Source organism: Dendropsophus ebraccatus, chromosome 14 (assembly GCF_027789765.1).
Source record: "Dendropsophus ebraccatus isolate aDenEbr1 chromosome 14, aDenEbr1.pat, whole genome shotgun sequence".
Taxonomy (NCBI): domain Eukaryota; kingdom Metazoa; phylum Chordata; class Amphibia; order Anura; family Hylidae; genus Dendropsophus; species Dendropsophus ebraccatus.
The window spans coordinates 6,705,390-6,760,706 of record NC_091467.1 but is presented as its reverse complement, the minus strand read 5'-3'; the positions used below and the strand labels follow the sequence as shown (position 1 = coordinate 6,760,706).

At 47.9% G+C, this 55,317-nt stretch overlaps 2 protein-coding genes across 2 annotated transcripts; one reads left to right on the top strand and one right to left on the bottom strand.

Annotated features, from left to right (window-relative positions):
• Positions 1–5,044: 5,044 nt before the first annotated feature.
• On the bottom strand, positions 5,045–37,457 carry HCK (HCK proto-oncogene, Src family tyrosine kinase). Its single transcript, XM_069951508.1, has 14 exons — positions 37,384–37,457; positions 35,480–35,596; positions 31,909–31,952; positions 27,108–28,253; positions 18,096–18,126; positions 16,257–16,356; positions 13,126–13,224; positions 12,355–12,458; positions 11,703–11,852; positions 11,346–11,498; positions 8,132–8,391; positions 7,893–8,046; positions 5,706–5,837; positions 5,045–5,620 (listed from the first exon to the last, which is right to left on the bottom strand). Exons 4-14 carry the CDS (start codon positions 27,216–27,218, stop codon positions 5,418–5,420), a joined length of 1,497 nt encoding a protein of 498 aa, XP_069807609.1. The 5' UTR covers positions 27,219–28,253; positions 31,909–31,952; positions 35,480–35,596; positions 37,384–37,457; the 3' UTR covers positions 5,045–5,417.
• A 45-nt stretch (positions 37,458–37,502) lies between these two features.
• TBC1D20 (TBC1 domain family member 20) lies at positions 37,503–54,949 on the top strand. Its single transcript, XM_069951652.1, has 8 exons — positions 37,503–37,644; positions 43,681–43,866; positions 43,943–44,023; positions 49,411–49,597; positions 51,613–51,714; positions 51,786–51,927; positions 52,007–52,194; positions 54,446–54,949. Exons 1-8 carry the CDS (start codon positions 37,614–37,616, stop codon positions 54,699–54,701), a joined length of 1,173 nt encoding a protein of 390 aa, XP_069807753.1. The 5' UTR covers positions 37,503–37,613; the 3' UTR covers positions 54,702–54,949.
• The last annotated feature ends 368 nt before the right edge of the window (positions 54,950–55,317 follow it).

Below are 55,317 nucleotides of genomic sequence, written 5' to 3'. Positions count from 1 at the left end.
TCAGTCACAACTAGGAGGGGTATAAATATATATCAGTCACATCTAGGAGGGGTTATCTGAGGGGTCCCTGTATTTTTTGAGCAGTTTATAATTATTTGGTCACTGTATAGTGGTGTTATGCAGTCACTGTATACAGGTATTATGTGGTCACTGTATAGTGGTATTATGTGGTCACTGTATAGTGGTGTTATGCGGTCACTGTATAGTGGTGTTATGCGGTCACTGTATAGTGGTGTTATGCGGTCACTGTATACAGGTATTATGTGGTCACTGTATAGTGGTGTTATGCGGTCACTGTATACAGGTATTATGTGGTCACTGTATAGTGGTGTTATGCGGTCACTGTATACAGGTATTATGTGGTCACTGTATACAGGTATTATGTGGTCACTGTATAGTGGTGTTATGCGGTCACTGTATACAGGTATTATGTGGTCACTGTATAGTGGTATTATGTGGTCACTGTATAGTGGTGTTATGCGGTTACTGTATAGTGGTGTTATGCGGTCACTGTATACAGGTATTATGTGGTCACTGTTGTAACCGGATGGGTTTATTTCAGAATATTAAAGTGTCTTATTGATGTAATGAGAAGGAATGTATTATTTTTATTTCTTGTGTATGTGTGTATGTATGTATGTGTGTGTATATAAATTATATATATATATATTTATTTATTTATTTATTTATATTTGTATGGCTATGTGTGTTGAAGTCATTGTAGTTGTGTGTGTGTGTGTGTATGTATACTGTTAACTGTCCAGCCATATACCTTCACAACCGGTATAGTGGTATTATGCCATCACTGTATACAGGTATTATGTGGTCCCTGTATAGTGGTATTATGTGGTCACTGTATAGTGGTATTATGCCGTCACTGTATACAGGTATAATGTGGTCACTGTATAGTGGTATTATGCAGTCACTGTATACAGGTATAATGTGGTCACTGTATAGTGGTATTATGCAGTCACTGTATACAGGTATTATGTGGTCACTGTATAGTGCTATTATGTGGTCACTGTATAGTGGTATTATGCCGTCACTGTATACAGGTATTATGTGGTCACTGTATACAGGTATTATGTGGTCACTGTATACAGGTATTATGTGGTCACTGTATACAGGTATTATGTGGTTACTGTATACAGGTATTATGTGGTCACTGTATACAGGTATTATGTGGTCACTGTATACAGGTAATATGTGGTTACTGTATACAGGTATTATGTGGTCACTGTATAGTGATATTATGCAGTCATTGTTTAGAGGTATTATGTGGTCATTATATAGAGGTATTATGTGGTCATTATATAGAGGTATTATGTGGTCATTATATAGAGGTATTATGTGGTCATTATATAGAGGTATTATGTGGTCATTGTATAGAGGTATTATGTGGTCATTGTATAGAGGTATTATGTGGTCATTGTATAGAGGTATTATGTGGTCATTGTATAGAGGTATTATGTGGTCATTGTATAGAGGTATTATGTGGTCATTGTATAGAGGTATTATGTGGTCATTGTATAGAGGTATTATGTGGTCATTGTATAGAGGTATTATGTGGTCATTGTATAGAGGTATTATGTGGTCATTGTATAGAGGTATTATGTGGTCATTGTATAGAGGTATTATGTGGTCATTGTATAGAGGTATTATGTGGTCACTGTATACAGGTATTATGTGGTCATTGTATAGAGGTATTATGTGGTCATTGTATAGAGGTATTATGCGGTCATTATATAGAGGTATTATGCGGTCATTATATAGAGGTATTATGCGGTCATTATATAGAGGTATTATGCGGTCATTATATAGAGGTATTATGCGGTCATTGTATAGAGGTATTATGCGGTCATTGTATAGAGGTATTATGTGGTCATTGTATAGAGGTATTATGTGGTCATTGTATAGAGGTATTATGCGGTCATTATATAGAGGTATTTTGTGGTCATTATATAGAGGTATTATGCGGTCATTATATAGAGGTATTTTGTGGTCATTATATAGAGGTATTATGTGGTCATTATATAGAGGTATTATGTGGTCATTATATAGAGGTATTATGTGGTCATTATATAGAGGTATTTTGTGGTCATTATATAGAGGTATTTTGTGGTCATTATATAGAGGTATTTTGTGGTCATTATATAGAGGTATTTTGTGGTCATTATATAGAGGTATTTTGTGGTCATTATATAGAGGTATTATGTGGTCATTATATAGAGATATTATGTGGTCACTGTATACAGGTATTATGCGGTTAGTGTATAGTGCTATTATTTGCTCATTGTATAGATGTATTATGTACTAATTATATAATACTACGGTTGGGGGTCCTGAAAGACCAGCAGGGATAGCACAGAAGATGATCACACATTACACACAGGTTCACACTTGTACATTTATTTCCCACAGCAGGGAAAAATTTAGCAGATGAATAAAATATAATTAAAAAAAAATATTAAAGATGAATAAAATATGATAAAAAGTGATGAAGTGCAGCAAGCCCTGATCAGTGATAATAGCAAACACCGTGCTGGGGAAGAGTCCGACATACACAGTGCTGTACGGGACATTACACAGACCCAGTATTACCAGTGTATACTCTGCATGTCCCAAGTGTACAAAGTACTGGGGAAAATCTCCAGTGTACTCCGTGCATCAACTTTCTGGTGTACACGCGGCTGCACAAGGCTCACATGCTCGTTTATAGTCCTCTGGGTACACGCTGCTGGTTCACAGTCTCCAGTATAAACTGTATATAGCTGCTATAGTCCCCTGTGTACACGCTGCTGGTTCACAGTCTCCAGTATATATATAGCTGCTATATTCCTCTGGGTACACGCTGCTGGTTCACAGTCTCCAGTATATATATAGCTGCTATATTCCTCTGGGTACACGCTGCTGGTTCACAGTCTCCAGTATATATATAGCTGCTATATTCCTCTGGGTACACACTGCTGGTTCACAGTCTCCAGTATATACTGTATATAGCTGCTATAGTCCCCTGTGTACACGCTGCTTGTTCACAGTCTCATATATATACTGTATATATATCTCTCTATCTATCACAGTATATAGGTGAGTGCCAGCAGGGACAGCTTTGACCAGGAGCCCGTTGAATATAGCAAGGAATTCCCCACAGCAGAGCTTAGAATTCAAACGTTGTGATTTATTTCATATCCAAAGCAGCAAAAAGCAGTGCAACACAGCAAGGTGAGTCTGATGCAACGTTTCTGCGTCACATTAGACTCACCTTGCTGTGTTGCACTGCTTTGGATATGAAATAAATCACAACGTTTGAATTCTAAACTGTGCTGTGGGGAATTCCTTGATATATATATATATATATATATATATATATATATATATATATATACTGCTCATAGCCCTCTGTGCACACACTGCTGGTTCACCGTCTCCAGTATATATCTGCTCATAGTCCCCTGTGAAAATTTCCAGTGTATTCGGTGCATCAACTCCCTGGCGTACAGGCGGCTGCACAAGGCTCAGGCTCCAGTGCTTGTTTATAGTCTTGTGTACAGTGCTGGATAACCGTCTCCAGTATATGAAGAGCTGCTCATAGTCCGGTATACATACTGCTGGTTCAGAGGCTGCAGTGTACACAGCACTGATTCAGTTTCCAATTTACATGGTACTGATTTATTTTTAGTTTTTCAGTGAACTGTCCCAGTCCACAGAGTACATTGTGCTGGACCAGTCTGCAGTATACACTGTGCTGGACCAGTCTGCAGTATACACTGTGCTGGACCAGTCTGCAGTATACACTGTGCTGGACCAGTCTGCAGTATACACTGTGCTGGACCAGTCTGCAGTATACACTGTGCTGGACCAGTCTGCAGTATACACTGTGCTGGACCAGTCTGCAGTATACACTGTGCTGGACCAGTCTGCAGTATACACTGTGCTGGCTCAGGCCGCTGTATACACTGTGCTGGACCAGTCTGCAGTATACACTGTGCTGGCTCAGGCCGCTGTATACACTGTTCTGGGTCAGTCTGCAGTATACACTGTGCTGGACCAGTCTGCAGTATACACTGTGCTGGACCAGTCTGCAGTATACACTGTGCTGGACCAGTCTGCAGTATACACTGTGCTGCACCAGTCTGCAGTATACACTGTGCTGGACCAGTCTGCAGTATACACTGTGCTGGACCAGTCTGCAGTATACACTGTGCTGCACCAGTCTGCAGTATACACTGTGCTGGACCAGTCTGCAGTATACACTGTGCTGGCTCAGGCCGCTGTATACACTGTTCTGGGTCAGTCTGCAGTATACACTGTGCTGGACCAGTCTGCAGTATACACTGTGCTGGACCAGTCTGCAGTATACACTGTGCTGGACCAGTCTGCAGTATACACTGTGCTGGACCAGTCTGCAGTATACACTGTGCTGGACCAGTCTGCAGTATACACTGTGCAGGACCAGTCTGCAGTATACACTGTGCAGGACCAGTCTGCAGTATACACTGTGCAGGACCAGTCTGCAGTATACACTGTGCAGGACCAGTCTGCAGTATACACTGTGCAGGACCAGTCTGCAGTATACACTGTGCAGGACCAGTCTGCAGTATACACTGTGCTGGACCAGTCTGCAGTATACACTGTGCTGGACCAGTCTGCAGTATACACTGTGCTGGACCAGTCTGCAGTATACACTGTGCTGGACCAGTCTGCAGTATACACTGTGCTGGCTCAGGCCGCTGTATACACTGTGCTGGACCAGTCTGCAGTATACACTGTGCTGGGTCAGTCTGCAGTATACACTGTGCTGGACCAGTCTGCAGTATACAATGTGCTGGCTCAGGCCGCTGTATACACTGTGCTGGACTATACACTGTGCTGGGTCAGTCTGCAGTATACACTGTGCTGGACCAGTCTGCAGTATACACTGTGCTGGCTCAGGCCGCTGTATACACTGTGCTGGACCAGTCTGCAGTATACACTGTGCTGGGTCAGTCTGCAGTATACACTGTGCTGGGTCAGTCTGCAGTATACACTGTGCTGGACCAGTCTGCAGTATACACTGTGCTGGGTCAGTCTGCAGTATACACTGTGCTGGGTCAGTCTGCAGTATACACTGTGCTAGCTCAGCCCGCTGTGTACACATGTAATATGTAATACACATACAATAAGGACAGTATATAGAGTGCTGTTTAGTTCAGTGCCTATTGGATTTGAGTAGAGCACCATCTAGAGGCAGAGCAGGTATTACACCAACATCAGTGTCCGCTATAACACTTAACCTAACAGTCAGAAGGGATGTAATTGTGCAGGTATAACTATAGCAGTCAGGTCTGATCACACGTCTTGCTGCAGACATGATGGGACTGGCAGCGAGGTGGCTGTGTGCCAGGTCTGGACAGTCATTGGGGCACGCCTGGCACTCCTCATGGCTGCTGCTGGTACTGGCTTTCTGTGGCAGTGAAGAAATCCTCTAGGACGCCCTGCAGATACTCAAAGGTTGGTCGCTGCTCTGGGTTTTGTTGCCAGCACTGCAGCATGATGGCATAGAACTCCTGCGGGCAGCTGCCTGGGCACGGCATGCGGTACCCGCGCTCCAGAGCTGTGATCACTTCCAGATTGGACATTCCTGCAAGAAAAGCAAAGAACTTTACAGTATGCCAGGGCCACGTGCCCACTTATGACATGGGTGCTGCAAGACATGGGGCCCTCACCTGGATACGGGGTCCTTCCATATGTGATGATCTCAGTCATCAGAATCCCAAATGACCAGACGTCAGACTTAATGGTGAAGGAGCCGTAGTTCGCTGCCTCGGGCGCCGTCCATTTAATAGGGAATTTGGCACCTAAAATGTTATCACAAAGCTTCCCTTAGTGCCAGCCACTGTACCCTCAGACAGTACCTCTCTTACAGTGCCAGCCATTGTACCCTCAGACAGCACCTCTCTTACAGTGCCAGCCATTGTACCCTCGGACAGCACCTCTCTTACAGTGCCAGCCATTGTACCCTCAGACAGCACCTCTCTTACAGTGCCAGCCATTGTACCCTCAGACAGCACCTCTCTTACAGTGCCAGCCATTGTACCCTCGGACAGCACCTCTCTTACAGTGCCAGCCATTGTACCCTCAGACAGCACCTCTCTTACAGTGCCAGCCATTGTACCCTCAGACAGCACCTCTCTTACAGTGCCAGCCATTGTACCCTCGGACAGCACCTCTCTTACAGTGCCAGCCATTGTACCCTCAGACAGCACCTCTCTTACAGTGCCAGCCATTGTACCCTCAGACAGCACCTCTCTTACAGTGCCAGCCATTGTACCCACGGACAGTACCTCTCTTACAGTGCCAGCCATTGTACCCACGGACAGTACCTCTCTTACAGTGCCAGCCATTGTACCCTCAGACAGCACCTCTCTTACAGTGCCAGCCACTGTACCCTCAGACAGTACCTCTCTTACAGTGCCAGCCACTGTACCCTCAGACAGTACCTCTCTTACAGTGCCAGCCATTGTACCCTCAGACAGCACCTCTCTTACAGTGCCAGCCATTGTACCCTCAGACAGTACCTCTCTTACAGTGCCAGCCATTGTACCCTCAGACAGCACCTCTCTTACAGTGCCAGCCTTTGTACCCTCAGACAGTACCTCTCTTACAGTGCCAGCCATTGTACCCTCAGACAGTACCCCTCTTATACTGCAAGCCACTGTAACCTTAGACAGTACCCCTCTTATACTGCCAGCCACTGTACCCTCAGACAGTACCTCTCTTCTACTGCCAGCCACTGTACCCTCAGACAGTACCCCTCTTATACTGCCAGCCACTGTACCCTCAGACAGTACCCCTCTTATACTGCCAGCCACTGTACCCTCAGACAGTACCTCTCTTCTACTGCCAGCCACTGTACTGTCAGACAGTACCCCTCTTATACTGCCAGCCACTGTACCCTCAGACAGTACCCCTCTTATACTGCCAGCCACTGTACCCTCAGACAGTACCCTTCCTATACTACTGGTCACTGTACCCTCAGACAGTACCCTTCTTATACTGCCAGCCACTGTACCCTTAGACAATACCCCTCTTATACTGCCAGCCACTGTACCCTCAGACAGTACCCCTCTTATACTTCCAGCCACTGTACCCTCAGACAGTACCCCTCTTATACTATTGGTCACTGTACCCTCAGACAGTACCCCTCTTATACTATTGGTCACTGTACCCTCAGACAGTACCCCTCTTATACTGCCAGCCACTGTACCCTCAGACAATCCCCCCCTTATACTGCCAGCCACTGTACCCTCAGACAGTACCCTTCCTATACTACTGGTCACTGTACCCTCAGACAGTACCCTTCTTATACTACTGGTCACTGTACCCTCAGACAGTACCCCACTTATACTGCCAGCCACTGTACCCTCAGACAATACCCCCCTTATACTGCCAGCCACTGTACCCTCAGACAGTACCCCTCTTATACTGCCAGCCACTGTACCCTCAGACAATACCCCTCTTATACTGCCAGCCACTGTACCCTCAGACAGTACCCCTCTTATACTGCTGCTTACTGTACCATCACACAGTACCCCTCTTATACTACTAGTCACTGTACCCTCAGACAGTACCCCTCTTATACTGCCAGCCACTGTACCCTCAGACAGTACCCCTCTTATACTGCCAGCCACTGTACCCTCAGACAGTACCCCTCTTATACTGCCAGCCACTGTACCATCACACAGTACCCCTCTTATACTACTAGTCACTGTACCCTCCAACAGTACCCCTCTTATACAGCCAACCCTTGAACACCCATATACCCCTCACCTCTAGCACAGCAGGCATAGGTCCAGCATAGTAGTAGGCACTGCCACCTATCTGCCTGTTCCTGTCCCTGCTCTTACGCTTACCCTCTCGTGCCGTGTACTCGCTGTCCTCAATCACTCTTGCTAACCCAAAGTCTGCGATTTTACAGGCCATGGACGCGGACACCAGGCAGTTGGCGGCTCTCAGATCCCGGTGGATGTAATTCTTCTGCTCTATGAACCACATTCCCTCCGCGATCTGTGAGGGAGAAAAGGAACAATATCAGAGGCAGTGGGCCGAGGTGGGGGAGATGGGCCCACCTTCGCAGGTCCATGAGCCTCACCTGGGCAGAGAAGTCAATGAGCTGCGGCAGCGCCAGGTGATTCCCTTCCTGGCTCTTTAGGAAGTCTAGAAGGCTGCCCTTCTCCATGTACTCCGTGATGATATAGATGGGCTCCTCCTGGGTCACTACGGCATTAAGGCGAACAAGGCGATCATGCTGCAATGTCTTCATCAGGTTGGCTTCTTCTAGGAAGGCCTCAGGAGACATACTCCCCGGCTTCATGGTCTTCACAGCCACCTGTGTGTGCCCATTGTATGTCGCTGTGGATGAGAGATGAGGCTTTAGCTGCCAGTATTGTACAGTAACCACTGGGGCTGCTTCTCGGGTGTATCTAAGCCTTCATGTATGATCTAAGGTCAATTATGTGTCACACTAGCTGCTGTACATGTAAGTTTATCATGTGATACTGTCTGCTGAGCTGCTGTATCTAACTATTATGTGTGATACTGTCTGCTAAGCTGCTGTATCTAAGCCCATATTGTGTGATACTGTCTGCTGAGCTGCTGCATCTAACTAATATGTGTGATCCTGTCTGCTAAGCTGCTGTATCTAAGCCCATATTGTGTGATACTGTCTGCTGAGCTGCTGTATCTAACTATTATGTGTGATACTGTCTGCTAAGCTGCTGTATCTAAGCCCATATTGTGTGATACTGTCTGCTGAGCTGCTGTACATGTAAGTTTATCATGTGATACTGTCTGCTGAGCTGCTGTATCTAACTATTATGTGTGATACTGTCTGCTAAGCTGCTGTATCTAAGCCCATATTGTGTGATACTGTCTGCTGAGCTGCTGCATCTAACTATTATGTGTGATACTGTCTGCTAAGCTGCTGTATCTAAGCCTATATTGTGTGATACTGTCTGCTGAGCTGCTGTATCTAACTATTATGTGTGATACTGTCTGCTAAGCTGCTGTATCTAAGCCCATATTGTGTGATACTGTCTGCTGAGCTGCTGCATCTAACTAATATGTGTGATACTGTCTGCTAAGCTGCTGTATCTAAGCCCATATTGTGTGATACTGTCTGCTGAGCTGCTGTATCTAACTATTATGTGTGATACTGTCTGCTGAGCTGCTGTATCTAACTATTATGTGTGATACTGTCTGCTAAGCTGCTGTATCTAAGCCCATATTGTGTGATACTGTCTGCTGAGCTGCTGTATCTAACTATCATGTGTGATACTGTCTGCTAAACTGCTGTATCTAAGCCCATATTGTGTGATACTGTCTGCTGAGCTGCTGTATCTAACTATTATGTGTGATACTGTCTGCTGAGCTGCTGCATCTAACTATCATGTGTGATGCTGTCTGCTAAGCTGCTGTATCTAAGCCCATATTGTGTGATACTGTCTGCTGAGCTGCTGTATCTAACTATTATGTGTGATACTGTCTGCTAAGCTGCTGTATCTAAGCCCATATTGTGTGATACTGTCTGCTGAGCTGCTGTATCTAACTATCATATGTGATACTGTCTGCTGAGCATCTGTATCTAACTATTATGTGTGATACTGTCTGCTAAGCTGCTGTACCCAAGCCCATATTGTGTGATACTGTCTGCTAAGCTGCTGTACCCAAGCCCATATTGTGTGATACTGTCTGCTGAGCTGCTGTATCTATTATGTGTGATACTGTCTGCTGAGCTGCTGTATCTAACTATCATGTGTGATACTGTCTGCTAAGCTGCTTTACCCAAGCCCATATTGTGTGATACTGTCTGCTGAGCTGCTGTATCTAACTATTATGTGTGATACTGTCTGCTAAGCTGCTGTATCTAAGCCCATATTGTGTGATACTGTCTGCTGAGCTGCTGTATCTAACTATCATGTGTGATACTGTCTGCTGAGCTGCTGTATCTAAGCCCATATTGTGTGATACTGTCTGCTGAGCTGCTGTATCTATTATGTGTGATACTGTCTGCTGAGCTGCTGTATCTAAGCCCATATTGTGTTATATTATCTGCTGAGCTGCTGTATCTAACTATCATGTGTGATACTGTCTGCTGAGCTGCTGGATCTAAGCCCATATTGTGTGATACTGTCTGCTGAGCTGCTGTATCTAACTATCATGTGTGATACTGTCTTCTGAGCTGCTGTATCAAACTATTATGTGTGATACTGTCTGCTAAGCTGCTGTACCCAAGCCCATATTGTGTGATACTGTCTGCTGAGCTGCTGTATCTAACTATTATGTGTGATACTGTCTGCTGAGCTGCTGTACCCAAGCCCATATTGTGTGATACTGTCTGCTGAGCTGCTGTATCTAACTATTATGTGTGATGTGATACTGTCTGCTAAGCTGCTGTATCTATCATCTGTGATACTGTCTGCTCAGCTACTGTATCTAAGCCCATAGCTTTGGCTGTCCAGGCATGATGGGAATTATAGCTTTGCAACAGCAGGAGGGCCAAAGGTTCCTTATCCCTGATTTAGAGTATCTAATTCTAATATGCATGATATGGTCTGGTGAACTGTGTATCTAATTCTGTAATGTGCGATACTGTGTGCTGTACTTTGTATCTAAGCATATCCACTGTTCTAATTTCTGCAGAACTGGTGTATCTAATCTTATCCTGTGTGATGTCTATGCTGTGTACTTATGTCTGTTTAGCTGGTGTATCTAATCTCATCTTGTATAATAGTGTCTGGTAGCTGTAAAGCTAAGGGCTGTAGTAAATTATGAAGATTTATACTTACCTCTCCACGCTCCCTGGTGTCCTCCTGCCTGTTTCTTGATGACCAGAGCTGAAGCTTCCACACCCGTCTGTGAAGTGACAGGTGGCCCAGCCAATCACTGACTGAGATGTGAAAGTGCCACAGCCAGTGATTGACTGAACAGCCTGTCACTTCAGAGACGATTGTAGAAGCTTCAGCAGCGGCTCCGGTGCCCAGGAAACAGGCAGGAGGACACCAGGGAGCGTGGAGAGGTAAGTATAAATCTTTCCTTTTTTTTCGGTATACTTTAATAAGCCGCCTACCACACACCTCCTATTACACTGAGCGATGGATGGTCAGTAAACGATGAACGGTTGCCAGCTGTTCGTTGTCTTTATTACACAGGGCGATATCTGCACGATTCTGTCAGACTGAGCAGTCATAGGGCCCTAAGCCTATGCTACTGTGTTAGCTGGGTATGTAAGCCTATGCTGTGTGATACTCTCTTCTGAGCTTTGTATCTAAGCCTTCTCTGTGTGATACTGTCTGCTCAGCACTTACCCAACCAAACATCTCCGAACTGTCCTGCTCCCAGCTTCTTCTCCAGCTTCAGCGACTCCCTAGGGACCTCCCAGGCGTCCTTCTCCCATGGCTTCTGTGGGCGAGCTGTCTTGCAGGGCTTGGTAAGATATTGGCACAACCCGTCCATGTTACCTGAGGGCAGAGGTAATCAGACACAAGCCGGCGCTCCCACCCCTCGCCAGTATCTCCAATAATCACACTTTCTTATATGCCTCTTGTTTCCACCCCCCACCGGATTCACAATCACTGCTTGGTGTCAGTGAATGGGAGTGACCTGATGATAAGCTGCTCACTCAGGGTACAGTGTATGTTTATTCCTAACCCGACATGTCTCACTTTTATAGTAGGCGACCAGTTCCTGCAGAGTGGCGAACGTCTTCCGGGGAGAGACGTAGAATCCTCCATTATCCAGGGAACGGATCTTGTAATGCTTCACCATGTTTCCAGTCTGGGAGTTGTAGTCTCTGACAGAAAGTGAGTAAGAACCTGAGGAGATATGAGTAGAGCGGGTCAGACATCTGGAGAATGATTTGGGTGGGATTCTGAATAAGCCTGCACTGCGCTCTAGTGGTAATGGAAATGGAAATCTAGGAAATTAGATTTTTCTGGGATTCATTAAACCAACAAGTTATGAGTAGTCCAGAGGTGTGTGTATATATATATATATATATATATATATATATACCCTATCTGCCCTGGGATCGCAGATTAATTCCATATGGAGGAGTTGTCTCAGTGATGCAAGGTAAATAAATGCAAAACTACATCTCCCACAATGCACCAGGGCAGAAGAGACACTAAACCAGCAGGAAGCAGAAATAAGAGAGATGATGGAATAGTAGATGCAGCATTGGAAGTGACTGGAGTGTTAGACATCACAGGGACTGGTTCATCCCCAGTATAAATCAACCAGGTAATGCTGAGGTGTAGTTTTGTGGGGTCACATAAGGGGCTCCCTACATGTCGTACCCATGGTGCACACACTCACCTTTCATGGTCTCACTGTCCCTTATCATGAACGATCCGGCCAGGTTCTCGGAGGAAAGCAGCTGTCGCTCGGCCTCTTTCCTGCCAACGCCCCTGAAGTACCATCTGCAGAGATAAGACATTTAGAGGGATTCTCCATTTTTCCAATTGTGAAAACTTGCTAATGTGAAGACTTTCTGTATAGTCAGGGGGGCCAATGAAACCAGGAGACCGGGGTGAGTGGGATCTCGGTGGTTTAACCCCCTAAATGATTCAGTCAATAGTGACTGTGGCTTCTAGGTGGTTAGAAGGTGGGGGTGGCCTCCTCTGGCACCCATTGCCCTCTAGTGACATGATTCAGGGTGTTGAGTGGTTATGATGGCAGCTGTGGACCTAGTAAAGACCTCTAGGCCGGCCATCTCAGTACCCATAATAACCTATGCCAGGGTGTACACTGTACTGACAGAGGGCTCAGGTCAACACACTGCAATACAGTATTGGTTGTCCCAGTCCCATCCACATATATTATACTATAACTGCCTGGCTTCACATTGCACATACAGGAGTTCTATACTTCATATAGTAAGGCTTAAAGGGGTTGTCCAGCTCCACTCTGCCAGCAAGAGAGTGGCTAGACATCTCTATTAAACATGTTATCAGTACTGCTGAACAAGGATGAACTGCAATACCACCCACAGCCTAATAACAGAAGTGGCGCTGTTTCTGGACATTTGCTTTCTAGCAGAGAGATGAAGGGGAAGAGAACAAAGCTGATGTAACTCAGGATACTCACTCTTCAGACTCCAGGGAGTTGGCTCGTCCCACGTAATTGCTGGGGATATAACCTTCTTGTCCTGTGCAAATCAAGCGAGCTCTCCACCAATCTCCACACCTAAAGCAAGAAGAGGAGGTTATGGCCATGCTGTCCATACTATCAGTCATATATATACACTGACTGTCCCCCCTTATTAGAAGCCGGGGCCCTCTCACAATTGGGTCTTCCCTTTTCGCATATGGTCAGTCAGATGGATCAAGATCTCTATAGAGAAACATGGCCGGTCAGATGGATCCATATCTCTATGGAGAAACATGGCCGATCAGATGGATCCAGATCTCTATAGAGAAACATGGCCGATCAGATGGATCCAGATCTCTATAGAGAAACATGGCCGGTCAGATGGATCCAGATCTCTATAGAGAAACATGGCCGGTCAGATGGATCCAGATCTCTATGGAGAAACATGGCCGGTCAGATGAATCCAGATCTCTATGGAGAAACATGGCCGATCAGATGGATCCAGATCTCTGTGGAGAAACATGGCCGGTCAGATGGATCCAGATCTCTATATAGAGAAACATGGCCGGTCAGATGGATCCAGATCTCTATGGAGAAACATGGCTGGTCAGATGGATCCAGATCACTATGGAGAAACATGGCCGGTCAGATGGATCCCGATCTCTATAGAGAAACATGGCCGGTCAGATGGATCCAGATCTCTATATAGAGAAACATGGCCGGTCAGATGGATCCAGATCTCTATGGAGAAACATGGCCGGTCAGATGGATCCAGATCGCTATGGAGAAACATGGCCGGTCAAATGGATCCAGATCTCTATGGAGAAACATGGCCGGTCAGATGGATCCAGATCTCTATGGAGAAACATGGCCGGTCAGATGGATCCAGATCTCTGTGGAGAAACATGGCCGGTCAGATAGATCCAGATCTCTATGGATAAACATGGCCGGTCAGATGGATCCAGATCTCTAAAGAGAAACATGGCCGGTCAGATGGATCCAGATCTCTATAGAGAAACATGGCCTGTCAGATGGATCCAGATCTCTATGGAGAACCATGGCCGGTCAGATGGATCCAGATCTCTATGGAGAAACATGGCCGGTCAGATGGATCCAGATCTCTATAGAGAAACATGGCCGGTCAGATGGATCCAGATCACTATGGAGAAACATGGCTGGTCAGATGGATCCAGATCTCTATATAGAGAAACATGGCCGGTCAGATGGATCCAGATCTCTATATAGAGAAACATGGCCGGTCAGATGGATCCAGATCACTATGGAGAAACATGGCCGGTCAGATTGATCCAGATCACTATGGAGAAACATGGCCGGTCAGATGGATCCCGATCTCTATAGAGAAACATGACCGGTCAGATGGATCCAGATCTCTATATAGAGAAACATGGCCGGTCAGATGGATCCAGATCTCTATATAGAGAAACATGGCCGGTCAAATGGATCACGATCTCTATAGAGAAACACGGGCCAGTGAGATGGATCCAGATCTCTATAGAGAAACATGGCCGGTCAGATGGATCCAGATCTCTATAGAGAAACATAGCCGGTCACGTGGATCCAGATCTCTATAGAGAAACACAGGCCGGTGAGATGGATCCAGATCTCTATGGAGAAACATGGCTGGTCAGATGGATCCAGATCTCTATATAGAAAAACATGGCCGGTCAGATGGATCCAGATCTCTATGGAGAAACATGGCCGGTCAGATGGATCCCGATCTCTATAGAGAAACATGGCCGGTCAGATGGATCCAGATCTCTATATAGAGAAACATGGCCGGTCAGATGGATCCAGATCTCTATATAGAGAAACATGGCCGGTCAGATGGATCCCGATCTCTATAGAGAAACACGGGCCAGTGAGATGGATCCAGATCTCTATAGAGAAACATGGCCTGTCAGATGGATCCAGATCTCTATAGAGAAACATAGCCGGTCACGTGGATCCAGATCTCTATAGAGAAACACAGGCCGGTGAGATGGATCCAGATCTCTATGGAGAAACATGGCTGGTCAGATGGATCCAGATCTCTATATAGAAAAACATGGCCGGTCAGATGGATCCAGATCTCTATGGAGAAACATGGCCAGTCAGATGGATCCCGATCTCTATAGAGAAACATGGCCGGTGAGATGGATCCAGATCTCTATAGAGAAACATGGCCGGTGAGATGGATCCAGATCTCTATAGAGAAACATGGCCGGTGAGATGGATCCAGATCTCTATGGAGAAACATGGCCGGTGAGATGGATCCAGATCTCCATAGAGAAACATGGCCGGTGAGATGGATCCAGATCTCTATAGAGAAACACGGGCCGGTGAGATGGATCCAGATCTCTGTGGCACCGTGCTGAAGGAAGGATCAGGATTTGGCACAGGATGGTTCCATGCTTCCTGTTAGGTGTGAACAGTTTAGGCTGGTGGAGAAATATTGGTGCAGGAAATATTTTTTTGTGCGCTCCTCGGATCCCTGCGGATGGATGTTTGGACAGTACGGCTTATCTAAGCATTGTGATGACCTCCATCCCTCCATGGCAGCAGTTTCCCCTATGGCAGAAGGAGACTGTCAGCAGGACAATGCACCATCCACCAGGGGCGTACAGTCATAGATTGTCTTCAGGACCTCCATATAATGTGTGGTGAGAATTGCAAGCAGCGATCCTGTCCACATGGGCCGATATTCCTGCAGGACAATATGGGTGATGCGGATCGGAAGGGGAGGTCTAACAATACTCCATGGGGCATGCCGTGTAGGAGCCTCAAGAAGAAGGCAAATCACATCTTCAGAATACAGAGAGACTCCAGTAAGAAGGACAGCTTTCCCTACAGTATTTGTTGCTCATTTGTACAAGATCCAAGACTCTTAAAGCTACAGGGACTGGATTTCTGGGGTCTCGGAACTTTGTACATTTTGACCCCCAGGGGGCACTGTTGAGCTTGACACTTGTGAGCGAGGTGTCGCAGATGACAGGATGTGTGCGGGGTATAGTCAGCTTGTGACTGTAACCACAGATACATTGTGTGAGCGGAGCTTAGAATTCCCATCACAGAGGGCTGTCTGGGGGTCTGTCCTTCCTTCTGGAGTGTGAGGGTCCTCTGGTACTTACTCCTCCAGCAGCTGTAAGTTATCTCCCTTGTGAAAGGTCAGATCATCCGGGTGCACCCCGTCATAATCGTACAACGCCATGAGCATGACCAGATCATCGCCTGCGAGCAAAGACATACATCATCAGTCCCTGCACCACACAACTACAACCTCCATCAACTACCGCACAACTACAACCTCCATCAACTACCACACAACTACAACCCCATCAACTACCACACAACTACAACCTCCATCAACTACCACACAACTACAACCCCCATCAACTACCACACAACTACAACCCCCATCAACAACCACACAACTACAACTCCCATCAACTACCACACAACTACAACCCCCATCAACTACCACACAACTACAACCTCCATCAACTACCACACAACTACAACCCCCATCAACTACCACACAACTACAACCCCCATCAACAACCACACAACTACAACCCCCATCAACTACCACACAAATACAACTCTCATCAACTACCACACAACTACAACTCCCATCAACTACCACACAACTACAACCCCATCAACTACCGCACAACTACAACTCCATCAACTACCACACAACTACAACTCTATCAACTACCGCACAACTACAACCCCCATCAACTACCACACAACTACAACCCCCATCAACTACCGCACAACTACAACCCCATCAACTACCGCACAACTACAACCCCATCAACTACCGCACAACTACAACCCCATCAAATACCACACAACTACAACCCCCATCAACTACCACACAACTACAACCCCCATCAACTACCACACAACTACAACCTCCATCAACTACCGCACAACTACAACTTCCATCAACTACCGCACAACTACAACCCCATCAACTACCGCACAACTACAACCCCATCAAATACCACACAACTACAACCCCCATCAACTACCGCACAACTACAACTTCCATCAACTACCGCACAACTACAACCTCCATCAACTACCGCACAACTACAACCTCCATCAACTACCGCACAACTACAACCTCCATCAACTACCGCACAACTACAACCCCCATCAACTACCACACAACTACAACCCCCATCAACTACCACACAACTACAACCCCCATCAACTACCACACAACTACAACCTCCATCAACTACCGCACAACTACAACCTCCATCAACTACCGCACAACTACAACCTCCATCAACTACCGCACAACTACAACCTCCATCAACTACCGCACAACTACAACCCCCATCAACTACCACACAACTACAACCCCCATCAACTACCGCACAACTACAACTCCCACACAACTACAACCTCCATCAACTACCGCACAACTACAACCCCCATCAACTACCACACAGCTACAACCCCCATCAAATACCACACAACTACAACCCCCATCAACTACCACACAACTACAACTACAACCCCCATCAACTACCACACAGCTACAACCCCCATCAACTACCACACAACTACAACCCCCATCAAATACCACACAACTACATCCTCATCATGTGAAGCTAAGCTGGGAATACTGTTTGTTAGGCTGCTGTATCTAACCCTATCATATGTGATACTGTCTGCTGAGCCATTATATCTAAGCCTATTATTTGCGATAGTGTCTCTGAATGGTTGTATCTAAGCATGTCATGTGTGATAGTTTCTGAATAGTTGTATCGAAGCTTATCATGTGTGATACAGTTTCTGAATAGTTGTATCTAAGCTTATCATGTGTGATACTGTTTCTGAATAGTTGTATCTAAGCTCCAGGTTCGCTCATCTCTACATCTAGGCCTATCATGTGATGGAGCTGAGCTGGTGTATCTATGTACTACATGATAGATAGGAGCGGCACTCACCTCCTCCGCCTGTGCTCTCTCTTACTTTATTCTGTAAAACAATCAATATAAAATACAATAATCACAATGACATAAAGGATCAGGGGACAAATCCCACATAATAGCAATGGGTATGTAATGTAATGCAGATCCCCCAGGGGTAGTACCCTGGCATCCATCGCTATGTTGTGGCCCACAGGGGTAGTACTCTGGAATCCATCGCTATGTTGTGGCCCCCAGGGGTAGTACTCTGGCATCCATCGATATGTTGTGGCCCCCAGGGGTAGTACCCTGGCATCCATCACTATCTTGTTACCTCTAGGTGTAGTACCCTGGCATCCATCGCTATGTTGTGGCCCCTAAGGGTAGTACCCTGGCATCCATCGATATGTTGTGGCCCCCAGGGGTAGTACCCTGGCATCCATCGCTATGTTGTGGCCCCTAGGGGTAGTACCCTGGCATTCTTCACTATGTTGTGGCCCCCAGGGGTAGTACCCTGGCATCCATCGCTATGTTGTGGCCCCTAGGGGTAGTACCCTGGCATTCTTCACTATGTTGTGGCCCCCAGGGGTAGTACCCTGGCATCCATCGCTATGTTGTGGCCCACAGGGGTAGTACTCTAGCATCCTTCGCTATTTTGTGGTCCCCAGGGGTAGTACCCTGGCGTCCACCACTATCTTGTTACCTCTAGGTGTAGTACCCTGGCATCCGTCATATGTTGTTACCCCTAGGGGTAGTACCCTGGCATCCGTCATATGTTGTTACCCCTAGGGGTAGTACCCTGGCATCCGTCATATGTTGTTACCCCTAGGTGTAGTACCCTGGCATCCATCGCTATGTTGTGGCCCCTAAGGGTAGTACCCTGGCATCCATCGCAATGTTTTAGCTCCCAGGGGTAGTACCCTGGCATTCTTCACTATGTTGTGGCCACCAGGGGTAGTATCCTGGCATCCATCGCTATGTTGTGGCCCCTAGGGGTAGTATCCTGGCATCCATCGCTATGTTGTGGCCCCTAGGGGTAGTACCCTGGCATCCATCTCTATGTTGTGGCCCCCAGAGGTAGTACCCTGGCATCCTTCGCTATGTTGTGGCCCCCAGGGGTAGTAGCCTGGCATCCATCGCTATGTTGTGGCCCCTAGGGGTAGTACCCTGGCATCCTTCACTATGTTGTGGCCCCCAGGGGTAGTACCCTGGCATCCACTGCTACCTTGTGGCCCCTAGGGGTAGTATCCTGGCATCCATCGCTATGTTGTGGCCCCTAGGGGTAGTACCCTGGCATTCTTCACTATGTTGTGGCCCCCAGGGGTAGTACCCTGGCATCCATCTCTATGTTGTGGCCCACAGGGGTAGTACTCTAGCATCCTTCGCTATTTTGTGGTCCCCAGGAGTAGTACCCTGGCGTCCATCACTATCTTGTTACCTCTATGTGTAGTACCCTGGCATCCGTCATATGTTGTTACCCCTAGGTGTAGTACCCTGGCATCCATCGCTATGTTGTGGCCCCTAAGGGTAGTACCCTGGCATCCATCGCAATGTTTTAGCTCCCAGGGGTAGTACCCTGGCATTCTTCACTATGTTGTGGCCACCAGGGGTAGTATCCTGGCATCCATCGCTATGTTGTGGCCCCTATGGGTAGTATCCTGGCATCCATCGCTATGTTGTGGCCCCTAGGGGTAGTACCCTGGCATCCATCTCTATGTTGTGGCCCCCAGAGGTAGTACCCTGGCATCCTTCGCTATGTTGTGGCCCCCAGGGGTAGTAGCCTGGCATCCATCGCTATGTTGTGGCCCCTAGTGGTAGTACCCTGGCACCCATTGCTATGTTGTGGCCCCCTCCCCCACCTCTAAATGACACTGTCCTCTTACAGAGGGGCTGGCTGGGCGATTTCCCATAGACCCGCGGCCACAGCGCTCCTCTAGGTGCAGGGACCATTTACATAACAATTTGGGGAAGTGTCAGAACTTCCTTTTTACGGGTGGAATGAAGCAATCGCTTTACTGCAATAGCTTCCCGCTTCTTTGGCGCAACCAGGCGAGGCTGACGCTGATGTCGGTCTGTAATGGGGGATTTCCAGCCCATGGCTTCGGGTTCCTACAGATCATTTACCATCTTTGAACAAGAACAAGAATATTTTACAAATGTGAAAGATTGTGTGAGAATGAGGAAATGTTTAGAGAGATGTCACATGTCAGTACCAGGAAGGGCCCGAGGGCCGGGGGGGGGGGCACTCTCATTTACCGCTCTGTCTGCTATGTGACACCGACCACCGACCCTAATACACACAGTCCACCTGTTCTAGCTCTACTAGTTATTGGAGAGGCTGCTATATACTATAATATCCTTCCCCCAGCTCTAAGGCAGCGCTACACACTAGACACCTATACTGGGACACTACACACTGGACACCAATACTGGGACACTACACCACTGGACGGTTGTACTGGGGCACTACACACTGGAGACTTATACTGGGGCACTACACACTGGAGACTTATACTGGGGCACTACACACTGGAGACTTATACTGGGGCACTACATACTGAACAACAATACTGGGACACTACACCCCTGGACGGTTATACTGGGGCACTACACACTGGAGACTTATACTGGGACATTACACACTGGAGACTTATACTGGGACACTATGCACTGGACACTAATAATTGGACACTACACACTGGAGACTTATACTGGGGCACTACACACTGGAGACTGATACTGGGACACTACACACTGGAGACTTATACTGGGACACTACACACTGGAGACTGATACTGGGACACTACACACTGGAGACTGATACTGGGACACTACACCCTGGAGACTGATACTGGGACACTACACACTGGAGACTGATACTGGGACACTACACACTGGAGACTGATACTGGGACACTACACACTGGAGACTGATACTGGGACACTACACCCTGGAGACTGATACTGGGACACTACACACTGGAGACTGATACTGGGGCACTACACCCTGGAGACTGATACTGGGACACTACACCCTGGAGACTGATACTGGGACACTACACACTGGAGACTGATACTGGGACACTACACCCTGGAGACTGATACTGGGACACTACACCCTGGAGACTGATACTGGGACACTACACACTGGAGACTGATACTGGGACACTACACCCTGGAGACTGATACTGGGGCACTACACACTGGAGACTTATACTGGGGCACTACACACTGGAGACTGATACTGGGACACTACACACTGGAGACTGATACTGGCGCACTACACCCTGGAGACTGATACTGGGACACTACACACTGGAGACTGATACTGGGGCACTACACCCTGGAGACTGATACTGGGACACTACACCCTGGAGACTGATACTGGGGCACTACACACTGGAGACTGATACTGGGACACTACACACTGGAGACTTATACTGGGACACTACACCCTGGAGACTGATACTGGGACACTACACACTGGAGACTGATACTGGGGCACTACACCCTGGAGACTGATACTGGGACACTACACCCTGGAGACTGATACTGGGGCACTACACACTGGAGACTGATACTGGGACACTACACACTGGAGACTTATACTGGGACACTACACCCTGGAGACTGATACTGGGACACTACACCCTGGAGACTGATACTGGGACACTACACACTGGAGACTTATACTGGGACACTACACACTGGAGACTGATACTGGGACACTACACACTGGAGACTCATACTGGGGCACTACACACTGGAGACTGATACTGGGGCACTACACACTGGAGACTGATACTGGGACACTACACACTGGAGACTGATACTGGGACACTACACCCTGGAGACTGATACTGAGACACTACACACTGGAGACTGATACTGGGACACTACACCCTGGAGACTCATACTGGGACACTACACACTGGAGACTCATACTGGGACACTACACACTGGAGACTCATACTGGGACACTACACCCTGGAGACTGATACTGGGACACTACACATTGGAGACTCATACTGGGGCACTACACACTGGAGACTGATACTGGGGCACTACACACTGGAGACTGATACTGGGACACTACACACTGGAGACTGATACTGGGACACTACACCCTGGAGACTGATACTGGGACACTACACACTGGAGACTGATACTGAGACACTACACACTGGAGACTGATACTGGGACACTACACCCTGGAGACTCATACTGGGACACTACACATTGGAGACTCATACTGGGACACTACACACTGGACACTAATAATTGGACACTACACACTGGAGACTCATACTGGGACACTACACACTGGAGACTCATACTGGGACACTACACCCTGGAGACTGATACTGGGACACTACACATTGGAGACTCATACTGGGGCACTACACACTGGAGACTGATACTGGGACACTACACACTGGAGACTGATACTGAGACACTACACCCTGGAGACTCATACTGGGACACTACACCCTGGAGACTCATACTGGGACACTACACCCTGGAGACTCATACTGGGACACTACACACTGGAGACTCATACTGGGACACTACACACTGGAGACTCATACTGGGACACTACACACTGGAGACTCATACTGGGACACTACACCCTGGAGACTGATACTGGGACACTACACATTGGAGACTCATACTGGGACACTACACACTGGACACTAATAATTGGACACTACACACTGGAGACTTATACTGGGACACTACACCCTGGAGACCAGAACATTAAAGGGGTTCTCCAGTGTTAAAAAAAAACCTAGCCGCTTTCTTGCAGAGACAGCACTGCTCTGGTCTCCTGGTCAGGTGCGGTTTGCAATTGAGCTGCATTCAATTTAATGTAACGGATTTCCAAAACCTGCTCCCAAGATGGAAAACCCCTTTAAACCAGTGGACAGCAATAAAGAGATGGTGTAACCCCAAGGCTGGACCATCAGCACTGTGCACACCCCGATACTGTACATCAACAATCTGGATCTATTGTGGGTTGAAATTATTGATGATGATGATGATGATGATGATGATAAGAAGTGGGTGGATGGAAGTCTCTGTAGCCTCCAGAAATAGCTGATACACATGTGAGCCCCATTGTAGCAGGTTTTACATAAGGGGAAGTTGGAGACTTGTGGTTTCTCGGCCCGCACCTCTTCTGAGAGAACTGACAGTAATGGCCGGCCTGGAGAATCTGAGCGTCCATCACATTGGCTTCATGATGGACGGCACAGCAGGGCAGTCACACAATGGAGGCCACGGAACACATAGAAAACAATGAAGCAGAATGCAAAGCCCTGGGTGGTGTCTAATAATCCTCCCATCATCTGTGTCTATAGTAATAACCCCCGGGGGGCGCCGCGTGGAGCTGCCAATCACACAGTAACTGGAGCCCCCCTCACTATTACTGCTAGAATAACAGGAGCAGATAAGGAGGGCAAACTAGAGGGTGTACCCCATAGAGAGGATAATAATAACAACCTATAGATCTAAGGATAGCATATACAGTGTAATAATACCCTATAGATCTAAGGATAGCATATATAGTGTAATAATAACCTATAGATCTAAGTATAGCATATATAGTGTAATAATAACCTATATATATTTAGGTATAGCATATATAGTGTAATAATAACCTATAGATCTAAGGATAGCATATATAGTGTAATAATAACCTATAGATCTAAGGATAGCATATACAGTGTAATAATAACCTATAGATATAAGTATAGCATATATAGTGTAATAATAACCTATATATATTTAGGTATAGCATATACAATGTAATAATAACCTATATATATTTAGGTATAGCGTATACAATGTAATAACCTATAAATATTTAGGTATAGCATATATAGCGTAATAATAACCTATAGATCTAAGTATAGCATATACAGTGTAATAATAACAACCTATAGATCTAAGTATAGCATATATAGTGTAATAATAACCTATAGATCTAAGGATAGCATATATAGTGTAATATTAACCTATATATATTTAGGTATAGCATATACAATGTAATAATAACCTATATATATATTTAGGTATAGCATATACAGTGTAATAATAACCTATATATATTTAGATATAGCATATATAGTGTAATAATAACCTATATATATTTAGGTATAGCATATACAGTGTAATAATAACCTATATATATTTAGGTATAGCATATACAGTGTAATAGTAACCTATAGATATAAGTATAGCATACACAGTGTAATAATAACCTATATATATATTTAGGTATAGCATATACAGTGTAATAATAACCTATATATATTTAGGTAAAGCATATACATAGTAAGGCCACGTTCACACTAGGTACTTGAACATTAAACAACATCCGTTATTGCAGGTGGCAACAACAACTGTTGTTTATTGACTGCGTCCAATTACATTGCAGCCTATGGAACCAGTATATACACATTGGGGGACATGTATGAAAAGGCATAAATGCCTCTATTAGGTGCAGATGGGGCAGATTGGTGTAAATATATTCGCAAATGGTATTTTTGCGAATATTTTTTTCACATCTGCCCCATTTGTGCCACCTTTGCCAGTGGGCTGGGGAGGGGGCGGTACCGGGGGTGCGGCAGCACACAGAGGGGGCGCGGCCTCTGCGTGCGCCACATTTATCATTTTTCCGGTGGAAAAATTATACTGAAACCTACACCAGCTCTGAGGTTTCAAAATGTTGGCACGGACGGGCTCTGTGCGATCAGGATTTATGTCGAGGCAGTGCGCCTCTACATAAATCCCCAGAGCTGCGGGGACATTTGTAAGCCTGGCCTAAAAAACGCCGCACTTCATAAATGTCCCCCATTGTATACACTATGTTCTCTGTGGCCGCACAAAATCATTGACAGGGCTATTTTGTGAGGCCGCTCTTCAGTGAACAGTGGCCGTACAAGATAGCCTGTGCTCTCAGTGTAAGGTATGGCTCTCGGCTGTACTTTACATTGTGCTCTATGACTAAATGGAGCATGGGTACACCCGAATGTACAACCACATGTGCCCGCATTCCAATTAAAATAAAGTGACGTTCATTCGGCCAGTCCTGCAATGTTGGGTAGGTGAACATCTGAGGCATCGGCCGTTGGTTTACATGTCAAACACCGGCCGATGTTCTTGCCATATATTTAGATATAGAGTGTAATAATAACCTATCATCTAGTTATAGCAAGTACAGTGTAATAACAACCTAAATATCTAATGATAAAGTATACAGTGTAATAATATGATATATATTTAGGTAAAGCAGAGTAAAATAATAACCTATATATATTTACTTATAGAGTATACAGTGTAGAAATATTCTATATATCTGGTTATATAGAGTATAATAATAATGACATATATATATATATATAGTTATGGTGTAGACGGTGTGATAATAGTATATCTGATTATATACAGTGTAATATAGTATATATAATATGCTATATATCTAGTTAATAATAGTAATAATACATCTAGTTATAGAGTATAATCCAAACTATACAATAATAATAATGGACTATACAGTGTAATCATTTACAATCTATGAACTTGTAGCGTATACAGTGATATATTATACTGTGTATCTATAGCTATAGAGTGTAATAAGATATATAAATATATTACATGGTGTAATAGTATGCTGTATATCATACATGGTGTAATAATGTACTGTATATCTTATTATATCATACATGGTGTAATAATGTACTGTATATCTAGTTATATCATACATGGTGTAATAATGTACTGTATATCTAGTTATGTCATACATGGTGTAATAATGTACTGTATATCTCGTTATATCATACATGGTGTAATGTACTGTATATCTCGTTATATCATACATGGTGTAATAATGTACTGTATATCTCGTTATATCATACATGGTGTAATAATGTACTGTATATCTCGTTATATCATACATGGTGTAATAATGTACTGTATATCTTATTATATCATACATGGTGTAATAATGTGCTGTATATCTCGTTATGTCATATGTGGTGCAATAATGTACTGTATATCTAGTTATATCATACATGGTGTAATAATGTACTGTATATCTTATTATATCATACATGGTGTAATAATGTACTGTATATCTCGTTATGTCATATGTGGTGCAATAATGTACTGTATATCTAGTTATATCATACATGGTGTAATAATGTACTGTATATCTCGTTATATCATACATGGTGTAATAATGTGCTGTATATCTTATTATATCATACATGGTGTAATAATGTACTGTATATCTTATTATATCATACATGGTGTAATAATGTACTGTATATCTTATTATATCATACATGGTGTAATAATGTACTGTATATCTCGTTATATCATACATGGTGTAATAATGTACTGTATATCTAGTTATATCATACATGGTGTAATAATGTACTGTATATCTAGTTATATCATACATGGTGTAATAATGTGCTGTATATCTTATTATATCATACATGGTGATATAATGTGCTGTATATCTAGTTATATCGTACATGGTGTAATAATGTGCTGTATATCTCGTTATATCATACATGGTGTAATAATGTGCTGTATATCTTATTATATCATACATGGTGATATAATGTGCTGTATATCTCGTTATATCATACATGGTGTAATAATGTACTGTATATCTTATTATATCATACATGGTGTAATAATGTACTGTATATCTAGTTATATCGCTCATGGTGTAATAATGTACTGTATATCTAGTTATATCATACATGTGTAATAATGTACTGTATATCTAGTTATATCATACATGGTGTAATAATGTGCTGTATATCTTATTATATCATACATGGTGTAATAATGTACTGTATATCTAGTTATATCATACATGGTGTAATAATGTGCTGTATATCTTATTATATCATACATGGTGTAATAATGTACTGTATATCTAGTTATAGCGTATACAATGTAATAACACATATCTAGTTACAGAGAGTATATGGGGTAACACTATAGTATCTATGTAGTTATATCATGTTCTCACCATCCCATTGACAGATGTTGGATCTTTGACGTAATGTCCCGGCTCCCCCTTGGGCTCGGCTTCCCATGTTTTGATAGGCACAGAGTCGGCTTTGGACTTTATGCAGCCCATGCTGTTGTAGTGGTTGTTGTTGGGCTGTTGTTGTCAGGCTGTTATAGTGGTTGTTGTCAGGCTGTTGTAGCAGTTGTGGTCGGGCTGTTGTGGCGGCTGTTGTAGCAGTTATGGTTGGGCTGTTGTGGCGGCTGTTGTATCGATTGTGGTCGGGCTGTTGTGGTGGTTGTTGTCGGGCTATGGTGGCAGTTGTTAGGCTGTTCTGGCAGTTCTTGTCGGGCTATTGTGGCAGTTGTCCTCGGGCTGTTGTGGTGGTTATGGTCGGGCTGTTGTGGCAGTTGTCGTCAGGCTGTTGTGGCAGTTATTGTCAGGCTGTTGTGGTAGTTGTCATCAGGCTGTTGTGGCGGTTGTTGTCGGGCTATGGTGGCAGTTGTCGTCGGGCTAATGTGGCAGTTGTCGTCGGGCTAATGTGGCAGTTGTCGTCGGGCTAATGTGGCGGTTGTCATCGGGCTAATGTGGCGGTTGTCGTCAGGCTGTTGTGGCGGTTTTTGTCAGGCTACGGTGGCAGTTGTCGTCGGGCTGTTGTGGTTGTTATGGTCGAGCTGTTGTGGCGGTTGTCTTCAGGCTGTTGTCGTCGGGCTGTTGTGGTGGTTATGGTCGGGCAGTTGCGGCAATTGTCGTCAGGCTGTTGTGGCGGTTGTCGTCAGGCTGTTGTGGGGGTTGTTGTCGGGCTACTGTGGCAGTTGTCGTCGGGCTGTTGTGGTGGTTATGGTCGGGCTGTTGTGGCGGTTGTCGTCAGGCTGTTGTGGCGGTTGTCTTCAGGCTATGGTGGCAGCTGTCGTCGGGCTGTTGTGGTGGTTATGGTCGGGCTGTTGTGGCGGTTGTCGTCAGGCTGTTGTGGCGGTTGTCTTCAGGCTATGGTGGCAGCTGTCGTCGGGCTGTTGTGGTGGTTATGGTCGGGCTGTTGTGGCCGTTGTCGTCAGGCTGTGTTGAGGTGGGGGCAGGGAGCGTCTGACAGCTCTGGAGACGTCCTGAGTCTTCTCTAATCCGCCGATGCTATAACTTCATGTTTCCCAGACAGGAAGCAGCGAGTCCCTAGAAGGAATAAACAGGACGGCGCATTAGTCGAGAGCTCTGGTGGAAAGTGACACCTTGTCAGGACGGCCGAGCGCTCGAGTCTCAGGAACTTCTCTTTTCAAGAGCTGAATTTACATGAAATGAGCTTCCTCCTAAAATGCAGAACTGGCGGCTGAGGGACAAACCCAGAGAGGACACAGAGGTTCATCACTAAGGACCCCCCAAATCTATGCAGGTTACTCTGCCTATCAGACCCCGGGAAAGCTAGGAAAGCCAGGAAAGCTATCTATAAGGCTACCATAAGCACCCAGCTTATCCAGAGCTCAGAACAGCAATAGCTGCCAATAGGAATCGTCACTCAGCTCTTACCTACAGTCCTGAACATCAGCGGCTGTATATACGGCTACTATATACATCCAGCTTACCCAGGGTCCTGAACATCAGCGGCTGTATATACGGCTACTATAGATATCCAGCTTACCCAGGGTCCTGAACATCAGTGGCTGTATATACGGCTACTATATGTACTATCATCCAGCTTACCCAGGGTCCTGAACATCAGCGGCTGTATATACGCCTACCATATGTACTATCACCCAGCTTACCCAGGGTCCTGCACATCACTGTCTGTATATACGGCTACCATATGTACTATCACCCAGCTTACCCAGGGTCCTGCACAGCAATCTGTATATACGGCTACCATATGTACTATCATCCAGCTTATCCAGGGTCCTGCACAGCAGTCTGTATATATATGGCTACCATATGTACTATCACCCAGCTTACCCAGGGTCCTGCACAGCACTGTCTGTATATATTGCTACCATATGTACTATCATCCAGCTTACCCAGGCTCCTGCACAGCAGTCTGTATATATATGGCTACCATATGTACTATCACCCAGCTTACCCAGGGTCCTGCACAGCACTGTCTGTATATATTGCTACCATATGTACTATCACCCAGCTTACCCAGGGTCCTGCACAGCAGTCTGTATATATATGGCTACCATATGTACTATCACCCAGCTTACCCAGGGTCCTGCACAGCACTGTCTGTATATATTGCTACCATATGTACTATCATCCAGCTTACCCAGGCTCCTGCACAGCAGTGTCTGTATATATGGCTACCATATGTACCATCACCCAGCTTACCCAGGGTCCTGCACAGCACTGTCTGTATATATGGCTACCATATGTACCATCACCCAGCTTACCCAGGGTCCGGCACATCACTGTCTGTATATACGGCTACCATATGTACTATTACCCAGCTTACCTAGGGTCCTGCACAGCACTGTCTGTATATATGGCTACCATATGTACTATCACCCAGCTTACCCAGGGTCCTGCACAGCAGTGTCTGTATATATGGCTACCATATGTACCATCACCCAGCTTACCCAGGGTCCGGCACAGCACTGTCTGTATATATGGCTACCATATGTACTATCACCCAGCTTACCCAGGGTCCGGCACAGCACTGTCTGTATATATGGCTACCATATGTACTATCACCCAGCTTACCCAGGGTCCTGCACAGCACTGTCTGTATATATGGCTACCATATGTACCATTACCCAGCTTACTTAGCTGATTTCAATACTTCCACCAAAGGTTCTATCACCCATCTAGACAACCTGCCTTTCATTTCTTTAGGAGTCCCCGTAGCTATAGTGGCGGCCATGACAGTCGTCATCCCTCTTTACAGAACCAGAGACACCAGATGTAGAGATAGTGAAAAGTTATAAAACACGTTTTGTTTGTTTTTGTTCTATTTTTTACCATTTGTGCGGCTCGGGCCGGTTTACACTGGATCTTACCTCATGTTCTCCACGTGTAACATTACCTCTATGGTAACCTAATAATCCCATTAACCAATGGATAAAAAGAATGATAGAAGAATCAGTTTATATGCTGAAACTGTCAGCATGTTGCTGTTGATGGATCTAATACTGGTACTAACTCCTTGTTAGGTGCTCTATAGCTCATAGCTCCGGGCAAGGGGTCTCATGGCTCAGGCCCAGGGGTCTCATAGCTCCGGCCCAGGAATGTCATAGCTCCGGCCCAGGGGTCTCATAGCTCCGGCCCAGGGGTCTCATGGCTCCGGCCCAGGGGTCTCATGGCTCCGGCCCAGGAATGTCATAGCTCCGGCCCAGGGGTCTCATAGCTCCGGCCCAGGGGTCTCAGAGCTCCGTCCCAGGGTTCTCATAGCTCCGGCCCAGGGGTCTCATGGCTCCGTCCCAGGGGTCTCATGGCTCCGTCCCAGGGGTCTCAGAGCTCCGTCCCAGGGGTCTCAGAGCTTCTTCCCAGGGGTCTCAGAGCTTCTTCCCAGGGGTCTCAGAGCTTCGCCCCAGGGGTCTCAGAGCTTCGTGCCAGGGGTCTCAGAGCTCCGTCCCAGGGGTCTCAGAGCTTCGTCCCAGGGGTCTCAGAGCTTTGTCCCAGGGGTCTCAGAGCTTCGTCCCAGGGGTCTCAGAGCTCCGTCCCAGGGGTCTCAGAGCTTCGTCCCAGGGGTCTCAGAGCTCCGTCCCAGGGGTCTCAGAGCTCCGTCCCAGGGGTCTCAGAGCTTCGTTCCAGGGGTCTCAGAGCTTCTTATTAACACATGGGGGAGATTTATGAAACATGGTGTAAAGTGAAACTGGCTCAGTTGCCCCTAGCAACCAGATTCCACCTTTTATTCCTTACAGACCCTAAGGAAAATGAAAGGTGGAATCTGATTGGTTGCCGAGGGCAACTGAGCCAGTTTCACTTTACACCATGTCTGATAAATCTCCCCCATAGTGACTGTTTCCTAGCCATAGATGTCATACATGTGAACACCACAAGCCATAGTGACAAATTTGTAACATTAACTGTAACTAGCCTACTTGCTTATGGTCTCCAAAAGATTTTTTTTCATCCACAATAGAGTAAAAGCAAATTGAGAAGTAAATGCAAATAGTAGCAAAGTCGGGAAATCGGGTCATATAGATATAGAGTGAGCTTTACATTTGCTGACTATAGAGTCCATGCTGGAGCTTCCCCTATACTGTAATAAAGACCATGGGGAACAATTGTATAGGCCTCCCACCAGAACAATGTGATTGCCACACTAACATGATACTGGATCATCTGCCTTTACATGATGAATACATGATGGAACCTCCATGGGTACCTATAGACATCAGGGGCAGATTAACTTTACTATGGGCCCCGGGCTTTTCACCAAGGTTGGGCAGCCTGTAAAGGACCTGTGGTGACATCATTGTCACATGATAAGGTCCTTCAATATATTCTCTAATGTTACAGCATTGTCTCCTGGCTGAAGTTTTGCCCTGATTTGTGCAAAATTGCCCTAAAAAGCAGTGATTTTTATGCAAATAATGGCAGAACTGTAGTCTTGGGAGGATAATACACCACTGAAAGTATGTCTGTTTGGGGGGCCATGGGCCCCTCAGGAGCTCAGGGCCCCAGGCTACCGCCCGAAACTGACCTATTGTAATCCGCTACTGATAGACATGACAGTGGTGGCAGATCGCACCAATACACTAATATCTATAGGAAACCTCAATTCCCTGCTGTAAAAGAGAAGAGAAGGACTGATGAGAGTGTGAGAACACCGGCTCCACCAGCACCCCTCCATGTGTCCAGAACCGGAGCGGTCCGTAATGAGGCGTGTAGGACTTACCTTACAGCTAAGAGGTGGCATAACATCTCTGACTGTACACAACACTGCACGAGGGAAAGAGGAACCAGAGATGAGATATCAGCAGGAAACACAGAGGCTGTAAATACATAACCACTCAACCCTACATACCCCGCTCACTACAGCTGTACATATGTGAGGGTTAGCTGGTCCTCCTACTACCGCCTTTATGATAAATACATAGGACATAGTATGTCATCTATTCATCCTAGCATTGTAATCATTGTTTATATCTTAACTCCAATATACAAGAATATAACTACTATAAAACTGCTCCTATATACAGGAATATAACTACTATAATACTGCTCCTATATACAGGAATATAACTACTATAATACAGCTCCTATATACAAGAATATAACTACTATAATACTGCCCCCTATATACAGGAATATAACTACTATAATACTGCTCCTATATACAGGAATATAACTACTATAATACTGCCCCTATATACAGGGATATAACTACTATAATACTGCTCCTATATACAGGAATACAACTACTATAATACTGCTCCTATATACAAGTATATAACTACTATAATACTGCTCCTATATACAGGGATATAACTACTATAATACTGCTCCTATATACAAGTATATAACTACTATAATACTGCTCCTATATACAGGGATATAACTACTATAATACTGCTCCCTATATACAAGAATATAACTACTATAATACTGCCCCCTATATACAGGAATATAACTACTATAATACTGCTCCCTATATACAAGAATATAACTACTATAATACTGCCCCCTATATACAGGAATATAACTACTATAATACTGCTCCTATAAACAAGAATATAACTACTATAATACTGCTCCTATATACACAAGAATATAACTACTATAATACTGCCCCCTATATACAGGAATATAACTACTATAATACTGCTCCTATATACAGGAATATAACTACTATAATACTGCTCCTATATACAGGGATATAACTACTATAATACTGCTCCTATATACAAGAATATAACTACTATAATACTGGCCACTATATACAAGAATATAACTACTATAATACTGCCCCCTATATACAGGAATATAACTACTATAATACTGCTCCTATAAACAAGAATATAACTACTATAATACTGCTCCTATATACAGGGATATAACTACTATAATACTGCTCCTATATACAAGAATATAACTACTATAATACTGGCCACTATATACAAGAATATAACTACTATAATACTGCCCCTATATACAGGAATATAACTACTATAATACTGCTCCTATATACAAGAATATAACTACCATAATACTGCTCCTATATACAGGAATATAACTACTATAGTACTGCTCCTAAATACAAGAATATAACTACTATAATACTGCTCCCTATATACAGGAATATAACTACTATAATACTGCTCCCTATATACAGGAATATAACTACTATAATACTGCTGCTATATACAGGAATATGCGGTTCAGGGAAGAAACAGAGTGCTGCACCTAACACCTATGGCTGATACTAGTGCCGCTAGGCTAAATAAAAAACACATCAGAATTTTGTGTATGAATTGATCAAGCCATACTGCCCCATGTACCTCGTGCCGGTATCTGATACACATGGGTCCCTACACTAAGTCCACACCGTGCCAGTCAGTGGCCACCAACCCCGCAGGCACGCACAGCCAGGGAACGGGGGCCATGGGACGGCCCTGCGACCCCCATGCCACAGGACCAGACCCAAAAACACCACACCAGAACCCGGCCAGCACCGCCGGCGGAGAAGGTCGCCCCCAAGCAGCACAAGTCTGGATAAGGCATTACACTCACCATAGCTGCAGCAAACAGAATGGGAAAAAACAAGAGGGATTAAAACCATGAGCACTCAGGTGTCTCCTGCTAATTGCGGTCATGTGGGTCTCACCAGGAGGAGTGCAATACACGGAGAAAAGAGAGAAACAAAATGCGGTTCAGGGAAGAAACAGAGTGCTGCACCTCACACCTATGGCTGATACTAGTGCCGCTTGGCTAAATAAAAAACACATCAGAGGTGCAGAGGTGCAGCACTCTGTTTCCTCCCTGAACCGCATTTTGTTTCTCTCTTTTCTCCATGTTTTGCACTCCTCCTGGTGAGACCCACATGACCGCAATTAGCAGGAGACACCTGAGTGCTCATGGTTTTAATCCCTCTTGTTTTTTCCCATTCTGTTTGCTGCAGCTATGGTGAGTGTAATGCCTTATCCAGACTTGTGCTGCTTGGGGGCGACCTTCTCCGCCGGCGGTGCTGGCCGGGTTCTGGTGTGGTGTTTTTGGGTCTGGTCCTGTGGCATGGGGGTCGCAGGGCCGTCCCATGGCCCCCGTTCCCTGGCTGTGCGTGCCTGCGGGGTTGGTGGCCACTGACTGGCACGGTGTGGACTTAGTGTAGGGACCCATGTGTATCAGATACCGGCACGAGGTACATGGGGCAGTATGGCTTGATCAATTCATACACAAAATTCTGATGTGTTTTTTATTTAGCCTAGCGGCACTAGTATCAGCCATAGGTGTGATGTGCAGCACTCTGTTTCTTTCCTGAACCATATACAGGGATATAACTACTATAATACTGCTCCTATATACAGGAATATAACTACTATAATACTGCTCCTATATACAGGGATATAACTACTATAATACTGCTCCCTATATACAGGAATATAACTACTATAATACTGCTCCCTATATACAGGAATATAACTACTATAATACTGCTCCTATATACAGGAATATAACTACTATAATACTGCTCCCTATATACAGGAATATAACTACTATAATACTGCTCCTATATACAGGAATATAACTACTATAATACTGCTCCCTATATACAGGAATATAACTACTATAATACTGCTCCTATATACAGGAATATAACTACTATAATACTGCTCCCTATATACAGGAATATAACTACTATAATACTGCTCCTATATACAGGAATATAACTACTATAATACTGCTCCCTATATACAGGAATATAACTACTATAATACTGCTCCTATATACAGGAATATAACTACTATAATACTGCTCCTATATACAGGGATATAACTACTATAATACTGCTCCTATATACAGGAATATAACTACTATAATACTGCTCCCTATATACAGGAATATAACTACTATAATACTGCTCCTATATACAGGAATATAACTACTATAATACTGCTCCTATATACAGGAATATAACTACTATAATACTGCTCCCTATATACAGGAATATAACTACTATAATACTGCTCCTATATACAGGAATATAACTACTATAATACTGCTCCTATATACAGGAATATAACTACTATAATACTGCCCCCTATATACAGGGATATAACTACTATAATACTGCTCCTATATACAGGGATATAACTACTATAATACTGCTCCTATATACAGGAATATAACTACTATAATACTGCTCCCTTCAAACAAGAACATAATACTATGGATGAGGGTAATCTTTATACCATGTCAGATATATTATTATCTCCTGTATCTGGTTACACGTGCTGTTAGTATATAGATACCATCTGCTGTATCTTCAGTCATTAATCAGCGCGGCCTCCGGGGGTCGATTTCGATCTTGTGGCGGTAACATATTTTGTGCAGATAAAACCACCAGTAATACTTTCCTTCCCCTGCACCTGCCAAGGAAAAAAAAAAGACAAGCGTGGTGAAAAAGAGGCAAAAATAGTTTATAGAAATGATTCTGCTTCATCGGGATATTTACAGACTTTCTGCCATCGTGATCCGACCACCTGGGAACGGAGGACAAGATGGAGCGCACATCTATATGGGGTTACTTTACAGCTCTGGAGTAATCCATAGCAGAGTAAGAGCTAAGATTGTGCCCCCCATCATGGTAAGAGCTCAGAGAGTGTCCCCCAGCATGGTAAGAGCTCAGAGAGTGTCCTCCATCATGATAAGAGCTCAGAGAGAGTGTCCCCCATCATAGTAAGAGCTCAGAGAGTGTCCCCCATCATGGTAAGAACTCAGAGAGAGTGTCCCCCAGCATGATAAGAGCTCAGAGAGAGTGTCCCCCATCATAGTAACAGCTCAGAGAGTGTGTCCCAGCATGGTAAGAGCTCAGAGAGTGTCCCCCAGCATGGTAAGAGCTCAGAGAGTGTCCCCCATCATGATAACAGCTCAGAGAGTGTCCCCCATCATGGTAAGAGCTCAGAGAGTGTCCCCCATCATGGTAAGAGCTCAGAGAGTGTCCCCCACCATGGTAAGAGCTCAGAGAGTGTCCCCCACCATGGTAAGAGCTCAGAGAGTGTCCCCCAGCATGGTAAGAGCTCAGAGAGTGTCCCCCACCATGGTAAGAGCTCAGAGAGTGTACCCCAGCATGGTAAGAGCTCAGAGAGTGTCCCCCATCATGGTAAGAGCTCAGAGAGTGTCCCCCATCATGGTAAGAGCTCAGAGAGTGTGTCCCAGCATGGTAAGAGCTCAGAGAGTGTCCCCCATCATGGTAAGAGCTCAGAGAGTGTCCCCCACCATGGTAAGAGCTCAGAGAGTGTCCCCCATCATGGTAAGAGCTCAGAGAGTGTCCCCCATCATGGTAAGAGCTCAGAGAGTGTCCCCCATCATGGTAAGAGCTCAGAGAGTGTCCCCCATCATGGTAAGAGCTCAGAGAGAGTGTCCCCCAGCATGGTAAGAGCTCAGAGAGTGTCCCCCATCATGGTAAGAGCTCAGAGAGTGTCCCCCACCATGGTAAGAGCTCAGAGAGTGTCCTCCAGCATGGTAAGAGCTCAGAGAGTGTCCCCCAGCATGGTAAGAGCTCAGAGAGTGTCCCCCAGCATGGTAAGAGCTCAGAGAGTGTCCCCCATCATGGTAAGAGCTCAGAGAGTGTGTCCCAGCATGGTAAGAGCTCAGAGAGTGTCCCCCATCATGGTAAGAGCTCAGAGAGTGTCCCCCATCATGGTAAGAGCTCAGAGAGTGTCCCCCACCATGGTAAGAGCTCAGAGAGTGTCCCCCATCATGGTAAGAGCTCAGAGAGTGTCCCCCAGCATGGTAAGAGCTCAGAGAGTGTCCCCCATCATGGTAAGAGCTCAGAGAGTGTCCCCCATCATGGTAAGAGCTCAGAGAGAGTGTCCCCCAGCATGGTAAGAGCTCAGAGAGTGTCCCCCATCATGGTAAGAGCTCAGAGAGTGTCCCCCACCATGGTAAGAGCTCAGAGAGTGTCCCCCATCATGGTAAGAGCTCAGAGAGTGTCCTCCAGCATGGTAAGAGCTCAGAGAGTGTCCCCTGGCATAGTAAGAGCCTATGGGGTGTTCCCCACAAGGCTTAGAGCCCAGTGTGAGTTCTCCAGTACAGATATATGTATTATTTTACATTTGATGGTCCCATTGATTTTGTTGCTTCGGATTTGACCACTAGATAGACGGCAGCTGCAGAGCAGGACCCGACCGCTAGGGGGCAGACAGCTTCTTACCAGCGTTAGTATGTAGCTGCTGCAGAGCCGCTATGGATGCTGGGACATGTAGTCAACTCGATACAACTGCGCACACGTCACATCACATGAGGAGGACCCGCCTTTCCGGTCATGTGATGTCACTCTACTGCGCAGCCTCCTGTGCGGTGACGTCATGAGTGGAGTGTACGGAAGTATGTCCGGGATGTGTTGCCGGTAACGGGACCGGTTACTGCACCCAGCATACGAGCATGTCCGTGAGGACGGAGCCGGGGAGACACGGTAACCATGAAACCTAACGGAGAACCGGAGGGTGACATATGTCTACAGGGGGAACACGTCATCACCCCCCCCCACATACAGTTCACGTCATCACCCCCCCCCCACATACAGTACACGTCATCACCCCCCCCACATACAGTACACGTCATCACCCCCCCACATACAGTACACGTCATCACCCCCCCCCACATACAGTACACGTCATCACCCCCCCACATACAGTACACGTCATCACCCCCCCCACATACAGTACACGTCATCACCCCCCCCCCACATACAGTACACGTCACCCCCCCCACATACAGTACACGTCATCACCCCCCCCCCACATACAGTACACGTCACCCCCCCACATACAGTACACGTCATCACCCCCCCCACATACAGTACACGTCACCCCCCCCCCACATACCGTACACGTCATCACCCCCCCCACATACAGTACACGTCATCACCCCCCCCCACATACAGTACACGTCATCACCCCCCCACATACAGTACACGTCATCACCCCCCCCACATACAGTACAACGTCATCACCCCCCCCACATACAGTACACGTCATCACCCCCCCCACATACAGTACACGTCACCCCCCCACATACAGTACACGTCATCACCCCCCCACATACAGTACACGTCATCACCCCCCCCCCCCACATACAGTACACGTCATCACCCCCCCCCACATACAGTACACGTCATCACCCCCCCCCACACACAGTACACGTCATCACCCCCCCCCCACATACAGTACACGTCATCACCCCCCCACATACAGTACACGTCACCCCCCCCCCACATACAGTACACGTCATCACCCCCCCCCACATACAGTACACGTCATCACCCCCCCCACATACAGTTCACGTCATCACCCCCCCCACACATACAGTACACGTCACCCCCCCCCCACATACAGTACACGTCACCCCCCCCACATACAGTACACGTCATCACCCCCCCCCCACATACAGTACACGTCATCACCCCCCCCCCATACAGTACACGTCATCACCCCCCCCCACATACAGTACACGTCACCCCCCCCACATACAGTACACGTCATCACCCCCCCCCATACAGTACACGTCATCACCCCCCCCCACATACAGTACACGTCATCACCCCCCCCCCACATACAGTACACGTCACCCCCCCCCACATACAGTACACGTCACCCCCCCCCACATACAGTACACGTCACCCCCCCCCACATACAGTACACGTCATCACCCCCCCCCCCACATACAGTACACGTCATCACCCCCCCCACATACAGTACACGTCACCCCCCCCCACATACAGTACACGTCATCACCCCCCCCCACATACAGTACACGTCACCCCCCCATACAGTACACGTCATCACCCCCCCCCACATACAGTACACGTCATCACCCCCCCCCACATACAGTACACGTCATCACCCCCCCCCCACATACAGTACACGTCATCACCCCCCCCACATACAGTACACGTCACCCCCCCCCCACATACAGTACACGTCATCACCCCCCACATACAGTACAATCACCCCCCCACATACAGTACACGTCATCACCCCCCCCCCACATACAGTACACGTCACCCCCCCCCCACATACAGTACACGTCATCACCCCCCACATACAGTACACGTCATCACCCCCCCCCCACATACAGTACACGTCATCACCCCCCACATACAGTACACGTCATCACCCCCCCCCACATACAGTACACGTCATCACCCCCCCCACATACAGTACACGTCATCACCCCCCCCACATACAGTACACGTCACCCCCCCCCCACATACAGTACACGTCATCACCCCCCACATACAGTACAATCACCCCCCCACATACAGTACACGTCATCACCCCCCACATACACATACATTACACGTCATCACCCCCCACATACAGTACACGTCATCACCCCCCCCCACATACAGTACACGTCATCACCCCCCCCACATACAGTACACGTCATCACCCCCCCCACATACAGTACACGTCACCCCCCCCCCACATACAGTACACGTCATCACCCCCACATACAGTACAATCACCCCCCCACATACAGTACACGTCATCACCCCCCCACATACGTACACGTCATCACCCCCCCCCCACATACAGTACACGTCATCACCCCCCCACATACAGTACACGTCATCACCCCCCCCCCCCCACATACAGTACACGTCATCACCCCCCCCACATACAGTACAACTCACCCCCCCACATACAGTACACGTCATCACCACCCCCCCCCACATACAGTACAAACGTCATCAACCCCCCCCACATACAGTACACGTCATCACCCCCCCCACATACAGTACACGTCACCCCCCCCACATACAGTACACGTCATCACCCCCCCCCCCCCCCCACATACAGTACACGTCACCCCCCCCCACATACAGTACAACTCATCACCCCCCCCCCCCCACATACAGTACACACGTCACCCCCCCCCACATACAGTACACGTCACCCCCCCCACATACAGTACAACGTCATCACCCCCCCCCCCCCCCCACATACAGTACACGTCATCACCCCCCCCCCCACACACATACAGTACACGTCATCACCCCCCCCCCCCCCACCCCCACATACAGTACACGTCATCACCCTCCTATATAGTCAGTGTACAGGTGTGGGGTGTGAGGCCCCTATAGTCAGTGTACAGGTGTGAGGCCCCTATAGTCAGTGTACAGGTGTGGGGTGTGAGGCCCCTATAGTCAGTGTACAGGTGTGAGGCCCCTATAGTCAGTGTACAGGTGTGGGGTGTGAGGCCCCTATAGTCAGTGTACAGGTGTGGGGTGTGAGGCCCCTATAGTCAGTGTACAGGTGTGAGGCCCCTATAGTCAGTCACCCCCCCCCACATACAGTACACGTCATCACCCCCCCCCACATACAGTACACGTCATCACCCCCCCCCACATACAGTACACGTCATCACCCCCCCCACATACAGTACAACGTCACCCCCCCCCACATAACAGTACACGTCATCACCCCCCACATACAGTACAATCACCCCCCCACATACAGTACACGTCACCCCCCCACATACAGTACACGTCATCACCCCCCACATACAGTACACGTCATCACCCCCCCCCACATACAGTACACGTCATCACCCCCCCCCACATACAGTACACGTCACCCCCCCCCCCCCCCACATACAGTACACGTCATCACCCCCCACATACAGTACACGTCATCACCCCCCCCACATACAGTACACGTCACCCCCCCCCCACATACAGTACACGTCATCACCCCCCACATACAGTACAATCACCCCCCCACATACAGTACACGTCACCCCCCCCCCATACAGTACACGTCATCACCCCCCACATACAGTACAATCACCCCCCCACATACAGTACACGTCATCACCCCCCCACATACACATACATTACACGTCATCACCCCCCCCACATACAGTACACGTCACCCCCCCCCACATACAGTACACGTCATCACCCCCCACATACAGTACAATCACCCCCCCACATACAGTACACGTCATCACCCCCCCCCACATACAGTACACGTCACCCCCCCCCCCACATACAGTACACGTCATCACCCCCCCCACATACAGTACACGTCATCACCCCCCCCACATACAGTACACGTCATCACCCCCCCCACATACAGTACACGTCACCCCCCCACATACAGTACACGTCATCACCCCCCCCCCCACATACAGTACACGTCATCACCCCCCCCACATACAGTACACGTCATCACCCCCCCCACATACAGTACACGTCACCCCCCCCCACATACAGTACACGTCATCACCCCCCCCCCACATACAGTACACGTCACCCCCCCCACATACAGTACACGTCATCACCCCCCCCACATACAGTACACGTCATCACCCCCCCCACATACAGTACACGTCATCACCCCCCCCCCCACATACAGTACACGTCATCACCCCCCCCACATACAGTACACGTCACCCCCCCACATACAGTACACGTCATCACCCCCCCCCACATACAGTACACGTCATCACCCCCCCCCACATACAGTACACGTCATCACCCCCCCACATACAGTACACGTCACCCCCCCCCACATACAGTACACGTCACCCCCCCCACATACAGTACACGTCATCACCCCCCCCACATACAGTACACGTCACCCCCCCCACATACAGTACACGTCATCACCCCCCCCACATACAGTACACGTCACCCCCCCCCCCATACAGTACACGTCATCACCCCCCCCCACATACAGTACACGTCACCCCCCCCACATACAGTACACGTCATCACCCCCCCCCACATACAGTACACGTCATCACCCCCCCCCACATACAGTACACGTCACCCCCCCCCACATACAGTACACGTCACCCCCCCCCCACATACAGTACACGTCATCACCCCCCCCCCCACATACAGTACACGTCATCACCCCCCACATACAGTACACGTCATCACCCCCCCCCCCCCACATACAGTACACGTCATCACCCCCCCCCCCCCCCCACATACAGTACACGTCATCACCCCCCCCCCACATACAGTACACGTCATCACCCCCCCCCCCCACATACAGTACACGTCCCCCCCCCACATACAGTACACGTCATCACCCTCCTATATAGTCAGTGTACAGGTGTGGGGTGTGAGGCCCCTATAGTCAGTGTACAGGTGTGGGGTGTGAGGCCCCTATAGTCAGTGTACAGGTGTGAGGCCCCTATAGTCAGTGTACAGGTGTGGGGTGTGAGGCCCCTATAGTCAGTGTACAGGTGTGAGGCCCCTATAGTCAGTGTACAGGTGTGGGGTGTGAGGCCCCTATAGTCAGTGTACAGGTGTGGGGTGTGAGGCCCCTATAGTCAGTGTACAGGTGTGGGGTGTGAGGCCCCTATAGTCAGTGTACAGGTGTGAGGCCCCTATAGTCAGTCACCCCCCCCCCCATACAGTACACGTCATCACCCCCCCCCCCCCCACATACAGTACACGTCACCCCCCCCCCCACATACAGTACACGTCATCACCCTCCTATATAGTCAGTGTACAGGTGTGGGGTGTGAGGCCCCTATAGTCAGTGTACAGGTGTGGGGTGTGAGGCCCCTATAGTCAGTGTACAGGTGTGAGGCCCCTATAGTCAGTGTACAGGTGTGGGGTGTGAGGCCCCTATAGTCAGTGTACAGGTGTGAGGCCCCTATAGTCAGTGTACAGGTGTGGGGTGTGAGGCCCCTATAGTCAGTGTACAGGTGTGGGGTGTGAGGCCCCTATAGTCAGTGTACAGGTGTGGGGTCTGAGGCCCCTATAGTCAGTGTACAGGTGTGGGGTGTGAGGCCCCTATAGTCAGTGTACAGGTGTGGGGTGTGAGGCCCCTATAGTCAGTGTACAGGTGTGGGGTGTGAGGCCCCTATAGTCAGTGTACAGGTGTGGGGTGTGAGGCCCCTATAGTCAGTGTACAGGTGTGAGGCCCCTATAGTCAGTGTACAGGTGTGGGGTCTGAGGCCCCTATAGTCAGTGTACAGGTGTGAGGCCCCTATAGTCAGTGTACAGGTGTGGGGTGTGAGGCCCCTATAGTCAGTGTACAGGTGTGAGGCCCCTATAGTCAGTGTACAGGTGTGAGGCCCCTATAGTCAGTGTACAGGTGTGAGGCCCCTATAGTCAGTGTACAGGTGTGGGGTGTGAGGCCCCTATAGTCAGTGTACAGGTGTGGGGTGTGAGGCCCCTATAGTCAGTGTACAGGTGTGGGGTCTGAGGCCCCTATAGTCAGTGTACAGGTGTGGGGTGTGAGGCCCCTATAGTCAGTGTACAGGTGTGGGGTCTGAGGCCCCTATAGTCAGTGTACAGGTGTGGGGTCTGAGGCCCCTATAGTCAGTGTACAGGTGTGGGGTGTGAGGCCCCTATAGTCAGTGTACAGGTGTGGGGTGTGAGGCCCCTATAGTCAGTGTACAGGTGCTGGTCTGGGGTTATATTGGGGGCAGTGCGGGGGTCCGGGCACACCTCGCTCACACCCATCGCCTTGTCTCTCAGGCAGTGAATTCCGCCGGCGCAGAAAGCTGAGTGACATCCAGAAGGCTCTGAGTAAGGACCCCCCAGATGTCTCCACACTCCGGCGGATGGCCATCAGCGAGGGCGGACTACTCACCGACCAGATCCGATGCCAGGTGTGGCCCCGACTGCTGAACGTCAGCACCCAGGAGCTGCCCCCACCCCCAGGTATGAGAGCAGGGGCCGTGCACAGACTCCGGGGGGGCCAGAGACAGGGTCACCTCTCACTCTCTGCTCCCTGCAGGTCCAGAGCTGCGGGTGAACAACAAAGACTATGAACAGGTTCTGCTGGACGTCCGTCGCTCGCTCAGGCGCTTCCCTCCCGGTGAGATGTCAGTGGGGTTGTTGGGTGGTGGTGTACTTCAGCTACTGGTTAACTACAACTCCCATCATCCTCTACCACTGTTTCTGGAGAATTCCAGTCCTAGCAGGGCTGTGGAGTCGGTAAGCCGCAGCTCCGACTCCTGAATTTTATCAGGACCGACTCAGACTCCCGCCTCCTGCTCCTTCATAAATGGCCGGTCATATACCAGGGGAGTTATCTATCACACTGGCTCAGCAGCTTCTCCCTAATGTCCTACATGATCCTGGGCGACTTCTGAGGGAATATATACTGTATATACAGCAGCTTCTCCTGTGTGTGCAGTGGATGCAGCCAGTCTCCAGCCTCCATGTCCTGAACAACTCAGAACTAGACTAGATGGAGCAGGTGGTCTTTTCCTGCTGACAATCCTCTATGTTTCCAAGGGGGTCACACACAGTGATATAGAGAGAGGTCACACATAGTGATATAGAGAGGGGTCACACATAGTGATATAGAGAGGTCACACACAGTGATATAGAGAGGGGTCACACATAGTGATATAGAGAGGGGTCACACATAGTGATATAGAGAGGGGTCACACATAGTGATATAGAGAGGGGTCACACATAGTGATATAGAGAGGGGTCACACATAGTGATATAGAGAGGGGTCACACATAGTGATATAGAGAGGGGTCACACACAGTGATATAGAGAGGGGTCACACATAGTGATATAGAGAGGGGTCACACATAGTGATATAGAGAGAGGTCACACATAGTGATATAGAGAGGGGTCACACATAGTGATATAGAGAGAGGTCACACATAGTGATATAGAGAGGGGTCACACATAGTGATATAGAGAGGTCACACATAGTGATATAGAGAGGGGTCACACATAGTGATATAGAGAGAGGTCACACATAGTGATATAGAGAGGGGTCACACATAGTGATATAGAGAGGGCTCACACATAGTGATATAGAGAGGGGTCACACATAGTGATATAGAGGGGGGTCACACATAGTGATATAGAGAGGGGTCACACACAGTGATATAGAGAGGGTCACACATAGTGATAGAGGGGTCACACATAGTGATATAGAGAGGGGTCACACATAGTGATATAGAGAGGGGTCACACATAGTGATATAGAGAGGGCTCACACATAGTGATATAGAGAGGGGTCACACATAGTGATATAGAGAGGGGTCACACATAGTGATATAGAGAGGGGTCACACATAGTGATATAGAGAGGGGTCACACACAGTGATATAGAGAGGGGTCACACATAGTGATATAGAGAGGGGTCACACATAGTGATATAGAGAGAGGTCACACATAGTGATATAGAGAGGGGTCACACATAGTGATATAGAGAGGGCTCACACATAGTGATATAGAGAGGGGTCACACATAGTGATATAGAGAGGGCTCACACATAGTGATATAGAGAGGGGTCACACATAGTGATATAGAGAGGGGTCACACATAGTGATATAGAGAGGGGTCACACATAGTGATATAGAGAGGGGTCACACATAGTGATATAGAGAGGGCTCACACATAGCGATATAGAGGGGGGTCACACACAGCGATACAGAGGGGGGTCACACATAGCGATATAGAGAGGTCACACATAGTAATATAGAGGGGTCACACATAGGGATATAGAGAGGGGTCACACATAGTGATATAGAGAGGGGTCACACATAGTGATAGAGAGGGGTCACACATAGTGATAGAGAGGGGTCACACATAGTGATAGAGAGGGGTCACACATAGTGATATAGAGGTCACACATAGTGATATAGAGAGGGGTCACACATAGTGATATAGAGAGGGGTCACACATAGTGATATAGAGAGGGGTCACACATAGTGATATAGAGGGGTCACACATAGTGATATAGAGAGGGGTCACACATAGTGATATAGAGAGGGGTCACACACAGTGATATAGAGAGTGGTCACACACAGTGATATAGAGGGGTCACACATAGTGATATAGAGGGGTCACACATAGTGATATACAGGGGGGGGGGTCACACATAGTGATATACAGGGGGGGGGGGGGTCACACATAGTGATATAGAGAGGGGTCACAGTGATATAGAGGGGTCACACACAGTGATATACAGGGGGTCACACATAGTGATAGAGAGGGGTCAGTGTGGGGGCACGCCATAGCACACGCACACACACAGCCTGCTGCAGCCATAGAACACTGAAGAAAAACACACAATCTTCCCCCAGAGAGAAAACCCCAGAGGTCAGAGGTTACAGCTACACTACTTATGTCTTCTCCTCCTCCTCTATATTACACAGGATATCTCCATATTACACTGCTGCTCATATACAGTCATCCAGCATCCAGGAAGAGACCAGCACAGATCTCCCCCCACACAATGGACTCTTCCAGCTCAGAAACAAACTGCTAAGGCTAGGTTCACACTGCGTTTTCAGCATCCGTTTAACGGATCCGTTTTTTTTAACGTCCAGAAAAATAGGGTCAGCAACGTTTTTTGGTCCGTTTTGGTCCGCCAAAAAAAACGGATCCGTTTTTTTTTATAATGGAAGTCAATGGAAAAACGGATGTACACAAATGAATCCGTTTTTTGCAATCCGTTTTTTATGCGCTTTTTGCAAAAAACGGATGCGTTAAACGGATGCTGAAAACGCAGTGTGAACCTAGCCTAAGTAGTGACCGACAACTTTTCCCTGACCACCCTTATCTAATAAGGCCAGTGTCCTATTACTGATATATTCCCCGACCACCCTTATGTAATAGGCCCAGTGTCCTATTACTGATATATTCCCCGACCACCCTTATGTAATAGGGACAGTGTCCTATTACTGATATATTCCCCAACCACCCTTATGTAATAGGGCCAGTGTCCTATTACTGATATATTCCCCAACCACCCTTATGTAATAGGGCTAGTGTCCTATTACTGATATATTCCCCGACCACCCTTATGTAATAGGGCCAGTGTCCTATTACTGATATACTCCCCGACCACCCTTATGTAATAGGGCCAGTGTCCTATTACTGATGTATTCCCCGACCACCCTTATGTAATAGGCCCAGTGTCCTATTACGGATATATTCCCCGACCACCCTTATCTAATAGGGCCAGTGTCCTATTACTGATATATTCCCCGACCACCCTTATGTAATAGGGCCAGTGTCCTATTACTGATATATTCCCCGACCGCCCTTATGTAATAGGGCCAGTGTCCTATTACTGATATATTCCCCGACCACCCTTATGTAATAGGGCCAGTGTCCTATTACTGATATATTCCCCGACCACCCTTATGTAATAGGGCCAGTGACCTATTACTGATATAGTCCCCGACCACCCTTATCTAATAGGGCCAGTGTCCTATTACTGATATATTCCCTGACCACCCTTATCTAATAGGGCCAGTGTCCTATTACTGATATATTCTCTGACCACCCTTATCTAATAGGGCCAGTGTCCTATTACTGATATATTCCCCGACCACCCTTATGTAATAGGGCCAGTGTCCTATTACTGATATATTCCCCGACCACCCTTATGTAATAGGGCCAGTGTCCTATTACTGATATATTCCCCGCCCACCCTTATGTAATAGGGCCAGTGTCTTATTACTGATATATTCCCCGACCACCCTTATCTAATAGGGCCAGTGTCCTATTACTGATATATTCCCCGACCACCCTTATGTAATAGGGCCAGTGTCCTATTACTGATATATTCCCCGACCACCCTTATCTAATAAGGCCAGTGTCCTATTACTGATATATTCCCCGACCACCCTTATGTAATAGGCCCAGTGTCCTATTACTGATATAGTCCCCGACCACCCTTATGTAATAGGGCCAGTGTCCTATTACTGATATATTCCCTGACCACCCTTATCTAATAGGGCCAGTGTCTTATTACTGATATATTCCCCGACCACCCTTATCTAATAGGGCCGGTGTCCTATTACTGATATATTCCCCGACCACCCTTATGTAATAGGGCCAGTGTCCTGTTACTGATATATTCCCCGACCACCCTTATGTAATAGGGCCAGTGTCCTATTACTGATATATTCCCCGACCACCCTTATGTAATAGGGCCAGTGTCCTGTTACTGATATATTCCCCGACCACCCTTATGTAATAGGGCCAGTGTCCTATTACTGATATATTCCCCGACCACCCTTATGTAATAGGGCCAGTGTCCTGTTACTGATATATTCCCCGACCACCCTTATGTAATAGGGCCAGTGTCCTGTTACTGATATATTCCCCGACCACCCTTATGTAATAGGGCCGGTGTCCTATTACTGATATATTCCCCGACCACCCTTATGTAATAGGGCCAGTGTCCTGTTACTGATATATTCCCCGACCACCCTTATGTAATAGGGCCAGTGTCCTGTTACTGATATATTCCCCGACCACCCTTATGTAATAGGGCCAGTGTCCTATTACTGATATATTCCCCGACCACCCTTATGTAATAGGGCCAGTGTCCTGTTACTGATATATTCCCCGACCACCCTTATGTAATAGGGCCAGTGTCCTATTACTGATATATTCCCCGACCACCCTTATGTAATAGGGCCGGTGTCCTATTACTGATATATTCCCCGACCACCCTTATGTAATAGGGCCAGTGTCCTGTTACTGATATATTCCCCGACCACCCTTATGTAATAGGGCCAGTGTCCTGTTACTGATATATTCCCCGACCACCCTTATGTAATAGGGCCAGTGTCCTGTTACTGATATATTGCCCGACCACCCTTATGTAATAGGGCCGGTGTCCTATTACTGATATATTCCCCGACCACCCTTATGTAATAGGGCCAGTGTCCTATTACTGATATATTCCCCGACCACCCTTATGTAATAGGGCCAGTGTCCTATTACTGATATATTCCCCGACCACCCTTATGTAATAGGGCCGGTGTCCTATTAGAATGTTGCTCATAATATATATTGATGAGCAAAACTTATAAAATTCATATCAAAACTCAATTCTAAATTTTTTTAATTTTTTTTTTTAAGCTGGAGTCGGTAAATTTTTTCCAACTCCAGCCAAAACTATTTCCGACTCCGACTCCACAGCCCTGTCTTCTAGAGATTTAACCAGAACTTTAACATCACTTGTCTCCTACCTGTGGCTCTGCTGCATAACTACAACTCCCAGCATGGCACGGCCCCTGCGTCTGTCTAGGCACACTGGGAGTTGTAGTTCTGGCACAGTCTTACAGAAAGCCCCTGCTAATAGAGGTGGGGGTCCCGATAATCCAGGCCTGGCCTTCTCCTCCTCCCTGCATGTGGCTGATGGGTGGGTGGAGGCTGATGTTTCTCTGTCTCTTCTCATACATGGGGGTGCTCCGTCTGGTTTTGCCCCACAGGTATGCCCTTAAAGGAGCGGGAGGACCTGCAGGAGCAGCTGATTGACATCATCCTGCAGGTGTTGGCACGAAACCCTCAGTTGCACTATTACCAGGGATATCATGATATTGTAGTCACCTTCCTGCTGGTGGTGGGAGGGCCGCTAGCCACTCTCCTGGTGGATAAGCTGTCCACACATCACCTAAGGTGGGTCTGTGTGAGCCCCTCGCCCCATGGCGGCCGGCACCTTTACACCAAGGATCCTCACAACCTCCTACACCATTCACACTCCTCCTTATCATCACAAACATACAGAGGAGGCCACACCATGACTGCAGGATCACACTACACCCTCTTTACCTCCTGACTTCTGCCCCCACCCTCTCTATCTCCTGACCTCTGCCCCCACCCTCTCTATCTCCTGACCTCTGCCCCCACCCTCTCTACCTGCTGACCTCTGCCCCTCACCCTACCTCCTGACCTCTGCCCCCCCCCCCACACTCTCTACCTCCTGATCTCTGATCCCCACCCTCTATACCATCACCCCCCCCCGCATCCCTCCTGACCTCTGCCCCCGCACCCTCTATACCTCCTGATCTCTGATCCCCACCCTCTATACCATCACCCCCCCCGCATCCCTCCTGACCTCTGCCCCCGCACCCTCTATACCTCCTGATCTCTGATCCCCACCCTCTATACCATCAGACTCCCCCCCCCCCCCTCTATCCCTCCTGACCTCTGATCCCCACCCTCTATACCACCTGACCTCTGCCCCCGCACCCTCTCTACTTCCTGACTTCGGCCCCCAACCATGTCAACCTCCTGACCTCTGCCCCCGCATCCTCTCTACCTCCTGACCTCCTCTGCCCCCGCACCCTCTCTACCTCTTGACCTCTGCCCCCGTACCCTCTCTTCCTCCTGACCTCTGCCCCCCATCCTCTCTACCTCCTGACCTCTGCGCCCGCACCCTCTCTACCTCCTGTCCTCTGCGCCCGCACCCTCTCTACCTCCTGACCTCTGCGCCCGCACCCTCTCTACCTCCTCACCTCTGCCCCTGCAACCTCTATACCTCCTGACCTCTGCCCCCGCACCCTCTCTACCTCTTGACCTCTGCCCCCGCACACTCTCCTCCTCCTGATCTCTGCCCCCGCACCCTCTCTTCCTCCTGACCTCTGCCCCCCATCCTCTCTACCTCCTGACCTCTGCACCCGCACCCTCTCTACCTCCTGACCTCTGCGCCCGCACCCTCTCTACCTCCTGACCTCTGCGCCCGCACCCTCTCTACCTCCTGACCTCTGCGCCCGCACCCTCTCTACCTCCTGACCTCTGCGCCCGCACCCTCTCTACATCCTGACCTCTGCGCCCGCACCCTCTCTACCTCCTGACTTTTGCGGCCGCACCCTTTCTACCTCCTGACTTTTGCGCCCGCACCCTCTCTACCTCCTGACCTCTGCGCCCGCACCCTCTCTACCTCCTGACCTCTGCGCCCGCACCCTCTCTACCACCTGACCTCTGCACCCGCACCCTCTCTACCTCCTAACCTCTGCCCCTGCAACCTCTATACCTCCTGACCTCTGCCCCTGCAACCTCTATACCTCCTGACCTCTGATCCCCACCCTCTATACCACCTGACCTCTGCCCCCGCACCCTCTACCTCCTGACCTCTGCCCCCGCAACCTCTATACCTCCTGACCTCTGATCCCCACCCTCTATACCACCTGACCTCTGCCCTCGCAACCTCTATACCTCCTGACCTCTAATCCCCACCCTCTGCCCCCGCACCCTACCTCCTGACCTCTGCCCCCGCACCCTCTCTACCTCCTGACCTCTGCCCCCGCACCCTCTCTACCTCCTGACCTCTGCCCCCGCACCCTCTCTACCTCCTGACCTCTGCCCCCGCACCCTCTCTACCTCCTGACCTCTGCCCCCAAACCCTCTCTACCTCCTGACCTCTGCCCCCAAACCCTCTCTACCTCCTGACCTCTGCCCCCAAACCATCTCTACCTTCTGACCCCGCACCCCCTCTACCTCCTGACTGCTCCCACCATCTGCCCCTACCCTTTATACTTTATGATTGACTTCATCCAAAAAGCTACAGAGCCGGGCGCCCTCTATAGCAGCGGTATGGTTACTACAACTCCCAGCATGCTCTAACATCCAGCCTTTCCCCTTCTCTCCTGTGTGTGGCGCTCATTTCACACTTCTGCCCGTTCTCCCTCCAGGGATTTCATGGATCCCAGCATGGATAACACTAAACACATCCTCAACTACCTGATGCCCATTATCGAGCTGGTTAACCCCGCGCTGTACGACTTCATGGTCCGGTGGGTATGTGCTGTGAGTTACTGCCGGGCTCTGACCTAGAGGAGCGGCTGACTGTGTGTCTTCTCCATAGGGCGGAGGTTGGCACCATATTTGCCTTGAGTTGGCTGATCACCTGGTTCGGGCACGTCCTGTCAGACTTCCGGCACGTGGTGAGGTTGTACGACTTCTTCCTGGCGTGTCACCCGCTGATGCCCATCTATTTTGCTGCTGTGGTAGGAGCCTGTGCCATATAAAGAGCCGCCATATACCGCGTCTTCTGCACTAACCTGCCTCTTCTCCTCCTCCGTGTAGATTGTGTTACACAGAGAGGCGGAGGTGATGGAGTGTGAGTGTGACATGGCGTCCGTGCACCACCTGCTCTCACAGATCCCGCAAGATTTGCCCTACGAGACGCTGATCAGCAAAGCCGGAGACCTCTTTGTCCAGTTTCCCCCATCTGAACTTTCCAGGGAAGCCGCACAGCAGCACCAGGCAGAAAGGTGAGCGGTCAGCGACTAGAGAGGGGGCATCAGTGCCCCCCCAGTATGAGGACCACACAATGATCTCCACTCCTCAGAGGACTCAATGAAGGGCATTCACTTAAAGGGGTACTCCAGCAAAAAACTTTTTCTTTCAAATCAACTTGTGTCAGAAAGTTATATAGATTTGTAATTTATTTCTATTTCTATTTGAAAATCTCCAGTCTTCAGTACTTATCAGCTGCTGTATGTCCTGCAGGAAGTGGTGTATTCTCTCCAGTCTGACACAGTGCTCTCTGCTGCCACCTCTGTCCATGTCAGGAACTGTCCAGAACAGGAGAGGTTTTCTGGTTCAATGTTTTAATTAGTTTGTTTTAAGAACAAATGACAAAAGAAAAAATCTATAAGCACTGACTTAAGTGCCAACAGTATAGTTAACTTTTAGAAACAACAGTAATAACATTTGGCATATTACATAGATATAAAATTGTTTTCTATGGGGATTTGCTGCTGCTCTGGACAGTTCCTGACAGGGACAGAGGTGGCAGCAGAGAGCACTGTGTCACACTGGAGAGAATACCCCTTTTCCTGCAGGACATACAGCAGCTGATAAGTTCTGGATTACTGGAGATTTTTAGTAAATTAAAAATCTATATAACTTTCTGAAACCAGCTTAAAAAAAACATTTTTTTTTGCCAAAGTTCCCCTTTAAAGGGAATCCATCAGCACCCGCACCAGCCCTGTGTAGTGTAGGTGGCTGTGAGCGTGGTACCTGTAGTAAATGCTTCTGTGCAGTGAATTCTATACAATCTTGGGGTCTCCCACTGTAAGAGGAGTGGTGGCTTGGCGTTTGGGCCGCACTTTGGCACACCTCACCCCTCCTGCCTCTTATTGATGCATATTTCCTGCTGGCCGGCCTCCTGCTCCATGCTGTCGTCATCGTGGTGCGCACATGGTCTGTGCGTGCCGACTTGCCAGTCTGCACATGATCTTTCGGGCTGTGCGCTCCTGACGTGGCTGATAGCGGGTGCACTGTAGGCCGGAGGAGCCGCGCAAACCCAATTTTCGGCCTGTTCCAGGAGGCATTGCAAGAGGATCAGCTATAGCCTAGTTTTCACATTTTTATTAGAGTTGGTAAAATGTAGGAATCTCCCTCTAGGGGGCGCTGTGCTACTGACAGACAAAAGAATAAGAGGGAGTAGTGAGGAATAGTAACAATGATGCCATAATGCCACCCTGTAAGCGGGGGAAACAATGTGATGGAAAAGTATTCATCTAAATGTGACAGCATGGGGATTTTCATGGAAAGCGGGCACTGGGCGACTGGAGGACATGGCCACTTTCTTTCAGAAACAGCGCCTCTCCTGTTGCAGCTTAGTTACAGGGTAGGAGCACTTATTTCAGCCTGAAATTCCTCCCGTAAAATACGTACAAAGCAATGTCCTACTGAGTTCAATGGGATTTCCGTTTTGTTGTTCACACTGCAGAATTTTCTGCCGCAGATCCGCTTTCCGAGAATTGACATGTCGATTCTTTGGGTGGATTTTGCTTGAGGAATCCTATAGAAGTCAATGGGGGCTTGAATTCTGCCAGAGCTGAATAGTCGAGGAATTTCAAGCAGAAAACTTTCCTCTACAATTGCTGGAGATTTCCTCAGTGTGCACATACCCTTACTGACGTGAATTGTAATACCACACATACCCTGACGACGGTGTGTGTGTGGGTGGGTGGGTGGGGGGGGGGTTGCTGTTTTCCCAATCACTGACTGAGATGGGGCAGCGTGAGACCAGTGATCGGTGGAGCGGGCTATTGCTGCCGAGACTGGATCATTTAGCCAGGAACCCAGAGATGCCATACAAAGACACCGGGGAAAGGATGGAGAGGTTAGGGTAGCCTGTTTATTAGCAACGTATTAAAAATTTTAAAATAGCGCAATACCCCTTTAAGAGCAGTTTTAGATGGATCTGGAAGCTTCCTCTAGACACCAGGCCAAAGCAGTGGTCAGGAGACGGCTGAAGTCCTTGTCTGTCAGGGTCACATGTAGAGGGGGGGGCAGAACAATCGTTTTTAGGAGGTGATGTATTTGTATCGTGCAACAACTAGAGAGCCACCTGCTTGGGACCATTGTAGGTCATGTGACCCCAGGATGTCAGTGGCTCTGGATGTGAATAGAGAAGAGGACATGAGCTAATAACAGTGCAGGGAAACCTTGTTCACCTAGCACTCGACCTCACTAAACATCACTATGTGCGCGGCTTCTTGTGTATTTCAGGACCGCGGTGTCCACCTTTAAGGACTTTGAATTGGCGTCCACCCAGCAGCGGCCTGATATGGTTCTCCGCCGACGCTTCAGAGACTCCGTCCGTCCAGAGCACGGGAACAAGTCCGTCCTCACCAAACCTCGTCACAACAGACTCATGAAGCTGGCGGTCATGGGGCTGACGGTGGCGCTGGGGGCCGCGGCACTGGCCGTAGTGAAGAGCGCTTTGGATTGGGCCCCGAAATTCGAACTGCAAATTTTCCCTTAGCCTGATGGGGGAGACTGTGGACACGGGATCAATCACTCATCTCATAGGGTGGAGATGACACCCCACACCTGTGCCTTCCTCGCCCTCTCACCCCCTCCCTGCACATGTGACTTTACTTCACCACCTAACACTTGGACCTGGGCAGGCCACGGACCCCAGCGATGGGCAGCCCAGCCTGGGATCCAGATGAATAACCTGTGTATATCTGTATATAATCATGAGGATAAATATTTAACACTGCTCTATCATCAGCACAACCTGGTCTGTTTCTGGGAGAGCCGAATGACCACCAAGATGGCTTCCACCGCTCACCCAGCCTTCCCATAAGCATCAGTGTTTTCTATGCTGCTGCATTGTGGGGAGTCTGGGAAAGCTGGGGGCATCCCTGTTAAGACTACGAGAAAACCAAACAAGTGAAAGAGTGTCTTGTGGGAAGCTTAAAGGGATTATCCTAATGGAAGATGATGTCACCTCTCTGATTGGGGAGGGGGGGGGCGCAATGGTCCCATTCACTGGAAGCAAGCAGGGGTCCTGAAAAATAACTTATTGGAAAGTTGTAATACTACGGGTATTTAAGGTAAGGTCAGGGCAGCCCCATCTTATTGCAGCCATATTG

Excerpts from the sequence above, each read along its gene's own strand:
- HCK (XM_069951508.1), bottom strand. The coding sequence starts at position 27,218 with ATGGGCTGCATAAAGTCCAAAGCCGACTCTGTGCCTATCAAAACATGG. Across the intron at positions 11,499-11,702 it reads ACTGGTCGCCTACTATAAAA|GTAACATGGACGGGTTGTGC; the intron begins GTGAGACATGTC and ends CTCTGCCCTCAG. Across the intron at positions 5,621-5,705 it reads TGGAAGGACCCCGTATCCAG|GAATGTCCAATCTGGAAGTG; the intron begins GTGAGGGCCCCA and ends CTTTTCTTGCAG.
- TBC1D20 (XM_069951652.1), top strand. The coding sequence starts at position 37,614 with ATGTCCGTGAGGACGGAGCCGGGGAGACACG. Across the intron at positions 44,024-49,410 it reads GCTCAGGCGCTTCCCTCCCG|GTATGCCCTTAAAGGAGCGG; the intron begins GTGAGATGTCAG and ends TTTGCCCCACAG. Across the intron at positions 51,715-51,785 it reads CTGTACGACTTCATGGTCCG|GGCGGAGGTTGGCACCATAT; the intron begins GTGGGTATGTGC and ends TCTTCTCCATAG.